Source organism: Cydia fagiglandana, chromosome 2 (assembly GCF_963556715.1).
Source record: "Cydia fagiglandana chromosome 2, ilCydFagi1.1, whole genome shotgun sequence".
Taxonomy (NCBI): Eukaryota; Metazoa; Arthropoda; class Insecta; order Lepidoptera; family Tortricidae; genus Cydia; species Cydia fagiglandana.
In genome coordinates this window covers 14,047,126-14,108,073 of record NC_085933.1, presented here as the reverse complement: position 1 = coordinate 14,108,073, position 60,948 = coordinate 14,047,126, and the positions used below count along the sequence as shown (strand labels likewise).

The window sequence follows — 60,948 nt, the reverse complement described above, 5'->3', positions numbered from 1 at the left end:
AAGTATTTTAAAACTTTATTGTATATATTGTTATAAAATAATAATGGTACCTATTTAATTGTTGTCTTGAATATAATAGTCTAAATTAGAATTAGCACCATAACAACCGTCAGCCATGCAGGCGTGAGTGTAATCTCAATGGAGCCCTCAAGTAAGCCGGCTACAGTTTGACAGTTGCGAGCGATAACGCCTGGCAGCGGCTTACGGCCGCATCGTGACTGAGTTGTCGGCTGATGGGCAAACGGTTTTTACTGGCATTTTACACTTTGCCTAAGTTTAATTCGTTTAAGGTTTAAGATAAATTTAACAATCAATAAAAACATTTATACGGTAGTATGTTTTTAATGACAATCTTTTAACGTTATGTAAGATCAACAAATAATTATATAAGGATTTCAAAATCTAAGTCACATAGTTCTTGTTGACTAGGAAACTTGATTTGACCTGGGGGGACATAGTTAGGGTCTATGGCGGGCATACCGCCTGCCTCACGCCGCCGAAGTTCTAGGAAAGCTTCTCTCTGCGCCCAGTCCCTCAGACACACGTCCGGAGCGTACACCCAAGCAAACCCTCCAAAGATTATACACAAGGTAATAGTAAAGAAGAAAGATGCGTTGTGATAATTGTAATCGTCGTGGCAGTTCTCGTAGTCAAAACCGTAGCTTACCCAGTTTTGACTGATTTGCTTCTTCTTTTCAGGAGGAGGCGGGCATGGAGGCTCGCGGTCTGGGCAAGCTGTTACTGAACGGTAGTTCGTACGATTCCAAAAACGATGCATCATTGAGTACCGTATTTTAGATAAAGTATACATATTAGGTGCTTTTGAATTCTAAAGGCAATCTGTTATTCTTTCCTTTAAATTAAGGAAAAATGAATTCTAGTTAAAATGACAACCAAATAGTATATAATCACTACGTTCTAATGACAACATACGTCTATTTTTTTACGTCAATCATGTGATTGAAAGAGTTTCATCGCAAATAGATCGGAAAAAAACATGGAAAAAATCAAAGAATAGTTTGTCAAAATACTGTCTCATTTCAATCATAGACAGAGAGAATTATGCTATCTTTGTCTTACACTAGTACTAGCACCCAAAAGAAATGGGTGAGTACTTAAAATTTTCCTGGTTCTTACTGACAAATTGGTTTGACCATGACCAACTATAGATTCGTGGAATGTATTGGGCCCCATACATTCCACGACTCTTCTCTTTCTGCACTGACTCTAGTAAGTATATTAGAGTGAAATTCGCGTAAAAATAGCCTTTTTACTCAGTTTAATTTAATTTATACTTGGTCAAGCAAATCTTGTCAGTAGAAAAAGGCGGCAAATTTAAAAAATGTAGGCGCGAGGGGTTATCGTCCCATAGAAAATTTGAATTTCGCTCCTTTTTCTACTGACAAGATTTGCTTGACCAACTATAGTTCACACTTGAAGCTTTTGCCTAAAATATTTAGGTACCTTCTTAATTTGTATTTTTTTTTTAGTTTCTTGGAATTGTTAGCATATTGCAGGTCACAAATCCATGCCAAATCTCAACAAATAACATACTGAAAAATTATACTTACCATCATAACACAACAAACATTCGTTATAAACAAACACTTCAAAACCATTTTCAAATGAAAAGAGAAATCACGCAACCCGCGCACTGTAATCGCGATGTTCTATCCAACTCAAAACGGTGTCGCACCCCAACTCGAGTTCTTTTCAACTACAAGAAAAATAAAAGGAAATGATCGTACCCATAATGCCTAAAGTTCCCTCACTTAGTGCAAAGTGGGACTCAATTTAGATAAAAGGTTTGCGACGTTTGTCTGAGCCCAGTTTTTAGCATTCAACCACTTGGGAGCGATATACAAAATTATCAAATGGTCGATGTGACCCCTAAGCGAAAGAGATAAGTCTCAATTTATAATAGACGAAGTATTTTCGAAATTTTGTGAGAATTCAACAAATTTATTTGCGATCGAGTGGAGCTTAGCACTAGTACAGTAAGAGTTACTTTAAAGTAGCAGATGCCTAGGTATCCTTTAGTCGGCGAGATCACCTCAGGGATATTGTTTCAATCGCTTGGCATATTTAAACGATGGAAGAATGAGATGCATTAAAAAAGTCCGTGGCGAATCTTACTGGCTTTATAGAAATTGTTTAAATTTCACTGCAGTTTTATTTTACGGGGCTATGAAAGTAAATATCCAAGCGAAAAAATATTACAACCACATCTAAAAACTACTAGAAGTCTGGCTAGCCAAATTTTGTTGACTGATATTTCCTTGTGGTATCACCAATTGTCTATGATTTTTAAAAAAGCTAAAAGTCTGTTGTCAATTTATGTCATCCATTCAAATTGTTCGCGGTATATAAGCGGTTTATTTGAAAGAATATTAATAATGACTATACCGAGTGAGGTCCGGAACCTATTATTTAAACTCGCAAACAATTACGGTAATGTACGCAGTCGCCAAGAAGCGTTATATAAAGAAAAACTGCAATGTTTACAAGTCGTAAGCAATTTAGTAGGTTGGTGCTCTAATATTTTGATACTTTAAGTAGGTACTAGTTCTAAAATTTGCCTATAAGTTTGATTAAGTACGTAAATTTATTAATGCCTGAATCTCATAAACAGGACAAGTGTGTAAAGAAACGGTTAAATTAGAAATTCTGGAAAATATCAACAAAATCAAAACATTGGAACGTAAGGAGTTATTTACTGAAAACCAATATTTAGAAGAAATCTGTGGAGTGACTGGTCAGTAGTTTAAGTTGATATAAAAATATAAAATAAACGTTAACGTTTCGAAACATGTCCAATGTCCATACAGTGTGGCTGTTAACGAGAATGCAGTTAGCATTCTCGTTGACAGGGAAGTTTTGGGGTTATACTGAGCATTTTTTACTATGGGACCAACCCAGGCATTGCGAAAAAAAATTTGGCTGTTTCATAATACTCGTATACATTTTGGCTGGTCCATTTTCTATGAGAGGGTAAGTTGCTCAGTATTAATCCTAAAACCTCCCTGGCACCGGGACTGCAGTTATTTTTTACCCACCGTGTACGTGTATATGAGCGGCCAACGTGTCGATGGAATCTTTAGGTATACCTACTTAACTTAACCATTGACCTAACCTAAAGTAACGTAACTTAATGGTCACATAGACAGACGTATGAAACTCGCAAAATGGAAATTACCACCATATTGATTGCAATTTTGCGAGTCTACCATTATTATTAAATTATATTATTGATTAAAGTTTTTTTCGTACAGGTTTTTGTGTTTCAACTTTGAAAAATATACTAAATGAAGGCAAACAAAACAATGGTGACTTTAGTACTCCGGGGCAAAAGCGGCCTCATCAAGCTACCAAATCAAACTTGGATAGCTTCGATGTTCAAGCCATCAAAAATAAAATTAATGAATATTATGTGGTCAGAAAACAAGTACCTACTCTCAGAACCCTTTTGGCTGATTTAAAAGAATCGATTAATTTTACTGGATGCAAAGAAACTTTACGTCAAATATTGTTGGCAAACGGTTTTGAATTTAAACAGAACAAGAATGAACGTTCAGAGCTAATTGAGCGGCACGATATTGCAGCTTGGCGGCATCATTTCTTGAGAACCATTGCTTTGAAACGTGCTGAAGGCAAACCGATTATATATCTGGAGGAAACTTATGTTCACCAACATTACAAACCAAAAAAGTCTTGGCAGGGCCCGTCCACAACAGGTTTGATTGAAAAAATTTCTCAAGGAAAAAGATATATCATTGTGCATGCTGGTTCTGAAAGTGGCTTTGTGCCCAATGCATTGCTAGTATTCAGCACTAAATCGATCGCAGCTGACTATCATCATGACATGAATGCGGCAAACTTCAACAAATGGTTACGGGAAAAATTGGTGCCGAATTTGCACGAACCGAGTGTAGTCGTTTTAGACAATGCAAGTTACCACACTGTGCAAATTAATAAGCTGCCAAATCGACAATCCCGAAAAGCAGATTTGCAAAACTGGCTTATAGAGAAATCGATACCGTTTGGTGAACGTTGTACCAAAGAACAACTCTTGTGTTTGATTGGACAGCATAAAGAAGAGCCTATCTACGAAGCAGATGAGATACTCAGGACTCATGGGCACGAGGTTCTAAGACTGCCACCATATCACTGTTTCTTGAACCCCATAGAGCTGATTTGGAGTATCGCTAAGCGAAAAGTGGCCAGCAAAAATGTAGCCCAATCTGCGCAAGAGTTTGAAAGAACTATTAGAGATTGCTTCGAAAGCGTGACCCCTAACGATTGGAAAAAAATGACTGATCATGTTGTCCACATAGAAAATCAGTACATGCAAAAGGATAACATAACTACTCACATGAAAAGATTTGTCATAAGCGTCGGTGATGACGAGTCTTCTAGCAGTTCTGATCAATATACAGGAGGGGACTCGGAGCCGGAGTATTTGCTGTCCGACTTTGATAACTACTTAGAAGCAGAATATTTAGAGTCCGATTTTAACTACAGCGAATAAGGCCCAATTGCACCAACCACATTTAACAGACTGATTAACGTCAAACAGCAGTGAAGTATGAAATTTCCCATACAAATACATTTAGTGAACGCTTTAACGGTGACAGACGGTTTGGTGCAACCGACCCTTAGTCATGGTTAGTTAAATGTGTAAATATTCATCTTAGTCAAAATTATTAATTGTAACTTAGACCCACTTGCACCATCCCACTAACTCGGAGTTAAGCGGTTAAACCGTTAACCTAGTGTCAAATTGTACTGAAAACCATGGCTCTCCAGGTTTAACCGGTTAATCCCGGGTTAGTGGAATGGTGCAAGTGGACCTTAGTAGTTTTAAATACCTATTCGCCGTCTGTCTTTTCTGTAAGCAAACCAAGCAAGCAAGAAAAATGCAAATGTAGTAAGACAAGTAAGTTGAACTTGACCTTGAGTTGAAATTTGGCATAGTATGTACTCGTACTTATTTAAATTTTTTGGTGATGGATTAATATTATGGTATTATCGAACTAGGTCTTATTTACACTACATTTCATTTTTCGCCTTGTGACAATGGTATATGGTGAGAAAGTGTAAGCATATGTGTTTATCGTTGACTGTACTTTACATAGTTGTAGAAATGATGTGAGCTGTCTTTGAGTGCACGTCTACGTATATTCAACTTACTTATATCCTTTAGGTACCTTACGTGTGCACAGAAAATCAAAAATATTTTCTAGTATCAAAACTATAATTCCTACTACACAAAGTGTGACCAGCCCAAGATTTTTTGAATTTCCCGCCAAACATTTGGGTAAAATTTCAGTAGCCAGACTCTACATATTACGTATTATTTTACACTGTTTATTGAACTAAATTACAACATATCGTTCACATTTCACAGGATGGCCGTGGTTGCAAAGTACGTGTCAGATACGTATAGGTACCTACCTAAGTATGTACTATAGAGGTAATTAATGCTGACATTGCTGACCCTCTACGATACCGATACTTCTCCGCTAGTTACGGCGACGTCATAAACAATAGGCTATGGGGTTTTATGTCGTAGCTTTTATAAAATCTGTCAAATGCGTAAGAGATCAACCACATTATAAAGTTGGCAGGAGTTCGAACCATAAAGGCTCCTCTTCACGTTGGGCCAACGCCAACAAGGGACGCAGCCATACGGTAGAATGAGATAGCAATATCACTTGCTCCCTCTAACGCATAAATGCGTCCCTCGTTGGCGTTGGCGTTGACCCAACGTGAAGAGGAGCCATTAGAAGAAGCAACTTAATTCAGGTTTGTCAGATTCTACTCGTACTCAGAATAATGGAAATTAAAACAACTCATACTTAATGTTAAGTAGGTTCTACCGTGTTTCTGTGGGTTGCGTCTGTAAGGTTATTTAAAAATATTTGCAAAGGTGTTCTGGGGAGGGGCGAGCTGATTAAAAATAATTTATCTCTACCTACTCCCTAAATCAGTATTACAACAAATAATTATATAATTATTACCTAATTGGAATACACAAATATCAACGCCTTTATTACCTTACGTACAAAGTAAAGTTTTGAGTAGCTCATCTTCAACATTTACAGTTCTAGGTCTTGAACAAACACTGAAGGATCCATTACAATAATATCTCAGGCGATAAACAATAAAATCCTCGTGTCGGACAAAGCTACGGGACCGCAGAGACAATGGAGGTTGCCCCAAGTTTCCCTTACACAATATAGCTCTTAGTAGTCGCTCATTCATTCAAACCCTTGCTCTGAACTGGTGCAGTACATTCACATCAATAGTGTGCGCCGGTTACAAAATATGTATTATATACAAAATATGCCGTGGAACGTCACATATCTTTACTATTTTATATCTAGTGAATCTCTAATTAATTTCCCGAATCGCGCCGATACACACCCACAAATGAATAAAGTATTAGCATAGGTAGTCAGTATAGTGTAAGTATCAAAGTAACCTATCTTTGGAGAGATCATTCGATGTTCTTCAACCTATCAGTAGCGAAATTTCCATAAAACTTGATTATCACATCACAGCATTTAACTAAATATCTAGTCCCATAAATCACTGCACCCTATAAAAAAGGTCCCGCGCCGCGTTTGTCTGTTTGCGTGTTAATAAACTCAAAAACGACTGAACGGATTTTAATCCGATTTTCATCTATCAATCGAATGATTTTTAAGGAAGGTATAGGTGTATAATTTGCTAACCCGTGCGAAGCCGGGGCGTGGCGCTAGTCATAAATAATAATAAACCGGCAAATTTAGAGGTCCGGGTTGTTTAACGGGTATTATTGACGCAGTTGCGCTCCACCACTGATACCATTATACTAAACTGTCATTCTATGGAACTTGCTAACTAAATATGTTTAAACAAACCGCCATATTGAAATTGTCAAAGAATGATGAATTTGTGTGACTTTTGTTTACATACTTAGCAAGTTCCATTAGAATGACACTTTACATGACTTTATCTATTTACATCGTTAGTCTTCTACGAGTACGGTTTTCAGGCGTGCACGCACCGTTACCTAGTGAACGATGTGTAGAGGCAGATGCATTAACTGATATCCTCGCGGTAGAGACAATGGCATTGTTCGCTATTATCGCATCACTCGAGTAATGATGGCTAATCGAATATTGCGGATTTAATCAAGGATATTTTATAAGAGTTACGGCCAACCAAAGGGAACTAACTCTAACCAAGGAAAATTCTATTTACAGTAAGATGTACATATGGTGCTACTTTACCGCACTAGTGCTATAATGAGGACATTATGTAACTATGTCGAAAATTTTAAGGGCCATACGTACTGTAAATTCGCAACTCGTATCAATTTAAAGCACTCCCTTCGGTCGTGTTTGATTTTATCGCCGCTTGTTGCGAATTTCCTACTTTTCGCACCTGTAACGTAATGTACCTACTATTCAATGTCGGGATGAATACATTAATTATACGCGATAATAAAAATCACGTCTCCGACTTATTCCATTTCTTACTTGGATTGAGTAAGTAAATATATATATATATCTATATACTTACTTATAAAAAGTAGCTAATACATACTTAGAAAATTCTTTCTTCTTTTCTATCAGATACCTTTATTGAAATTCGGGTATCATTGCCATCCCCGACATTTTGAAGACGGTTTTATTTAGTCTTGTATATTTTTATCCAGTTAGGGTGATCGCACACGACCAAGACACGATCTTCATTATCCAAAAAATTGAGGAAAAAATTCTAAAAAGTGCCACTGTAAAAACACCTTTTCATTCAGAGTTCAGTGTTTCGGATTTCCCTCAAATAAGCATTTGGCAAAAAAAATTATACAAGTTTTTATCATTGACTGTATATTTCTTTCCACAGGCAACAAATACTCATTGAGACAATTCTAATAACCCCAAACAAAATTAGGTTGCGTTGTTTTATCACTGAGTTCCTATGGCCACCTCCTGTCTCCATCATCAGTCTATGGTACCATAATATTACATTGTCACTCGACTTACATATTATGTATGCAAATTTTCAGCTTCAAGGAAACCGGGAAGGTGGTCAAATAACTTGCAAGATTTTATTACAGACGCACACACAGACAGACAACGGGACAGGTAAATAAAAGCTTATCAAAAAAAATCCATGACTGGCGTTTTGGAATACGTAAGTTATTTGAGATTTATACTATTATATTTATTCAGTGTTACTCTGAGAAAAAAAAGCGTCTTAAGTAGGACAGTGTTTATAAAGTTTAGAGATAGACCAAGAAAAGTCCGCAGCGATTTTGATAGCCCACGCAGTGCAAGTGTCATTTTAAACGTCAAACTTCTATGAAATTTTGACGTATAACACTTGCAATGTACGGGCTATCAAAATCACAGCATACTTTTCTTGGTCTAACTCTATAAGGTTATTTTCTTGTTCGAAAGCCCTTCCCGACGCTTGACAGTCACGTCTGTAGTCGCCCCGGTCGTGACTGCGCGCGTAAATGCCCTGATTGGCTGCGAGTTCGCACGGCAATCGGGTAACCTGCCAACCTGTACAATATTCCAGCTATTTTATGAAAGCCAAATAAACATCTTTGGCCAGAATTCGCCAAAGTAGCGGTATTGGTATTGTCTTGGAAATCTTGGAATTTGGATTTCGTAGTAATCCTTCATATTGAAGATCTACAATTTTAAAATGACGTTAAATGTTTTTAAGTAATAAACGCAATTCTGCATCATTCGTCCGATTCTTCGTTCGTCTTGTCGGTCTCCGTTCGTCCATTTCACAGTTCGTCAATATCATGGAACTATCAAACATATCTGAAAGAAAGTATTCTCATAAGAAACATCTTGCTCCGTGCGCTGAAATGAGATGTTTTTTTTTTAATATCTATCCAGCCTATTAACTAGCCTCCGCCCCCAACATCATCCGCTTTACAAGTCATAAAAAATGTTACCAATATTTTAGTTTAAGCCCCTTTAATTTCGTTAAATCATTTTTAATTTCATATAAAATTTTCAAATTCCAAGGTCGTATCGTCAAAGAATATCAGAATTTACTCGTACAGCACAGTAAGAAATCTATTTGGGTAGGTATATTCCTAAATCTTCAATAGGAATTTTGTTTAAACAAACCTATCACACCACTATGATGTCTATGATCTACGAGAATTAAAGTTTCAGTGTTCAGTGATTTATTTCGTTACGTATATATAGAACCCCATGTTTGAAATAGTAAACTGCATGTAGGTACTGCATCGTTTCGTTTCTATAAATTCACAGCAACGTTTTACCACTTTGAAATACCACTGAAAGTAGGTACCTAATTAAAGTTTTTTAAGAATTTATTTTTGCCGGTAAAATGATGCACACTAGAGGCAAGTGTAGCCGGTTTTAAAACTGGCAGGACTGGAACAAATTGCAACTTCCGTAATATAGAGAAAACTTAGGTTCAGAACTAGATTAAACTTTCCACATTTATTTTCAATTTTATTTACTTTGTGTTTACTGGTTAAGGGTACTTAAACGATTAACTAGTAAATATAATCAGATAACAAAAACACATTATTTTATATATTTTTTTATTATATTTTCAGTTTAAGGTTATTAAATAAATAGAAAATTTTGTACTAAAGACTATATAGTCTCTAATTTTAATCTGTAGCTTATTATTATTAACAACCTTAGAGGATATAACCAACGGAGACGCCATGTCTATAATTTTCGGTACAAAATAGTCTGCCGTTTTTTGCGGGGGAGGAGCACATCAAATGTATAGGTACGTCATGTCAGATAAACGTCGGTCCATACATGTGGTTGACATGTGGTTGACCATTGGCCGCCTATTTTCGACAGAGGGGAACGCCTGTTAATGACCACTCCGTTTGGTTATATTCTCTAAGTTAACAACATTTTATTGAAGTAGGTAAGCATCCTACATGCGCTTTTTTACTCTAACCCCCGGAAAAACCATTAAGTAACTATATGTATTTTAGTAAAATTACAAAGAAACCATCCATTTATGTGACGTGATAAAAGTTTATAAAACTTAGTGTACCTTTGGAAATTTCTTTGTTGATTTTATTTAAGGGTTAACAGTCCTATTTTCATCAGGTTAATGATAATGATGATGAGAGTACATATTTAGTGAAGCTGTTTTTGTTAAATATTATATTAATGAGTGTAGTGTTTAGAAGCAGAGTAATACTGTTATTATAATTATAAAGAATTAAGGTAAACGTACTAATGCTCAACATGCTAATGCCCAATAGATGACACCTTGTTGTCACCTCTATTGACAATGACTTAAGTTTCAAGATGACGTGTACTGGGATACGAGTACATAACGTAATAGCCAGATATTAACAGGTGTTCATCCAATTACGTGAAGTACCTACCTATTAAAGATAAATGAAATCGACAAAGCCCGGGTGGAGTGGCGAGACTCGAAAGCGGCTGCAGCTAATTCCCCAGTTCCATAACCTAGTTGCGGGAGTTGCGAGTTGTGCGACAGCGTCGGCCGCCTCTGGACGGCGCAAGTTTGCTACAGCTAAACTGCCGTATTCGATATTCAAGATATTCACAAGAGACGACACGTACTAGATACGTTATAGTTTAGATATCAACTAGTTCTCTTTTGCAGCGCAATTCGGAAAACCAATGTCACTTTTACGCCAGATAGAGTAAGATATCTATTAGATGTGAATTGGATCTCTAAGTCATATCCTGTGGAAATCATTCAAGAGTATCTACAGAATTTTTCAAATTTGACAGGTTAGATCTTAAACATATCGTTATCGTATCTTGGTGATGCCTAAAAGATATCTAATAGATGTCTATTTCAAAATCCGAATCGGGCCCAAAGGCCCAACGCTCCCGTTGCACTAAATTATTCAATTTAGATTCGTTTTTAAGCTGCAGCTGGACTTAAGTTGTCTATTTTTTAGTTATACTATAATTGCCTATAACAACCAATAGCGGAAAAGAGGGAGCATTTGTTCAGCGTTGAAACACGACAAAAATTTAATGTTTCCTATACTTTTTATCTCAGTTACCAAGATTTAAAATATTGCATATACTCGTATTAACATTATTTTATCTGATATACTCGTAAATTCAAATAAAAATCAATTTTATAAAATCATTAATGATTAATAGCAAGTCTTTGAACTAAGGAATAGATATTAAAGACATAAAGATAATAGGTACACTACTATCACTGTTGAGGGTAAAATTTATAATATTTATCTTACTAGACGTGGATTGTTTTTTATGTATGTGCAATAAGATTAGGTATAAGTTATACCGAATCTTATTGCACATATATAAATCGTTATACCGTATAACGATATATGTATTAGCAAAGGTATGAGTGATAATAATGTATTTTGGCATGGTATAATTTTTGTCGTTGTGTCATAAACGTAATTAAATATATCGTCGCCTTACTATTATATTTATTCGAACGGTGTGGGTAAAAATGTCATATATGTATATAACCTCGTGCCGCCCACCATACAAAATTATAGCCAAGGAAATTAGAATCTTGTTGTATTTTCAATTGGGTTCATTTTCATTTGTACGAAAATTTTACGAGACAAATGAAATGCTACCTACTTTCTTTTTAATTAAGGTTGAAATTCCATCGAAACTGAGTGTACATCCTAATGTATATTGGGCGGCACGAGGTTAAAAGCTATAAATTCAATAAATGTTATTATAGGTACTAGCCTAGTCAAGCGGCGTACATAACACTTCGTAATTAGGTATCTGAGAAGCAATCGAAACTTAGCAGCCTAGTTACAACTTGCTGATAGGTTTATTGGAACAGCACTGCAGATATCGAACATTCAACCTGTCAGAAAATTACTGCGGCAAACCAAACGTACTTCTCTTATAAATTGGTATAAAAAACAGGCCTAAGTGCTAAATATGTTGAGTTTTTACATGCTTTGGCGTATTTATTCTCTTTATTAAATTTTAGTTAGTAACTCATTAGTGCACAATAAACTTCAGAACATTTGTAATAAATACTTTAAGTTTCCTGTCTCGTCATCGTGTGCTTTCTACACGGTCGTCAAAGACACGTTGGACATAAACCGGTGGAGGCAGAACATGCATTCCAGATGCAACCCTGAGTGTAAGGCCTGAGTGGACGCTCGAAGTGGAGCGTTCGGCGGAGCGTGCAGCGTGGCGTCGGGCTCACAAGTGATTTGAGCAGCGTGCACTAAGGCCGCTCCTATACGTTTGCTTGCATTTGTTTAACATGCACGCCGCACGCCCCGCCCCGCTGCACGCTCAACTCGAGGCCACTCAGGCCTTACACTGATACTGACCACGATCCTCAGTTATTAGGGACCGTCCAGAGAGATTAATACTTTAAATAAAATTATAACTTGGCATAGGTACCGTGTGCTATGTTATAAACGAGTTTAATAACCACACAAATGTATGTATTTTTTAAACAAGTACTAATTCTAAACCAACCTAAATTTTGGAAACATATTTATAATTATACGTATCTATTCCAGTAATCTTTGTTTAACTTATTTCAGTACATATTTTTCTTTTAACTAAATAAATCATTTACCTACTTAAACAGAACCCCAGTTCATTGGGTCGCGGTGAAGTTTATTCATAACAGATTGCTAATTTATTCTTGAGTAGATTGCATTTCTCTTAAGAACTCGCCGGAGACGTAATCCTTGTTATAAGTTCACTCTTAGAATATCTAGTTACCAAGTTCCTGTTGAATAGAGCTTCTTTCGAGAGGTTCTCATAGATTCGACAGCGAGTATGAAAATAACTGAGCTCTAAAAAAATGCTTCCTTCTCACTGGCAAGCGATAATTCCCTCGACAGTTTTGCACACTTTGCGCAGTACCTAGGTAATTACCATAACCTTGAGTGGTATCAAACATCTGTGTTGTTTGTAAATAAATCAATTATTCATAATTTTCAAGATCTGTCTAAGTGGTAGGCAGTTTTAGGCAAGTCTATGATACAGTTATCATCAAAAGTAGGTAGCGGATCTAATTACGAGTCAAAAATACTTTCTATTCTGTAAAAGTGTAACAAAAAGAGACATGATTCTAAATGTAGGACAATTAAACTGTAACAAATACTTTTGAACGCAAACTCTAGAGATTTATCTTCATTTGGAAAAGTTACCCAGGGTGGCAGGTACTTTTGGTGTGTTTTATCCGCTACTATTGGTCCTGACTGTACCTCTGTTGATTATGTGATTGGTAGATAGCTTTTAGAAGTTAGATGGTCTAAAGTTTTGTCTAGGCATGTTTATTGACGTTTTCTAAATAGTTATTAAACAAATCTTAAATTTAATACACTAGAGTTGTTCTTACTGTCCACTTAAGGCAAAGATGGTCGGTTCTTTATCATTTGTCACCATGCCTGTCACGTTCTAACAAATATGTAAGTGAGAAAGTGACGTAAGAATGTCATGATAAAAATGCGACCTTGATACCGCTTCTGCTTTATGGTCGTTAAATCATACCTATAATATGGTAGTTGATAGTATAAAGTTATAAACCATTGTTACTTACCAACGTAAATATACAAGGAGTTATAAATCTTATGCCAAAGACTTGCTAAGACCAACCAACAAAAACATTTACAGTCACGAAGAGAGAGAGGGTTATATCAAGTGAATCTGCATAGATTTTTTTTTAAAGTTCTTTCCCAAGTTCATCGCCGTCGGTTTATTTTTTTTGGACTAAAGGGCCGCCCGCTGCAAAGCCATCTCTCACTACCGAGTTACAATTAAAAACGAGCAAACTGCCTCCTCCAGTGACTACCAGATCCGCCGACTTTACAAACTCAAACCCCGTACTGGCAACAAATCGAATAAGCGCGCGCTTGCCGAATACTGAGCGGGATTCAATACGAATTCAATTCAGATTTAAAAGCGGGTTGTCTACAGCCGCTAAGAAATGACTAAAGGATAAATTCGGTCTGTGTGGAGCTTGCAAGTAGTTTGAACATGGCAAGTTTTGCAAGAAATGTGCAGTTTTGTTACATTAGCGGTAATACTTAGCCAAAATAGTCACCATTGTTTTTTTTTAAGTTTAATTATAAGTAATTAAGATTGTTCGTAAATTTTGGTGCAAAACGTCAACGCTCTCACTCTCGGTCCCCTCGGTCCACTATATAGGTACAATGCAATTTACGTATTAAATATTAATTCAAATTTTAATTTACCTAAATTGAGTAATTAGTTACTTAATAATACAAAAGATTAGGTAAAATACAACAAATATAATTGATATAATTATTTATCGGAACAGAATGGAATCAATGGAACCAACTGGCCGGTCTAAGTATTTTACAAATGGCGCCAGCATATAGCCTGCCCTGTCAATCCCTTGAATTGTGTCAAATTCTTTTTTTTATGTTTTTAATTTTATGGCCTTAGTGCCAGCTTTTTAAGCCAAATCTCATAGAACAAAACTAGAGAAAGGTAAGCTAAGATGGCGCCATCTATGAAAACCGTTGCCAATTGCCAACCCTTTTAACTAAAGACTAATTAAATCTCATTGATGAAAAAATGTGTTTACAAATACTTAATTCATTTGTTTTATTTGCAGCAATAGCGAGCCTATTTTAAAGCAGTTGCTTTTTGTACAATGATTACAATAGAAAGCTTAATTAACTGCTTGCCGCTACTCTACTGATGTGTAGCAAAATGTTTTTAAACGGTATAAAAACTGCGTATTTACTAGGTACTTAGAAGTAGCAGTGGCAGACCGCGTACACTACTTGAACATCTAATATTCCGACTAATTAACGCAGAGCGTTCGTGGAGCGGTGGCCATAGATTAAATAATAAAACAGATATTCCCAAAATATATCTATTATAAGGTAAGGTAAAGGTGGTTATATTGCAATTTCCAAGGTAGAGCTAAAATATTGAAAAGAAAGAACGATCGCAATAACTTCGAACTGATGATTTTAAAAACATAGGTAGTCGTGTTCTTCACCAAATGAAAAGCAATGATAGAAAATCTAAAGGAGTTCCTGATTTTACTCGAAAATTAAATGTTTTCGGAATATCTCCTAAAATTTGGCTCCTTACATTCATACATACTGTTAGAATACGTCATACAACGACTACATGCACTTAGATTACTGGTTAAGGTTAGTGGTTTTATTAACACTCCAAGAATGGCAAATCGAACTTCCTTTTTTCTCGTTACAAACGTTATTTATTGTATATTATAGTGTTTATGAATTTATGATTCACGTAGGTGTTTGGAAATAAAGAGATGTTATCTGTTCGAGTATAGTACCTATAGTTTAATCTGTGGCACAGCATTCGCAAAGCCCGCGACGGCTGCGAGTGCAATTAGGGCGCCTTGTTAACAGATTATGCCTCCCGTCCTGTTTTCCCTTATACAACTTCTGTAGGGAAAAGTGAGATGGTGGAATAAATAGTGTTTCTTTTTCATATGAATAGGACTGGAAGCAGAGGAACCGGATTAAGTGATTTATTTTTTCATGTAGAATTGTAAAGAAATTAGTAAAAGGTCGCCGCTTTTTAACTACCTATGTCTATTAGGTATCTACAATTATTGTAGTACCTAAGTAGTGGCTATAATAAGAGATATTTTTTTTAATTGCTAAATATTATCCGTGATATTATCATATATAACAGTGAGACTAACATGAAATAGAAAATCAGTAAGTTAGACAAAATTGAGAGTGAAGCGTATAATATACTCGGCTTTCATTTCTCCCTACTTCCGAATCGAACCAGTTCGCTGAAATTCAAAGGGAAGAGAAATAAACAGCTTCGCCGAGTATAAAGTGCTGTCAACATTAATAGAGAAGTCTGAATATTGCCGATATCGGAATAAGATGTCAGAATTCATCGTATTGACACAACGACGTGGAAAAGCTTATAAATGTCGGTTCACTCTGAGAGCTACATTTTATTTATGATTGGCAGTAAAGGTTAAATCGAACAGTTAAAAATGATATGGCATTTATTGATGCATTTCATGCAAACATTTGCATAGATAGCTCATCATAGCTTGCCCCCTTTTTCTAGTTTTGTTTAATGAGATTAGACTTATAGGGCATCGAGGAAAAAAACAAAAATTTGGAATTTATTAGGGATTGACAGGACAAGCTATGCTGGCGCCATCTGTTAAATACATCGACCGACCAACCTTATTGAAATTTGAACCAATTCCAAACGCCCTCTATAGTGAGCTAATGACAGCTTTTATCACCATTAGTTTTGTAACCATTTACTAAACCTTTATATAGTCTTATTTTGTTTCTGATAAATGTTTGTGGCGTCCTTACTGGGATGATTTCAAGGTACGCAAGCGCTAAAAGGCGAATAATATTAAAGTAAAATATTACAGAATACGTAATTGAGCTAACAACAAATTATGTCTTGGAAACTGATGCTACATTTGAATCTACTGACTTAAAAATAGGCTGTGTCCAGCAAGAAAACTGAATCAAATGTTTACCGAGGAATTTCCTAACAATTTTCTCTGTAAATAAAAACTTTATATTGCTTCCAAACTCAAACAAAAAGTTTACAGCGTAGTTTCAGGTTTTGCAAGCTTCTGTATATGGAAAATTATGTTCATGGAAATAGGTTGAGTTGTATTAAAATTAGTAGTGCTGGTAAATTAAATAAAGTTTTTGCTAGGGAAACACTAGTAATGAATATTAACAAACCTGTGCTAACTCGGGGCACATCCTAAAGATTTTATGTCGATAAATTTCACATTTGCATGTTCACACTGAAAATCCTCGATTATTATAAATAAATGATGACAAACATTCCCAAATCAAGTTAATAAAAACCGGGCAAGTGCGAGTCGGACTCGCGCACGAAGGGTTCCGTACCATAATGCAAAAAAAGAAACAAAAAAAAGCAAAAAAAAAAAACGGTCACCCATCCAAGTACTGACCACTCCCGACGTTGCTTAACTTTGGTCAAAAATCATGTTTGTTGTATGGGAGCCCCATTTAAATCTTTATTTTATTCTGTTTTTAGTATTTGTTGTTATAGCGGCAACAGAAATACATCATCTGTGAAAATTTCAACTGTCTAGCTATCACGGTTCGTGAGATACAGCCTGGTGACAGACAGACGGACGGACGGACAGCGAAGTCTTAGTACATAATAGGGTCCCGTTTTACCCTTTGGGTACGGAACCCTAAAAACAAGCGCAAATAAACCATACAATATTGGACCCACTGATAATATTCTCATGAAAATCAAACGCTTTCCTCACACCTATTTTCTTTTAAAGTTTTGTTCTTAAAATTTGTCTAGTATATAGTTACTATTAAATAGTGCCTAGAGGGTAGTGCCTCATTTATGGCATTATTGTCAAAAAATAAATACGTGAGTGACCCGTTTTTAATATATTTAATATGTCTGTGTCTCACGGAAGTTTATATAGTTACTGTTATCATAATCAGCTAAAAATATTTACGCCCAAACTTCTTCTTTTTCGTCACACTCTTGTCAGAGTGGTCGTAATCGTCATATCCACTCCTCCTTCTAAGACCAGCATTTGTTTTTGTTACCTACGTACCTACTTACCTAATAAAAGCGAGTTCTATGTATATTCATTTTGGAATATGTGCATATATTTCAACGCCCTTTCACAAGGCTACTTATGTGCATATAAGCACACACGTATATTACGTATTAAGCAACACCACGCATCATCTTGTTTTTTTTACGTACCTAAGCTCATACAGGCCTCTACGTCTTTTGCTAAAATGTACTTAGTTAATTTCCTTTTGATTAGCCGTTATTGTCATTAAATTCTCGACATTTGACCTCGAATCGTACCCACCCTCGGTGATTGTCATTGGTATTGAGTCGGCCCCCGAGGTATCAGATGTAATAAATTTAATGTCAACGAAATTCATCTAGGTAGCATAATTCCCGGCGGAATATAAATTTCTGAGACTGGCATGTTTTACCACAGACATTTTGTAGGTTTATTATTACGATTTTAATATTCTGACTTCACAACGGTAATAGTTAAGGCGTCTGCCTCAGTAGTAATTAAGGTAACGGCGGCTATTAACGCGGGTATCAAAATCGACGTCTAACACCGCGGTGTTTACAAATACGCATTTTGCAAGCAAACAGATTTATTCCCTAAGAAATAAAGCATACACAAAACAAGCTCATTCATTGGTCTATCGTGTCCATTAGTGTGCATTTGTGTGAGGGTAACAAAAAACTCGCGATTCGTCAGTTTGTGCGACGGCGGCGCAAGAGCCGGTTATTCCATACAGACGCGTGACACCACAGTTAAGTGCACTCCAATCTTACTTCGTGTTTTACGTAATAGCTATGGCAAATAAACTAGTGCAATGCCTTTTAAGAGGTTGTGTATTGTTTTCTACACGATTTTGAATTACTTTTAACTTAGTTTTTGACCGGGAAATACGTTTAAAATGGAAAATAAAATACAGCGGTGATAGGCGCCAATTACTTCTGTGGTAAGTAATTCCGTGGTATGCCACGGTAATAGAAAAAGTGGTAGTTTTGTTATTTACTCTTTAGTTTTGGTACAAATTATCAGTTTTATAATTTCTTTTGTTTATTCCAATCTTGATCTATTCACGCTATTAAAGAGCTATTTCCGTGGTATGGAAAGTATTCAACTAACCCTTAATTTTTAACAAAAACTTCAGCACCGATTTCCTTGTTTCTATGGGAACCCTTAATCTGTCAACTTTTTTTTATTATGAGATAAAACCTAAAATTTACTTGCCGGTGATGTCATTTTCTCTTTACAAGAAGCTTGTAATATACGTGTTTGATTTTATTTGAAGAACCATCTGTGTTTTATTTTTTTTATGGGTCGGAATTAGGTTTAATCAAACTCCAAATTAAGCCTATTACCGATGGTATGATCAGATTACCCTCGGTGATAGAATGTATAGAAATCTATTACCGACCCAGACAAATATCGAATGGGTCGGTAATAGGCTCTTAAAGAGTTATCTATTACCGAGTGACTATTTGGTATTGTATTTTTGGTATTTTTAAACATACTCCAATAGTTTTATTTTTTATTTTTGTGTCATTATTAAACTTAATGGCACAAACATAATATATAGAACCCACGTCATTATTATTGTTTTAACCCTCGGTATTAGGTTTCGAATTTTGAGTTTGGTTTCTATTAACGAGTGCAGAAAAATCATGCCAATTGTACCCTCGGTAATGAAAGCTCAATTCGCGGTAATAGAATCACTGCCTGTCCCTTGCCACGGTAATAGAAGATTGGGTCATTTTGGCTTCAAAAAATATTTTAATACATATAATAAGCCAAAATGAATCCAAAAACGTGTGAAACGGAAAGTTCATTAAATGCTCTGATGTAAAAAAAATATTCCTGGCTGTTAGACAGCATTGATACCCTTAATTTTTGGATCTCTTTTGAAAAGTTCCTTAACTACCACGGTAATAGGTGCCTTTACCTTAACATAACATAAAAAGTCAGAATATTGTGGGAACACACTCGACACAGTGTATGAAAACTACAGGTACCTAATAATATTATATTGTTACTCATACATAGTAAAGCTGTACAGAATAAATTGCTTTATTGCGATAAGATCGCCTTTGGCAGCCTCGTTTTGATTCTTTTTTTCTTTGTGGTGGTCAATGATTTTTGCTTTTCATTGGAACTCTATTTTAAATACATTTATGATAATTTACAAAGCTTAGGTACTACTACTATATCTCGAAGCTCTTTAAAAAGCTCAATAATTCATTCAAAGCGTGCTTTCACAAAATCGTTCTGGTATCTATATTCTTTCCGCTCATTTGCCATTTAAATTTGTCTTGCGATAATCCTGGACATCTGTCGGGCGGATATTGCCAAGGAATATGGAACCTTACCAGTGTAACTCGAACGAGACCGTTAGGTAAATCAATTATTTTTAACTGACTTCAATTTTATAGGAAGTTTTGTATCGGTTGTGGCTATTTTTTTTCTTACTTTAATCTTACCATTCATGATAATAAAATTTTTCTACTTTGCCTCGCTTCTTAAAGGATGATTCACGTTAGACCGGGCCGTGTCCGGGCCGGAGCTACCGGAGCATCGTTTTCTATGGAAAACATCACGTGATCGCCAGTCATGTCATAGAAAAGTAAGCGCCGGAAGCTCCGGCCCGGACACGGCCCGGTCTAACGTGAGTCATCCTTAAGTTCGGAATTTGCACGAAACAACAGCTCTAACCTTTCATATCAAATATTTCTTACGGTGCTGCTTGATAGACTGATAGTAGAAAAACGTGAATACATCTAATGGTCAGTTGATAACTGTGACTGAAAAATAACCTGATTTGCGGTCGTGTAGATTTAGGTTTATAAAATAAAATTTATAGTTTCGATTAGAAATGTCCTTTATCAAAAACCGACAATGCAGTGTCTGCCTTCATATTACTTAAAAGAATCACAAATACGTAGGTAACGTACGTAGATAAGGTCAGTAGGTAGTCATTTCAAAAACTGTCATAAACTGAGTCACTATTGCTATCGAGAACATGTGTTTGGAACCACGAGAATGAGAAATGGAAGGAGCGCGGCAGTTACAATCCCATTATCTCCGGTTGGAATGCATTCGGGAGACCTCGATGCTCTCTCTCGTGTGAGTGATGTTAGCTGAGATAAGCTGGCTCTTTACAAAGACACTTGTTTATAAACATACTATCCATCTTTTGTATTTGTAAAAGGTACAGTAGTTTTAAGTTCTTGAAAACTTTGTGTTGTCCATGTAAAAAATCCTGTTTATTAACTCGTAGTGCTACTAGTATTTATTGCTAGCAAAATAGTACTGTACCGCTATTATTTTATCAATCAACAACTAGTATCTTAAAACATACGTACAAATATAGTTCCCGTTTAAAACATTGTTAATAACTTTATTTTCAAATATAGGTACTTTTATTCATAGAAAATACCCTAATTTAAATATATTATTCCACGTAATGGACGACCTAAACAAATTCTGTCACGGTTTGAAATAAATATCCAAGATGTCTGGCGAAAATTTTGAAAGAATAAGCGGTTAAGGAATTTTAATTTTCCCGAATTAATTTCTGTTCATTTTTCATAGGCTTTAATGCTAGGGTTGCCAAGGAATTGAGTCAGATTGCCAGCATTAATTTTAATGAGCTAATTATTTTTAGAGATGGCCTAACGTTATTTTGGAGCCGTACAATTCAACTGTAGAATGTAATTATTGGGAATATATACATAAAATATACTTATTAATAATGGGAGTGGGAATTGTAATTTTAATGTTCTTCATTATACAGGCTGATTGAAGAGACATGAGCTGGACTCTACACACTCACGCCCTTATTTTTATACTTTTACAAGTCTCAATTAGTTAAGTACTTTATGTTTTATAAAAAAAGGGGTGAGAGAGCACACACACACACACAATGCTCATGTTTTCTGAATCAACCTGTACCTTCACAGTAAGCTCAAGAAGGTTTATGTTGTGGGTACTAGACAACGATATTATATATGTATACAGGGTGGAAAGATAAGTCGGGCCCTGGAGGGAAACTACCTTAAATCCTTAAGCTGGCTCATTTTACTTAAAGGAGACATTCCTTTATTTTTAAAAATAAACAAAACTGCATTCAAAGTATTTTTCTTTTTTTCTTCAATTTGGCTTGTCTAAAAAAATCTTGAGTACTAAATATTAGATTGTATAGATATTTTGTACGACAGACGAGTGTAAGACCTAATGTTTCTTGGAGAAATGTTATCATTAACATTAACTGTATCGACTAGTAGAATAAAATTGAGAGTTTTTATTTTTTGGAATTTTTAATCGGTTCGAGTCCCAGGCGAGGCAAGCGAGTTTTAGAAAATCTTTGAATGCAGTTTTGTTTCTTTTTAAAAATAAAGGAATGTCTCCTTTAAGTAAAATGAGCCAGCTTAAGGATTTAAGGTAGTTTCCCTCCAGGGCCCGACTTATCTTTCCACCCTGATATCGATAGTTATATCTATCTAGATAAAATAATGTATCTAAATAAAGACAAAGTATGTAAGTACTTTTATACACAGAAAACATTCATAACTCGTATTTGTGATACCTATGAATCAATGCCGTTACCAGGATTTGAACCCGGAACCTCCTGCTTCGTAGGCAGGATCAGGATCACTATCGACTAGGCTAGGAGGCAGTTAAGGCCGTCGAATTAATGTTTGTTAAATCTTGACAATAGTAGATTGTTGACCAAGGGTGGAAAGGCACCCATTTCTGTCGAGGTAGTTTGGCGCTCGAACGCAGTGAGAGCGCCAATAGTCCGAGACAGAAATGGTGCCTTTCACCCGAGTTAAACACTCTACTTTTCATATCGAATGCGAGGAAACCAAACAAGACAAGGCAATTTCGCAAAATCAGTAATGGAAGTACCTAATAGATCTACGGCCATGATTTATTTTCCTTAGGACTTACTTGCAATCGGAGACTTTACAGGTGTGATTAATAACCCCTAGCGAAAATCATTTAGATTGCAATATTTACGAAAACACACATTTTTTAACAAACTGCAGTAATTTTTAAATTATTTGTTCATTATAAGTATGAAAATCAGAGGGATTGCCTCTTACTTTTTAATTTTATCCTTTTTGTTCTAAAAGCCGCAACAGACTACCGGACCGCACCGCGACCTTGGTGCGCCGCACCACGTAATAACATAATATTAAATAACAATTTAATTAATAATATAAGTAATTTTTTTATTGTATTTTATTTTATTTTCATGAATATAGTGCTAAATATCTTTAAAAATCAATTTAATATCGTACAAACGTTTAACTGTGGCTGTATAAGATTCCGCCTTTGCCCATTTACGCAAGTGTAAGGTTTAAAAAAATATTTTTGGTGTATTCCTTTTGGTTCCCGCCTTATGAAATCGAGTAAATAGAATTCAACGATATAAATCAAGAATAATTTGTTTTTAACAATTCGCTTATATTCTTTATAAAAAAAGGATCAACGTGGGATTAATAAAATTAAACAATTACCAATTGTTCCAGGCGAGGAAATAAAGACACTATTTTTCCATTTTGTTTCCACCCAGTTGTTCGTGGGACGGGGACGCAGAGGAGTACACCACTTTTCTGCACTAGAGCATAAACGTATCACTTTCTGCGCACCTTTTAGAACAACAACGACCCACTTTCAGAGCATGAGATATGAAAATAAATATTGTCAGTTGAACAACAGCCAACCCTAGCCGTTGGCAAGGAATTATGAAGGAGGAATCCCAGAGATGGATTACGGCATTATTTTTGGACCGAGTTTATTTAAATTACAACCTTCGTTCATCTTCTTTGATGTACTGACTTAGAATTTCGTGGCCACATTCAGTTCAAATCTTGACAGAGTTTTAAATGAAACCAGAAACTTTTGACAAAACGTTGTGCGGGATTTCTGTAAGAGAGTTTTATTATTTGTCCAAAAGAAAGAATTCGACTTAAAAACAACGCTACGAGTCGTAAAACATCAAACTTAGAAGCATTTTAAAACTGTGAATCTGAAATACCCATGTACCGACAAGTGGTAGCCAGAATAAAAAAATCGAAATATCTTCACTACTACGGGGCAGGACAGTTCGAAACATTCCTCAATGTTTTGCTGTAGGTATAATAAATATACCGATAACTAGGGAGTTCACACTGGTACTAATTACACGGAAAAAAATTATGGTAATCAAAATTGTATGTTTGTGCGTTTATGGTACCTACTAATTACAACAAAATTTAGGCTGTTTTAAAACGATTAGGCAACTGAAAATAATTGTTTATTAATTTTTATTTAAAAAAAAAGAAGTTTGTAATCATTATGTTATGTACCTAAATAGATAAAACAAAATTATGTACAAAGGGACACCTGTATATAGCCACATCTACTTATCGAAGCTGCAGATTCGAGGCCGAAGCAACTCTCAACGCCGCGGGTAACTCGATTGCCCGGACTCGATTCGCGTCTGCTACCAGTTTGTTTATTTTTAATTCGCCAAACTGAGTTTTCCTAGTTTAGAAGGAAGATATTTTTTAGATTTTGATTTAACCAGGACGACAGCTAAATAAAGATTACTGCGACGAGATTTTGAGTAGGTTAGGTAGAGGAAAAATGTTTTCGTGACAAACAAATATCATTTTCAGCCTCATTGGCAATCGAGATTTTGATATCAAAAAAGGTCTACCTTTGTTAATTTTAGTAGTCGTTAAGACACTTTAAATAATCTCTACCTATTTACTTATTATTATTGAGTGTGTACGGTACGGTAAAGAAGCTACATTTGACTTACAAATTACAATTAGCATGAGATAGTTCTGTTATTGTTATCTAAATACCTATATCGCTACACATACGTAGGTAATCCTACGGTAACAAAGGTAACCAGACCAAATAAAGCTCTAACATGCTCGTTATGAGCAAATCTAAATACATATGTAACTAATCTAACGTGACTAACTTTATAATATGTAGAACAAGAAGCATTGTAAATTTATGTACAATGCTTCTTGTACAATGAACAAGTTCGGTGCGCCTGCCGACGACACTAACTCCGCAACTGCGGCGGTGGTGGTAAATAAGATTATGCACCTGAAAACTTTACAACTGCAGAAAATCAGTTTTAAACTTTATAATAAGTGGTTCACTACTTGCGCCGATGTTCTACTGATTTGAAATTTATAGTATAATTATTTATAATGATACTTGACGAAAGCGCATTGAACAGTTTACTAACACACTTTGTTATATTATATTTAAGTACGAGTATATATTGCATTAATTATATGCAATTAAATACTTTTTGCACTTCAAATAATTATTAGAGCTAGAATATAGAATACAGAGTTTTTTATAGCACAATTGTAAGCCCTAAGTAGATAAAACTCGTTTTATATAATTACACTGAAAAAAAATAGCTTTAGGTAGGTAGGTACTGTTATGTACACATTTCTTTCAGTGTAATAACTTTTTGTTTACAAGCATAAATATTGAAAATCCTTTATTTCATTATATTATACTATCCATAAACATGGATCATAACGATCATAAACAATTTATGATAATGCTTCATTACTAGGACAATTTCGGGACAGAGGAGATTCGTTAAGAATGTAATATCAGAATCCGGGATAGGTATAAATCCCGACTCATTACCGGCGACATTACAACGAGGCTTATGCATGCATCCCAAAATACTTAAACAAAAGAACAGTTACAAAATACTTAGTAACAGGTATTTTAGATACCTGAAAATAAAATACCTTCTAGTATTCATGTTGAGCATTTCTGTAGATGGACAGCTGTTTTGTTGAAAATGTAAATTTTCTAGGTATAAAAAATCACGAAGATTCTTAGTGATCGACTTGAAAATATGATAGTAAAATATTATTATCAATAAAATAATAGATCGCGATTTTTTTCTGGCACTTTTTGTTCTTGGTCCATAATGTCCACAAATATACCTGCGCTGAATGTGATTTTGTAAATATCACCTGTATCTGGCACCAATTAACATTCTTCTTCTTCTTTCCCCATTCACCCAAACATTTCACAATGGACCTAGTGTTTCACCAAAACTAGTGTTGTCAGAATACTCGTGTTCATCACTAACGCCCTGCTGAAGCTCGGCAAAAACATCTGCTTTGCAATTCAAAGCAGCTGAATCCGAAGCTGTACACCTCATTTGACTCGCAAATACTTGTCAAGTCAAACTTTGATACCAGTTCTTTTGTGATGAGTATTTTGGAGAATATTAGTGACTTACTTTGTTTATCAATCAATGATTTGAACATTGTTATTTTTTTTTATCTGTCTATTCGTTAAATAAATAACGACGCTAACGATAACGAGCGCTGCTCTCATTATAATGTAAGGTTTTGAATAACGGTACAGGATTTAATGTTATATTTTTTCATTTCCCTTTCATTAAACTATTTTCTTATTTTTTATCGAAACTGATAACACAATATATAACACAATATAACAGTTAATACTTAAGCACTGTGAAACTACAGATATAGTCTAACACTCAAAACTTAAATACATATTTCATATTTCGAAGAAAAAAAAACTAAAAAAAACGATATAAATTAAATTAAAAATCGAATCAGATCGCCTGATTTACCAAGCTTAGTTATACAACATTGTAGTGTAGATACGCTCAAAAGATAAAGCTAGCTGTATAAAATACAGATACTAACTTTAATTCCTAGCTTAATGACAAGGAGTAAACAAGGCGAGCGCTGCAGTAATCGCCCACGATCATCGACTCAGCAGCGATCGAGTTAGCGGGACGCGGGACGCCGACACTTTTATTCCTCGACTTTATTAGGAGACAAACTGATTACGTCAGGCAGCGCTGAGCAATCGGATTGTGTAACTTTATTATGTTGTTATTTGGACTTTATAATGTACTTTAATGCATTTTTGTTATTCTTAAGCGACGAATGCTCGGACCTTAAAACGTATCGAACTTAGCTATCTGAGTTAATGAATTCTTTATAATCACATCGCATGCCTTTGTGTCAAGCAATACAAATCTTACACACATCGAGCTATCCCGAAACTAAGTAAGGCTTGTACTATTTTAATCGCAATTCTAAGGTTTGCAAAGTATGCTCAAGGAATATAAGTAGGTATTGTCTATTAGATGCCTGCAATTATGGATTCCTTTTTTATCACCAGGTGTGGTATATGAAACATTAAGGTATAGAAGATTAAATCACATATAATATAGTCTTGAAATATCTTGTTATAATTATAAACCTAATTTTTTAAATAAATTTACAGCGTAGAAAATATCTTCAGCTAATTCTTGAGGTCTTTCTAATGCAGCAAAATGTCCTCCGAAGTCGTCGTAAGTGGTAATGTTTATGAGGTTTGGATACTTCCATCGCAGTAACATTTCAGGGGTGTAAAAGGGTTGGTACTTTAAACATAAGAACCATGTTGGCACTGATGTGGGGATCCTAAAAAAATAATTGTTGAGCCGGGCTAAATTGAAATAGAAATCTGTCTGATGTATTTAAATTTACTATTTTTTGAAATTTAAAAGGGGAAATTTTAGAATTTCAAGACTTTCCATAATAACTATCTTCAATGTTTCGAGTAATTGAAATTTTATAATTATTTTCATCACACTTGCTCGGAAAAGATGTATTTACACGTAGGGCTCGCGGGCGGGAAATTGAAATTTTCGCCCTAGGGCGGAAAAAATCTTTTCCGAGCAAGTGTGATGAAAAACACTTATTTACACGTAGGGCTTGCGGGCGGGAAATTGAAATTTTCGCCCTAGGGCGGAAAAGTGTTTTATACAGAAGTTTGTTTTTATTAATTCTCCTTTTTCCTTACAAGTGTGATGAAAAACATTGTGTGTGCCACGGGCGGTAAAGAAATTCCGAACTCGTGAACATTTTAAGCCCTCGCTTCGCGTCGGGCTTAAAATTGACACTCGTTCGTAATTTCTTATTTCCCGCCCTTAATACACAATGTACTATTAAATACATATTTAAGTAATTTTACTACTAAATATAACTTATTCTTAATATTTATTGTAATACTTACTGCTCTAACGTTAATTCTACACTAGACACCTCCTTGTAGATTCTCATTGAAGTTGTTATACTTTCGCTGACCCAGTACACCATCACATTATCGATCAAATCCGTCATACTGCCGTTGTAATACTTGGCCAGACCTCCGTCTTCAAGATACTTGTTGTTAGCGTCAGTGTATATCATTATTTTATCAAATATGTAAGCTGCCAATCCAACCGGAGACTCGTTTAATGCGATACCTTAAAGAAAAATAAATCGTACACTATGTAGCTTCTACCCATAACATACCTACAAGTTTACATACAACACTTAGTTTGTGTACAATATTTGTCTAGTAATAAAATACCCTACAATCTTTCTCGGAGCTCCAACTAGCTTCATACTAAATTTCACAAGCCAGACGGAAAGACAAACAGAAACTTTTGCATTTATATTATAGTAGGGATACGTGCATTATTATAAAGGTTAAAAAGTTCATATTTCCCAACAAGGATATATAGGTATATTACATATTATGTTCCAACGGCTTGGAGAAAACTATAATGCTGAGCAAAGTTAGAGGTCTGAGGTCTCGAAATAAACCCCTTGCTGGGTGGAGCGCCCAAATTACTGCACTAATGCAATTACAACTGCACGAGGGACAGACAGAAGCCTAAGTACAAGACAATTGCATTCTTACTAAGCTTTATATTTAGGTAGCCAAAGGTACGGTGCCAACTCGATCGTAAATGTAGAATAATAAAAATATAGAAATCAATTCACTACTTATCACAAGTCTTACCAATTGTATCAGGTTTTGTAGCCTGTAAATGACTGTACCCCGTCTCATCAATCAAAAACTCTAGTTTTTCTTTTAACGGGTACATCTTCCGCCAGTGGTGGGCATCGATAAACGTTGGCCAAACAGCTCCTAGCACCCGTGCCAATACTGAAGGCTTGGCCAATGTTAGCGGCATAGAGGAATGGAAGCCTAAGACCTCATTAGGGAAGAGAGTAGCCATTATTGAGCCAATCACGTGACCGAAGTCCCCACCGTGAACGTAGTATTTGTTAAAACCAAGGCGATTCATTAGATTTCGCATTACTATAGCGACTTGAAAAGGACCTAAACCAGGTCTGACAGCACTCTGCAATGGAAAAAACATCATTCATACAAAAAGTCCGTAGACTAGGTATATATAACTTACTTTATTAAATTGTTATGCATAATTATTGAATTCAATAAAAAAAATCGTGCTCACACATTTCATCTACCCGTATGTAGCTTATCCATTAATAAAATCCAAAATATGTACCTAGTTGATTATAAAGCATTCAAAAATGGTTTTTATTACTACTTTCTGCTAGCAAAATCGGAAATACGAAGCTAAAATTTGCGAAATATAAGCTAGATAAGAAAAAAGGGTATTCACTTGTGAAAAACCGAAACCCGGCAAACTGGGCACGATAACTTCGAACACGAAGTCGTAGTCGGATCGTCGAGTTGTTAACAACGGCGCGACGTCGTAGAACTCGCGGAACGAGCTCGGCCAGCCGTGCAGCAAGATTATAGGGAGGACCTGAAACACAGACTTCCCGTCAACCCATACAGTATGTATCAGAACTAAAGGCAAAGAAAGAGACCCATTAATGTTTAGGTCATACTGAGAAACTTTTACTATTGGGGCCAACCCCGAAAATGCGGAAAAAAATTGACTCTCCCATAGGAAATTTGAACATCAGACCAGAACAATGTATGAAACATCCACGTTATCAGGGTTGGTTCCACAGTAAAAGTTGCTCAGTATGATTTAAACATTAATAGGTCTCTTTCTTTGCCTTTCGATCTGATATATACTGTACCTATATACGGGCTACAAGTTACTCATGAACTATTTTCTGCCAGTAACAAAGTTCTTGAAGCATGTTTTGTTTCCAACCGTACTTTTCCTCGCACAAATATCAGCAATGCAGTCGATATCGATACAGTAACGATCATCGATATATATACCAATATAATTATGTTATGAATACCGTCCTTTAAATAGGTATATCTAAAATTAAACAAGGAATATAAAAACTACTTTGTCAGGCCTCCCCGCGTTACCCCCGGCGTAAAGGTGCCCATCACACTCGCTGCGTTATCGCGTTGAATTGCGATGGACAGCCTAATAGTACCGTCCGTCCTCTAGTACTTGAAACACAAGCCTGAGCTTACTGTGGGAGTAGGTCGATTTGTGTGTCCTATATATTTATAGCTTGGGGTGTTGTTGACGGGAATTCGTTCGTGCATTTATAACTATATTTATTATTAGATAATGTAAGACATTCCCCGCCCAAGCCCCCGGAGCATGGACATATATATATAATTGTATTTCTTGGTACCTTCACATTTTCAACCTCAGATCTAACGCGCATGAAATGCAAATCCAAACCCTGCACGTTAGTTTTAAAGTGTTGAAACTGGTTAAAAAAACGCTCTCGCTCTTTTATCTTGTACTTGTACTGCCAAAAGGAGAAAATTTGTTCCCGCGCTGAGGAATGCACCCCGTATGTCCACGCGGTGTCGTCAAAAGATTTCTGTTTCTCTGAGCGTCGGTGATGATCAAATTTCTTCACAAGCTGTTCTTGCATCTGTTGATAGAAATTTTACTTAACGTAATATGTATGTATAAGTATAGGTAGGTACAGACATGAACCCTTTGCAATCCGCGAGTACAAAATATACATATTACACACTTATTTTTACATTTATGAGTTACATAGGACATAGTATGTGCAAAATGTATTTCAATATATCTTAAAATTGAATTATTAAACAAAGCTATTGTCAGACTAAAGTAAAATAGGCATTTAGTTACCTCGACGAACATTGCACCTACTACACCTGTCCTTAAGCTCCGTGTAATCAAATTGAACGTAATATTCAACTTACAGCATCACTAAACACAATCCTGAATGGTCTAATCGTTGTATCTTGGCTGAGTTTCGTGTGGTTCGGGCCCCACCACACGTCCAGATCAACTGGGGGCAGCTCGGGAATATGAAACACGTCTGTGTATACATGACATGCCGCTGCTACTACGATGATGGAGCTAACCGTTAGAGTAACCTGAAAATACACGTTTACATATTTATAGCAACAGGAAAACTAATAAAAATATAGATCAGTTACACATTTTCTGATAGGCTAAAAATCATGGCAACAATAGGTACTGGTACCAAAGAGAATAGAGAGGTGGATAGTCAAAGTAAATTATGTTGCTACTGTAAATTTACTGCCACTTTACAACAGAAAAAAGACGAAAAAGGAGATATTTAACATGATTTTTGAAGAGTTGATGAAAAAAAGGCTATCAGATATTCGGACCTTGCTTTATATTTTATTTCATTAAAAATAAATCTAATAAATAAATAATATGTACATTTATAACACAATGCATACCGTCCCACGGTTTACTGTGAACGAATACTAGAGAATTCTTTAGTGTATTATTTAAAAAGAATACTCACAGCACAACTACTAAAACTCTTTGGCGTTTTAATATCTTTATAAATTTTTTTAATGGAATTTGCAACTTTTTCGTCTTTTGTCTTCGGTTTTTTTCGTTTGCTGACTTCCATTGTGCACGTCTTTCGAACCTAATTAATAAATTTTAACTACAATATTATCTATTTGTTATCATTTTGTACCTACAAATAATTATGAAAGAAGTGCTATATTAACTTATCTAATCCTTATCATATTTGTTTGGATCCGTAATCAGAGACCTAGGAGTTAATTTTTGACCACTTTGATAAGAGTGCATTGCCGCGATAATTAAACTCTGATTTTATTATAGCAGGAATCAAACTTGCTGTAATTGGGCATTCCTAATTTCAGAGAAGAAACAACTCGGAAGAAGTTCTTAATTCTAAATAATACAAAAGTTGGAGGTACCTACAGGTACAACTTTAAACAGTAATAACTACCCTAAGTAATACGTACTTTTAATAGTTTCGTGTAAGTTATAGAAACGAATTACCCTTTCATTGTTTATTTAGTCCGATGCGAATCACTATATTTTATGACGCCGCGTCGCCGACATTGTTAACAGAAAAAGAAACATATTCTAATCGACGTAATATATACATAAGTAGGTATTACGACATTAAACTCGATAAAATATTCGAAGAATCTTTCTTAAAAACTTAAAAAATCTTTCCGCGATCATTACTTTCGCGTCATCTGCTTGCATTCATGCATGTCTTTACACCGCACTTCACTTTCTAAATGCTCGTCTTGCTTACAACACTTTAATCCCGTCAGTGCCACCGACGCCCTAAGGAGAGCAACACCTCACTCTGTGGAGCCCTCGGGCGCTCCACTGGTTAATGCAGGCTTCATCAAGGAGAAACGCTGTTTCTAGATCATCTGCGCTCAAAAGAAGCGCCTAGCTTGGCTTTGCCTACGAAATTTGAAATTGTGGTTATGATATATGCTTTGTATTTCGGATGGAATATTCGTAGGCCAGAATATGAAGGCTCAAAATGAGACACCGCCTTGTTCGAGTAAAGATTAATAACGGAATCGTATAGATCTTAGAGTTTTAAGCATGGTATAATAATATACTCCGCCTGGTACTCTCTTCCCGTCTTTTCTAGGTCACCTGACTGACACAAGCCTACGTCATCATGCGACAGCGCTATATGATAATATACGATAGCGCTATATATAGCGGCCATGTTATTGTGACGTAGGCTTGTGCCACTCTGGGAAGAGAAGACCATGTTTTATTAGACTATGAGTTTTAAGCTAAGTCCCCACCGACTTTGACAAAATAAAGTGTGTAGGTGCTATTATAAATGTCAATTTATATACAAAAAAACTCTGCCACACTTTGTCATTGTAAAGGCAGTGCAGAGTTGGATTTGTCTGACTCTAAACCTGGCGGCATAGTTTACCCGCACCCGCAATTCATAAGAATAAGATGGTACTTACCTACATCTTTCAAGATTTCAGGGATATCTAACTCACAATAAAAAAAAACGTAAAACAAAAGAAATGAAGATCTCTAAGGGGCTCACTGATTAACAGTCCGCCGGACGCAGTGAACGCATATATTTAGTATGGAAACCGCCTTTAGGAACATTACCGTTCAAATTCTCGGGCCAAATTAGCACACATACAAAATTACGCCTACATTTAAATAAGACGACGCGTTTACAGAGCCTGTAATCAAAGCTGGTAAACAAAATAATAGTCATCTTTATTACACTAATCGTACATAGCTAAGTGTAGATGAAATGCATATAATGTCAATAACTACCAATCAGCGACATTAATCCGCTAATAACCTTCTTGCTGTACGTACTGGCCGCTGAGAATTTGCGGTTCATATTTGATTAGAATATGACTTGGACAGGGATAGGTTTATGCCATACATTAAAAAACCAGTCAAAAAATTCACGTATAATAATTTAATGCAGGTTAAAAGATAACTAGTTAAAATGTTGTTATTAAATGACAGACTAACTCAACATAAGTAAATATATCATTGTTGTATAAATGTATTCCGCTATAATAAGTATTTTGTATATTTTATTATAAATTTGTATGGCAGTGCGAACTCACGTTCAGGTATAGTCTGTCCGTTTTTCTAAGATCAAGTACGCCATTGTAAATGTATGGTAAACTTGATCTTAGAATTCGGACTGGCTATACAGCCTGCAAAATTCACATGGGTACACGAATCGGGTCAAAAATATTTGAATAGGCGGAGTCACAATAAATCCCCACTTTCAGTTCCAATGGAAATATTTTATATGTATATAGCCGGTCAAGCAAGTTTGTCAGTAGAAAAAGGTGCAAAATTAAAATTTTGTATGGGACCACACCCGTTCGCGCGCTTACATTTTCTAAATTTACCGCTCTTTTATACTGACGGAAATGGCTTGAGAGAGAACCTACATATATGTGACGGTAGAGGGTGGATTCGAATGAACAACATTTTCAGATAATGTGTGTATTTGTTAAATTAATTCAGTAGAAGTGTATCTACATATAGGAGACCGGGTATGATTATCTCACGAGTTATATCTCATGAATAGAACATATTCTAGATATATTTCCAGGCATCCACTTAATTTCATGTCTCTCTAATTGGACAGCTTTTTTCCATAGTTCTCTGCGAATAGCATCTTGTGGGAATCAGAATGGAAAGTAATGTGAAATGATAATATCAAATTTAATTATTAATTTGAAAGAATGAGGTAGTTTTTTTACAGCTCCATCTCATGAAATAAAAAAGGAAAATACAAATCTGTAAGAAAGAATTCATTACCTACTACATTTATAATTATATAGAAAATACCTAAACCAAGCACAAGTTAATAAAATAGTCTACTTCATTTGGCATAACACCATCCCTATTATCCTCGCAATTTAAAAAGTCGTATGTTGTTATGAAAGTCGTATGCAGTTGTTACGTTTTAGCTTAGCACGGTAGTATTGAAAACAAATCGTCATGTTTATTCCAAATTTTACGGAAGTTATCTATTTACTACAAGTGAAAAGTGATTCCACTATCCTTGGTATGAACTAAAATAACTTCTGCACCACTTCACGACACATGAAAACATTTTTAATTACAAAAAAACGCTGTTTTTATAAATCAATTTAGCCACCCGTAACTGACTGTCATCTCGGACGAACTGAAGTTGCGAATCGAATAGTTTGTAAGCACCGCCTACAATCGAATAGTTTACGTTGGGTCATAACTAAGCGGACAGAATACTTCCATGTATATCAGTTCGCTGGCCGGACGGTATCGGCATGTCAGAACAAAATTTTGACAGTTCCGATCAACTAATATAGGGCGATACAGTCCGGCGGGCTGTTAATAGCCGAATCGTCATGTCGCCGAAATAATTTTTAACTTGTAAGATTTTACTATTGTATGTATGTTCGTTTGTAACGTACCTGTATGTATCTATGGGCCTTGTTTGCCTGATAATAAATGATATCTGATTTGATTTTAATCGGTGGGCCCCTAGACAGTTTCCTTGAACGTATACAGGTTGATTCATGAGACGTGAGCAGGACTAATCCTGCACACTCAGTAACTGATAATTGATCGACCACCGTCGTATTAAAATGAAACAAGCACACTTTTTCCTATTTTTTAAATTTTTGGCGAGGGCAAATTTAATTCTCTGCAATCATGGTCACCCTACAAGATCTAATTAATAAACATAAAACCTCTTTAACCGCAATGACAGCATATTGATTCCGAAGAAAATAAAATGTCAAACTTGAATGACATACGAGTTTTCAAAAGTAATCAGACCGTGATGACATTCAATTTAACACAGAATACCTGTAGTTTAGTATTCTAACTGTAGGTTGACCATGCATGTCGTAAATAAATTAATAACTTTTTTTTTCAACACGACTAGAAAATTAACGTTAACCGCACTAATACTGATACGAAACAGTTGCTTATAATTTACGAAATGCGCAGTGTTAGTCCTGCTCACGTCTCCTGAATCACCCTGTATGTATTTTATACGATCTCCCTTCAGTGCCGCACTTTAAAAAACTATAAGGTGTTATTATTCCTTATTAAATGATAATAAAGTACCTACTTCCAGAGTGGAACATAATGCGTGCTCCAAAATGGTAATGGGCACTCAACAACACCTTTGTCTTGACCTGGGAAAGCATCGCTGTGAGAATCACTCAAGTTTTGCATTATAGGCGTAAACCATTAAGACAATGGGTAGCATTATTATATATGTATGTATATCTCATTATACAATGTTACTCAAACATTAATTCACAGATACCATACTTAATAATAACATTATATTTCGTAATTCTGTAATTTCTAGATAGTGTATTAGGGATTAATTTCCGCCAAATCACACACCGTAGCTGATGCCGTGTGAAAGCAAAATATAATCATTTTCATTGTATAATACGATTCACTGTTTATTGTGGTCTTTGTAAGATTTAAATATGTATTTGTAAGTTTTTTTATTTGTTTCAATTCTAATTAAACAAAATTGTAAACTACATATTAGGGTACAGTATATATATACCTATACTATCTAAAATAAAAACTAATATTAAAACTATGTAAATTAAAAACTAAAATTAAAAACTAATCTAAAATAAAAGAGAGAAAACTGCTTGAGAAAAGCATCAATCAAAAATCCCTACCCTCAGCCGTCAATACTTAATTGGAATAATGTGCTATTTTTGCCTTGTTTACTAACAAGTAAACAAGGCAAATAGGCAAGGCAATAAACATATTGGGGGACATAAAAATAATAGAATTTTCCACATATTCGTTATATAAATAAGAATTAGGGGCCTAAACCGCTTTCGCAAAATACAAAGAATAATAACGTGTATTCACAACAACGAATAATATGCTCATAATTTGACACTTAATCATTATATTAAAGAATAAAGCTGAATTATACCAATGACTTCAAAACTTGAATAGGCATTATAATATTTCCCAACCCTATAAATTTATACGGCTTAAGAGTAAAAATTGTATATTTTGTAACATAAAAAAAGAAACAAAACAATTGTAATACCTATTTAATCTTTGAAACTAATTTTTTTCTGTAAATTTCTCTTTTTAAACTAGTCACTTGATCGCTTATTAGATAACGCAGTCCAATTAAGCCAAGCTACCCTATACATATGTACACTCACGAATCCATTTCCAGGATAAAGACACAGACTAATAAATGTAGGAAAAGTAAATTTAGCAATGCGAATAACTCGAACTGTTCATTAGATGCCGTGATAGCAAGCGGGCTTTATGTTAATTAATTAGGGATGTAACGATACCGATACCGATACGATATATCGGCCGATATAATCGGTAGACCGATATATCGGCATCGCCGATTTAAATTCAGCCGATATTACAGTTTGAAAAGCGCGCGAAACGAATGACGCTGCTACTAATTTGAATACACTTTGTTTCCATAACAAATAACCCTCCTTTTGCGTTGCCGTAGTCGGGTAAAAACTACCTAAAGTGAACTATAATTACTGATTTGGATTTACTTTTTCATTGATTGCTTGGTGATTACCTAAATAAATGTTTTCTTTGATTTTGATTTGGCATTTTTCTTTGTTAGTTTTACAGTTTTTCACACTTCACAACATCGAGTGTATTAATATTATTGTATTAATACATATGTATGATTTATGTATAATAAGTATATAATTCCTTATTTTTTATATCTATTAGCTAACTACTGTGCCATAGATATCGGTATATGTATCGGTATCGCCGATTATTTACTTCAAAAATCGGTATCGGTATCGTATCGGCAAAATCATGTATCGTTACATCCCTATTAATTATTGTCCTGTAACTGTTCAGACAGAGCTTTCTGAGTTAAATTTTAAAATCGATAATGGAATCAAACTAAATATCTTTGTATAGGTTTTGTGAAGATGTATTGTATTTTCCTGCAACTTGCAATCCGGAGGTCGCGGGTTCAAACCCCGGGTCGTATCAATGAGTTTTTCGGAACTTATGTACGAAATATCATTTGATATTTACCAGTCGCATTTCGGTGAAGGAAAACATCGCGCTCGAGAGGAGGCCTGTGCCCAGCAGTGGGACGTATATAGGCTGAGATGATGATGATGATGAGACCCCAGGCTCCCATGAGCCGTGGCAGAATGCCGGGATAACGCGAGGAAGAAGGAGTATTGTATTTTCCTGGACATCTTCAGGTATCCCATAATATAGGTTTCTATCTCCGTATTTTTACGGAAAACCTAATAAGTAATCATCACAATGCAACTATTGTACTTAGTACTTCATTTGCATAAGTTTATAAACAACAGCTTGACAAAGTTTCAACGGTTTGCCTAGTTGCTTAGTTTATTATGGTTCAGACTGCTTAACAGAAAGTTAGTTAACGTCTTATTTATAAATACATAGTAGGCATACAGTACAGGCATCAAAGGACGCTCGTCTAATATTCGCAACGGGATAATACATTATCAGTATATACATAATAATATGTTCAATGTAATAATTGTTTTTTTTTAGGACATCCTAAATGTGTTATTATTTTTTAATGGATACTAAATTAAACTAAAAGTATTTTTTCTACACAACAATGGTCACCATATCCAGGTAATCGAGTTAAATAGATTTAATCAGCATTTGTACTAAGTTAAAATTGATTTAATACAGAATTCTGATTGATGATTGATTGACTAATTACTGATTAATCCATCATCGGACCCTAGTATAACAATAGTAACAATAACTATTGGACTTTCAATTGGTATATACTTAGGGCATACTGATAATTCCTAGACTGGCCACTTAGAAAAAATAAGTCTTCTCATATATTAGAATTTCTTATGATAAATAACAGAAAGTATATAAGATCTATTATAGTTAGGAGAACTTATAAAACCTACATCAAAACCATCAAACCTAAAGGGTAGGGTTATCCTGTGATACGAAGCACACAGATTGAATGTGAGTTTGTAAAATGGACATCGATATTCCATGCAATATAGAATATTATTATATACCAATTTCAACGCAGCCGGGAAGTAGGTCACAGTTAGGGATGTATCCTTAACATATTTACTTACTCCTAGCGGCGTGAATGCATAACTATTTTAAGAGATCAAACTAGTCCCAAACTATCCTGGCACTTAGTACGTATACGAGTACGTAACAAAGGTTGCTACTGAGGTATGTACCTACCTATCCAAAAAAAAACATTAAAATTATCTATTTACATATCTTAGTTTCCACTAACTAAAGGATAAACAAGCTCATAACCGGGCGTTTTCAGAAATAAATATCGAAAACCCGATTCTCACAGATCCCGGTATTTTTGGGTTCTTACAACTCAGAATCACTAGCATATTCAATTCTGATGATAAAATAACATGTCCCAAAATTTTTTATGAAAATTGTACATTTCACTACGTCACGCACATACAAGTGAAAAAATGTTTCATACTAAAACGTGACGTAATGGAATGGACATTTTGGGACATCTTTTTTTAATGGTGGGATGGAGAATGCTGTCGATTCTGAGTAGAATGAGCCCAAGAACGTCCAGATGTGAAAGAATCAGGTTTCCAATATTTATTTCACAAAACGCCCAACCGACATTTGAAACCATTTACGTTCAGGTCCAAAAATATAAATAACCTTAATATAATGTCGTGTATACATATTTTTTGGACTTTGTCTGTATCGATATTTTCAGACGTGACTGTAGTATAACACTTTAAACTCTCGCGTTTTGTACACACAATTAATACCTATCACTGATAGTTAGGGAGGCGAGGTAGCTAAATGGCGTAATTCAACGGCGCCGTCGAGACCTATCAAAATCGAAAGATAAAATCATTTCGAAAAGAAAAGCTCGTATGGCAAAAACCATTTTAGCGGTGGGTTTGGCGTGTACGGTTTTTCAAAAATGTTAAAAAAAACAGTTACTTGGGCATTCTCGAGCGCGTCAGATATTCATACTACGTATGCCCCGAGTGCCTCTGATAACAACGGTATACTAATCTGCCGGTTTGCGTGGTGGGGGTAGGCATATAAAGTAGTCAAAAATGCAAAAAAAATAAATTTACTCGAGCGCGTCAGATTTTCGGAAGGGGTGTTAAGTAGGCCCCAAGGAAGCTTCCTTTAAAAAAACTGACGATTTCGGCGTGACGATAAGTTACGATGAATTTTTGAAAATGCAAAAAAATAAAGTTTTTTTGAAATACTCGAGCGCGTCAGATTTTCATAGGGGAGGTTTATCTCGGTATCCTGAAAGCATATTTTTTTAATCTGACAAAAATGTTGGTGGGTTCTCTTAATCTGACCGAAAAAGGTTTTTTGGTTTCTTTTTTTCCTTTCTTTCTCCTTGATAAAATGGGGAATTTAAGAATGACAATAAAGCGATAGATACAACCAACGTAAATGTAGATGAAATGTAGTACACACATTCAGCACATTCGAGAAATATACCGTCGGGTCTTTTCTCTCTCTTCAATCGGCGTCATACTGAGGGCACATAGGTCTACGTTAGGGGACCATAAACATATATATATATATATATATATATATATATATATATATATATATATATATATATATATATATATTAGGGTGTACCGAAAATTAATTCCCTTCTACCGCTTCTTTCCCCACCATCAATGTTGCGAAATAAAGGAAAAATACTGGTAGGACGGCATATTTCCGCGAAGCGCTCAGTCTGTATTACATGGTTATGGCAAATTCCTCTTTTTTGCTTCAATTCTTCACTTCGTTTTGCTTACGGTACGTCCAAAAAACAATTTGAGGATCAACAGGCTATTGAATAATATACATACATGAAACTGTACATGTTAATAATACTTTTGTATACAGATACGCGTAACTTTTTCCAAGTCCACGAAAATTGTCGAGAAGCTTTAGAAAAAAAAATTTTTTTGAGATATAATAAAAGTCACATAGTTTAATCATCGTTATTTCATATCAATTTTTTTAACACCCTCAGTTTTCGAGATATACTCAAAAAACCGGGAGTTTGAGTTTTTATGATGCTTCAAGTCAAAAAGTTTTAACTTTGGACAAAAATGTAAAGAGACCTTTTTTGTGTAAAATAAAATTACCTTTTTTGTTTATTTAAACTTTTTTTTTGTAAAATGTATCGTTCGCGACTTATATGCCGCAACGCGTTCTTAGGAAGACGAAATGGCTCCTCCACACTTCCGGTCATGCGGAAACCGGCAGATTTTGTATTTTTAGTAAGTTTTAGATTATATTCTTCAAAATAAAAAAAATAAAAATCGCGCTCGAGAATGCCGGATTAACGTTTTTTTTTTACAAGTTCGCGACCCTATAACTCGGCGGCGTCAAGGACTTATCGTCAGATTAGTTAAATTTAGTCTTTAAACACTAAAATCAACCCCCAATATCTTAATCTGACGCGCTCGAGTATTTCAGACTATCCATTTTTTTTTACTAATCTGATTTTCTATCCTAGGCGCGCGTCACTACATATAGAGCTAAATACTTTACAAGGTTGTTCTATTAGGTCTAAGGTCTCTCTCATATCTTAAACTGCCACGCTCGAGTATTGCAGAAAATTCCCCTATTCGCCTCCCTAACTATGACGGGTCTAACGCGATTGAACCCGCTACCTACCACTGGATTGAAATCGCACGCTCTTACCGCTAGTCTACCAACGCTTACAAATGAAAAATGAAAGCAAAAAAACCCGGGATAGCTAATCCACGGTAGGTACAGTCATCAGCAATAGTATCTTACACAACTAGGGCCGCAAAAATATGTGACACGTTCTTATTTGGAGCGCAATAAGAGCGCGTCATATATTTTTGCGGCCCTAGTTGTGTAAGATACTATTATTGCTGATGAATGTACTTACATGCATATCATATCCTAGCAGAGCATTATTTTGTTTTGTCTTGCTGTTAAACAGTGTGAAGCAAAAACGCGCGGCGTTATCAGGCGTATCGCGCATGACACATGGCACAGAGCTCACCTCGAAACGCCAGAAAAATGCACCACGGTTTTACACATTTCATAAACCGTATTCGCTTTGCTATTTTTGGATTTTGCAGGACAGCTCACAGTTGTAGATTACCTATGCTACACATAGATTATAACAAATCGAATGACTTATCAAAATAGCTATTAATATATATTTGTATTAGTGGATGAATGAATACCTATAGTACATTGTAGGAGAGGACGGAAAACCGCTAAAAGATGGACGAGTGAGTTCGAGGGCCGACACGTTAGTGGAGGCCCTCGAATAATACGAGTCCATCTTTAGCGTTTCCGGCCGAGGCATTACATAGTGCTTTTCACGACTACTGCGAGGAAATAAGAAAACATTTACATAACTATAAGTACTAGCCCGCGATTTCTCTGGTAGCAAATTACTAGCCACTGCCTGTACTGTCTCTTGAATTTCGGTAGGCGTCAGCTTAAGAATATCATTTTCTTCACTAGAAGAACTCATTTTTATAGCCAGCGTAGATACGCGTTTCTTATATTTTTTAGTCAAACACAATATACACTATCCAATTCAGTAAGTATTTTCAGATCCCGCCTTTTTTACTTTTTTTACCACTTTTAAGAGGCGTTTTTCTGTTATTTGCTTCAAACCGACTCTAAAATTAGAAGCGTTTTTGCTAAAAAAACCACAAACAGCTACAAAAGTCAAAAACGCCTTAAGCGTGAACTGAATGGATAATTGTTAAAAAAAATGAAGTGAATGGTTTTGTCATTTCTTTTTTTTTAAACAAGAAATTGGTTCTATAAAGAACCTAATTTTATTTTTGAAGGAAAAAGTTGCGCAAAAAAAGACCTTTTATTGTTTTTTTATGTTTTAAATGATACTCATTGCTGTAGCGAACTGTCACCAATGACAGATGATGATAACAATGAAACATTGTAGTAGTGGTGGTTCAGGTGCTACAGCTATTGCCTACTTTCCAGCTTGGTTTTAGACCATCTATTGCTACATTTCCGAACAGTGGCGTGAAAAATATATACTTAATGGGTATATCAAAATCAAATGAAATATAATTTATTTATTACTAGCTGTGCCCGCGGCTCCGCCCGCGTGGAATTCGGTTTGTGTCAGTAAGCTGCTAAATATATAAAAAATAGTAAATTACATTACGCTGTATTTTTTTATTCAAAAAATTATAACATTTATAATTTCCTGCATGATAATTTCTTAAAATAATTCTATCTTATTGTTTCATACTTTTTAGAGCGCGATTTGTAGTAGTCCGACTACGCCCGACTCTTTTAGTATGAGAAAGTAGAAGTCGCCTAGCTTTGGACCGCGTGCAGTGCGCCACATCTTTTAGTATGAGGGCGCCGAAGGAGCCCGGCTTTGGAACGCATTCAGCGCGCCACGTGCGTCGGTCTTAGCCCGACATTTTTGAGTATGAGGGTGCCTTCGGCGCCCAACTTTGGCAAGCGTACAGCGTCTCACGTACTTCGGGTTACGCCCGACGCTTTGAGTATGAGGGCGGCGCCCGGCTTTGGAACGCGTACTGCGTATCACGTACGTCGGTCTACGCCCGACATTTTTAGTATGAGGGTGCCGTAGGCGCTCGGCTTTGGAACGCGTACAGCGCGCCACGTATAGTTCGTAGGTTTCAAACAGAGCCCGACGGCTAATCCTATTGTCTATTGTTAAGTAAAACCGCACGTGCTACTTACCTGGAAAAAAGGGTCTTACTCATTCTATCTGGCACCTGAGCGCGGGCTAGTCCAACGCTCAAAAAACCAGTGTAGGTGCGCTCTCCGATAACGCGCCTTTGTTACGCATCTCGATGACACATTTTAGACTGGTTCTGTAGTGTTCGACTCGCCGGTACTCAGTAACCGAAGTATTTTATTTTTTATGCAGGTAGTTGTGGCACGTGGCACGGCGGTTTTACTTAACAATAGACAATAGGATTAGCCGTCGGGCTCTGTTTGAAACCTACGGACTATACGTCGGGTTAAATCCGAAGCAGTGCCGGATTAAGATATTTTGGTGCCCTAAGCATTTCTAGACCATGGTGCCTCCTCTCCCTAGGGTCATTAAGATTTTTTTTTTTGGTAAATTGAGTGAAGTTCATTGCAACATTACAGCTGAGAGTGGTAATCAGTCACATCATTTTATCACGAAAATTTACAGTGCCGCAGCAGTAATGTTGCAACAGAGTACCTAATGCTGCTGCATTCGCCACCCGAATGTCACCTTTATCATATCTCAGGTGAGAATGTAATTGAAAACGCGAGCGAAGCGAGCGGGAATTTTTTTCGATATAAAAACGCAATTTGATAGACAGTTGTACATTTTTACTTTTAGTACGAAAATCAGTCACATCATTTTATCACGAAAATTGACATTGTTGCAGCAGTAACGTTGTAACAGAGTAATGCTGCTGCAGTCGCCACCCAAATGTCACGTTTATCGTATCTTAGAAAGTGATTGAAAACGCGAGCGAAGCGAGCGCGAAAATTTTTCGATATAAAAACGCAATATGATAGACAGTTGTACATTTTTACTTTTAGTATGGAAATAAGTCAGATCATTTTATGACGAAAATTGACAGTACTGCAGCAGTAACGTTGCAACAAAGTAATGCTGCTGCAGTCGCCACCCAAATGTCACCTTTAACATATCTTAGAAAGTTATTATAAACGCGAGCGAAGCGAGCGCGAAAATGTTTCGATATAAAAAACGCAATTTTACTTTTAGTCCCAAACAGGCGCGAATCCAGGATTTCATACAAAATTGACAGTACTGCAGCAGTAACGTTGCAACAGAGTAATGCTGCTGCAGTCGCCACCCAAATGTCACCTGTATCATATCTTAGAAAGTTATAAACGCGAGCGAAGCGAGCGCGAAAATTTTTCGATATAAAAAACGCGATTTTACTTTTAGTCCCAAACAGGCGCGAATCCAGGATTTCATACAAAGAATGGATGGGACAGTTTTCTATTCGCATAGGGCTCGATATTTAAGGGTCTCAGCGAGGTTGTTTTCATGCATAAAAGATGCAATGCTTTGCCGTAAGGCAGAAGGCCTCGCATAAGACCTAACGCCGAACCGCAAAAGAGTGGGTTGAAATCGAATCTATGCATGTAATCACGACTCTTCTGCTACCGATTGTTTCCCAAAGAATTACGCGCCATTATTTTAGCAAATTAGCTTTTGGACAGCTAAAAAAAATCGTGTGGTAAAAACGATGTGTCTGTCCGGATTTTAAAATTTGTTCTACTTTTTCAACCTGGCATTTTGGTGCCCCCCCTCAACGTGGAGCCCAAGCACGTGCTTGTTTTGATTATTGGTTAATCCGGCACTGGTCCGAAGGTTTGACTATGGCTACGGCTTTGGTAAGCGTACAGCGTGTCACGTACGTCGGGCTAAGGTTAAGGCATTCAGAAGTTAAGGTGTAATAAAGAAACTCAGATAAATAAATATATACCTACGTACAAACACGAACGCTGAAAACACAATACACTCTCTCTCTCTTTTTTTCGGGTAGTCGTAAAAAAGATGGCACTGTGCAATGAGGGGAAATTAATTTACTGTCGTTTAATTTTGTTGTATATTATTAAATCGACATAATTATTCACTTAAATTTGTTGATGTCCGTACCCCCTCATCTAAACTTAGAGTTAATTTGGCAAAAACCTTCCTCGGTGGCTATTCATGTCACTACCGTATCAAATTCAGCGCCATCTGTTAGTTTACCAGGGTACTCAATAGTGGTAGCACATATTTGAAAAAAGTTTGCCCCTCCTTCCTAAGTAGCGCCATAAGATTCAGGGGCAAACTTAAATCAAGCGAGTGTTGTGGCTACCCCCCCTTTTAAGGGTTGAATTTTTATAGCCTATAACCGGGCCGGAGATTTTCTCGACAGATTAGTAAAGTTTGCATCAAAATCCATTCAGCCGTTTTCACGTGATGCGCGTTCAAATAAACAGACAAACAGATAAACAGATAAACAGACAAACAGACAAAAATTCTAAAAACTGTTGGAACGTGTTCTGTTATCAATTCTAAGTGCCCCCAGCCAACTTTTTTCCAAATATCTTCCATGTACAGACTTTTGACCCTCTACAGCTTTATTATATGTATAGATAGATCAGGCAACTAAGAATCATAGATCCCCTACAAACTCTTTCCAATCTCAATTAAAACCAATACTTACTTACTAACCTTTGTATTTCTGAAGAGATATACGACTAGTAAGTATTTAGATAATAGTAGAGCCCAATCAAGTAGTAACGGATAGTCGGCAATTGCGAATCTCTTTTTTTCTATTTCAATTTTCATTATTTGACAGTGATCCTCAGAGAGAGATCGTGAACTAATTAATGTAGGTACCAATCTATATTACCTATCAATATCTAAGTGTTGGTAGTGTATGCAAATTGGAGAATGATTCTACAAAGTGTAGCAACAATTACATTTTTATATATTTTAACGAAGTAGGTATAAAAACACTTTCTTGAATAAATAAGTAGGTAGGTAATGCTTTGTTCATTGTTCGTCACGTTAACACATATAAACAGTATCAACCCAATCAATACAAAGTGGCACGCAATTTACATTACATTATTATTTTATTTAATGTACAAAATTCTGTACAGAATCTGCATCCAATTTATAATTCACAAGCAATATTTCCGAACATACTCTTTCGTTGCTTCAATAATATTTTTTTAATTTAATAATGGAACTTGCAGGCTTTAACTTATGGCCCATTTTGGCGTGCGTTAATTTTCGCGCACGTTCGGAACACATCGCTCTGCGGGCAGAAATAATTATGTGTGGAATTCAACCTGACACAATAAGAGCACTGTGAGGTATGAAACATGTGAAAGGGTAACGCAAAATGGAAAAAAAAACTATTGACGCGAAACTTGCTGCACCCAATTTCGCTGCCATACCTACTGGGAGACGAGTTTTGTCAATTATTACAAAGTACGGGACAATTTAGGTAAATATGCCCCACACCCAGACCCAGTTTCTATTTGAACCGTAGCTTGCTACTGGTACAGGCAGTTATCACTCGCACTAAATCAATCAATAACTATATACTAAAACAAGAACACAAAATGCAATCAACAAATAAATATTACAGCACATTTTACACAAATTGACTAAGCCCACGGTAAGCTCAAGAAGGCTTGTGTTGTGGGTACTCAGACAACGATATATATAAATATAATACATATATAAATACTTAAATACATAGAAAACAACCATGACTCAGGAACAAATATCTGTATCATCATACAAATAAATGCCCTTACCAGGATTCGAACCCGGGACCATCGGCTTCATAGGCAGGGTCACTACCCACTAGGCCAGACCGGTCGTCACAAAATTTCATAACAGTGTGTTACAATAAAATATACATACAAATTAGCAAAACTATCTACGGAAAATCACTTCAAAGAGTGAGACATTATGATTGTGACTACGATATACTGATAGAGATTTGAATTATATTTTTGCCATTATATTAAGTGAATACAGTTATTATCATTATCCTTTTTAAAACGTGTTACATGTATTAATTTTGACCGAGAGTGGCGAGAGTGTCTGAATGTTTTATAAACATTTTTAACTTTGTCAGCAAAGGGAATGCGTGTTTCGTGTTAAATTATTATTAAAATATTTTAAATTAATTTACTTAAAAACCCAAAGGTTGTCTGAAAAAGATCGCTCTTTAATAACTGAGACAACCTAATGTCTACCACAGTTTAATTTATATACTGTTTCTTTTGTTATTGTACCTATTGTAATAAGAAAAGTATGTTTGTATAATCAATTATATAAATGCCATATCAACAAATTACCGCTCCTTGCACATGCCTGCATGTGACGTCACAAATTGTCCTCTATTCAGTTGCGAAATTACAGGCGCCGTGTCGAACTAATTTCACACTGATTCACAAAATCCACGAAAATTTTGAAAATGATTTATTTGGGATTCATAATGCTTATCCTCGTGCCGCCCAATGTGCAATACATTGTACAAAGTGACACTCAGCATAACTGCCCAGACTTTAGAAATTAAATTCAGAGCTAAACGCCCAGTGTACAATACGCAGTACATAAAAGTTTATCAGATGTAAGTTTTAAATTTTCGCGCATAATTCGAATTTACCTAGAGGTCGTGAATGGTCGGTTCAGTGGCGACCATTTTGATAGCTGACGTTTGACAGATATTCATAGACAAGTGTTGTACTTCCGCAATTATTCAAACACGCGCGACACATGGGTATATAATCTTAATTTATTAAATGAATCATGGCTTTTATCGTTTAGAGAGTGACATAAAAATTATCCTAAATGTTTGTTTTATTATATATACTGTTATTTTTTTACAAAGGCAGAAATAAACATTTTTTTTTCTTAATCGTAAGATTATGTTCATCATATTGCACATTGGGCACTACTGTTATAAAAATACATAATTTAACCTACAACTGAAGGTTCTTTTTTGATAGTTTATTTTAGTTCTGCATGATGATTTACTTGTTGAATACGAGCTGGAAGACTTTTTGCAATCACACAATAAAATTTGTGATCCTGGATACTAACCTTCTGGTGATGAACCAGATATTTACAGTCTTAGTGAAAAATAAAGTTTCGAAGGCAGTGATACTGAAACACAGCAAACATACAATAACTTATATATAATTAAGAAGGATATTAAGTTGTATGTTAAGGAAGTTTATTAACTAGTTTTCAGACCTTGTTATAAAGAATTTCGATGTCAAATATGAATGTTAACATACATAAAAAAGTAGCCCAATACTAAAAAAAAAATTTTTTCTAATTATTTTTGACTTACGTCGCTTATTATGTAACTATTTAAGCAGAATAATAATAGTCAGAGGCTACGTTATCGCAATTACGTGCCTTAAAGTTGATTTAAAAAAATATATTTTATTACTTTATAACATCAATCAAAAACCCAATGTGCATTTAAATGAACAAAAGATACGAAGGTGGAATTCAGTTTACTGTATTCATTTTTATTCACTTATACCCAGAAAAAAATAAAAAAAATCCTGCTCGAGTTTTGTGTAAAAAAAAATGTTTTAAGTGCGTGGGCAGTTACGACTTCAAAATATTATGGCTCATATATTGCACACTGGGCGTTTAGCTGATCTTGCGTTTTTTTTCTTGGGCGGCACGAGGTTATAGTACGAATATACTTAATACCACAACTAACTTACAAAAGGAGTAGGTTCCCATTCGGTTTGTATTATGATCAACAACAACAACAATCAAGCTTTTACATTCAGAAAGTGACATTTGAAGAAATGGAACTCCTGATGAAGACCAGAATGGAACATCTCAAAGATACAAATGTCACTTTTGGCTATATGTCAAATATACAAATACAAATACAAATATTTTATTAATAACAAAAAGTTACAGGTCGTGTTGGGATAGTGGGTACATTCTGTACATTAAATATGTCTTCTAAATTACGATTTTAAAATCACAAATAGGTACTTAATTATTCATTATAAAAAAAATCACTGTAAAAAATTAAACTAAAAAACTGTCTTCTTCGTTTAGTTTTTTCATCAAGTTATATTTTCAAGCAACATTTTTATTAAACTCAAATTCTGAGGATCCGGGATTCCATGAGCACTTGAGGGAAAGAAATAAAAGATTTCATCATTTTAGAAAATTCATTCCCCGAGAGACTTAAAAACAAACCTTTTTGAGTGTATGTATTTCATTGCGTCAATAAATTCCAAAATTAAGCTAAAACCAAACAATAGTTATTTGTTTTACAAGGGGGCAAAGTTGTTGTTTAACCGCTCGTGCTAATATTGATACCCGAGCAAGCGAAAGATTCCAAAATTGAACCACGAGCGTAGCGAGTGGTTCGAAAAATGGAATCTTGAGCGTTGCGAGGGTTTCAAAGCACGAGGGTTAAACAAAATTTGCCCCCGAGTGAAACACAAAATTTTTTCACCACACCAATCCGAAGCTAATATTAAATGTAAAATGTCAAACAAAATCAAATCCAAATGAATGTTATTAAATATTTATCATCCAAAATCATCATTTAAAAGTCAATTCTACCAGCAAACATAAGAAAACAACTCAAAATTTGCATTTGATTACTTTGCCTCACATGTGAATAAAATGCAACTTTGCTATCCGTTTTTGAAGTGCAAAGTAAGCCTTTCCGAGCTGGTGTGGTGAAAAACATTCATTTACTGGGGGTAAGGGACGCCGGATAGCTGGTTAACTTATGTACCCTCTTTTCAGTTTCTGGTTTTCATATTTATTTCCAAATGGAAAGGAAATTAACAACGAGATATGATAGTTTTACTTAGTTCCAAATTACACTTACCATTGTTTAGATAAACGGCAATGTCGACGTGCTTTATGAATTTATGATCCCACCAAAAACATAAATGTAAAAAAGGAGAGCCAAGTTCAATACAAAAATTATGCTTGGCTGTGGGGCTCGCCGCAAAAAGAATGGAGATCTAAATGAGTGCCACTGCCAAGTTCTATGCAAAATCCAAATATGTATTTATAGGAACAAAATAACATTATAAACAAGTATTAAACTCTATTTCTTTGCTTTATTGGATACCTATAACAATTGCTGTTATTTAAAAAAATGTGAGATCTTAAAGTAGGTTAGATTTGACTTGGCCAGTTTTCATGATATCAATCATTTTATATATATTGTAATTCTGATAAAACCTGGCCAAGCCAAATCTAACCTACTTTAAGATCTCACATTTTTTTAAATAACAGCAATTGTTATAGGTATCCAATAAAGCAAAGAAATAGAGTTTAATACTTGTTTATAATGTTATTTTGTTCCTATAAATACATATTTGGATTTTGCATAGAACTTGGCAGTGGCACTCATTTAGATCTCCATTCTTTTTGCGGCGAGCCCCACAGCCAAGCATAATTTTTGTATTGAACTTGGCTCTCCTTTTTTACATTTATGTTTTTGGTGGGATATCAATACTTTTTGTAAAGAAAACTAGGCAGGTATTGAGATTTAATGTTTTTTCTTGTGTTTCCGCTGTATGGTTTTTACTTCTGTTCTTTGTATAATTATGTGATGCCGCGCGCCGCCGACGACACACCGTTGGCCGGTTGTTTAGAGCGTATTACAAGTTTTTTTGTATGGGGACACCACTTATTTTTTGACTAAACTTTATTTTAATATAGCAAATATAATAATACATATATTGGGGTAGTTTCAAATATCTGCTTGTAACGGTTCCAACGCTACAATAAAAAAATATTTTTTTGTATGGGGACCCCCCCTATTTTTTAACTTTATTTTATTTTTAGATTTTTTCCTACGCTTACACACAATAACCGAGCTGGATTCCAAATTTCATCCTTCTAGGTCATCTGGAAGTAGGTTAGGTTTAGGTACTTATATGTCAGTCCCAATAAAAAATGTTTTTTTTGTATGGGGACCCCCCCTATTTTTAAACTTTATTTTATTTTTAGATTTTTTCCTACGGTTACACACAATAACCGAGCTGGATTCCAAATTTCATCCTTCTAGGTCATCTGGAAGTAGGTTAGGTTTAGGTACTTATATGTCAGTCCCAATAAAAAGTGTTTTTTTTGTATGGGGACCCCCCCTATTTTTTAACTTTATTTTATTTTTAGATTTTTTCCTACGGTTACACACAATAACCAAGCTGGATTCCAAATTTCATCCTTCTAGGTCATCTGGAAGCAGAGATGTGACTTATTTGAAATACTTGTATTTAATATGCAAATACAAAATGCAAAATACCTATTTTGTATTTTGTATTTAAATACCTTTTGAAGAAAACTATTTTGTATTTTATTTGAAATAGTTTTTGGGACCTATTTTCTATTTTCAAAATACAAAATACTTTATAGTAGGTAGGTAATGTAGGTAGGAGTTACAATCTCTTCTGATGTTACAATCCTGGCAACTCTCTCATTTTTTTAACATGGAACTGTTGAATCTGCTGTTTAGTAACGTCGCACATGACCACAAGCGTAGCAAGTGGTTAAAAAAGTGGAATCTTGAGTGTTGCGAGGGTTTCAAGGCACGAGAGGAGAACAAACTTTTTGCACTGGTGAAACACAAACGAGAAGTTTTCATCACACTAACGAGAGGCATTATAATAGATGTAAAACATTACAAATAATACTTTAAAAGTTGGCCGTTAAAAACCATCATCCATACTATTCCATACCTACATCCTACCTTTTAATTAATGGTTAATATGAGCTAGAAATTTGCACTTTAGATAGATTAGATAGATTGATTTCAAAGAATAAAGAGAGTCATTTCAACTCGGAAATTCCGAGTAATACTTTTTAATTCAGACTAGGTATTCACTACTAAGAGTACCTTTTATCGCAAAGTATTTGTATTTTAAAAAAGTATTTTGAAAATACCTATTTCGTATTTTGTATTTAAATACAAATTCAAAAACTATTTTGTATTTTACATTTGAAATAGTATTATCGAGGAAGTATTTGTATTTTGTATTTAAATTGTTTTTATATAGTATTTTTCACATCACTGTCTGGAAGTAGGTTAGGTTTAGGTACTATAAGTCATAAGTCAGTCTTAAAATTTACGACTTTTTGACCTTCATACCTTTATAACCGTTTGAGCTAGCTTCATGAAATTTGGGCTTCTAGATATCCTTATGGATATAATTAAACACACGTAGTTTTATGTGTTTATGTCAAAGATGTTTTGAGTTATAGAAGGGTCAAAAGTGGCACCAAGTGGTTCGTGTAATATTACACTCGGCGCTGGCTAGCCAGTTCCTTTGCTTGAACTTGGCTTGACACGCTCCCGCGTGTCTAGATTATATGTTACTTTGCATCAATAGGAAATTATACTTTATTATGTGCATGCTACAAATCCTTTTTGACTGTCACAATTAATAGATACGAGGGTGTAACAGTATACAATTCATGTTCCATGCTAGTAAATAGGCAAACTTGTCTGAATTATGGGCTTTGTTATAGTAATATCTACCGTCTATTCCCATGCCAAATTGAACTTTACTGTTATCGTAACAACGTTCAGTTTCAATAGGTTCTAAATAATAGCATGTTTGAATAATGTTCGTTAACTGACCAATAATAATGAACATTATAATTAATGGAGTTAACATTAAATTTATTACAGAGTTTACTGTCTAAATATCAATTTTGATTAAGTACCTACATAATTTAAACGGTATAAAGTATTTTTAGACTAGAAATGATAACTTTTTTGTTTTAGACAAATTTTTAAACGCGAATTGAATACAAAATATTTAGTGTGCTAAACATGAGATTAATCTGACTAGTAAATAAAAATTTCAACAAAGAGAACTTCCGCCAAGGGTTACCAAACAAGTTGATGGACCCTTCCAATACGATACTAATTAATAAAGCTCAGTATTCGAGCAAGTACCTCCATAATTATCAACCAAAACAAGTGTAACAACACACAAACCATAAAGGAAACTACTCGACTCACTCAATAGTCAATACCCGTCTCTATTAATTGGAGAGGTTATTTCGATCAAATCCCAAAGATAGGAAACACTATTGAATCTGTATATACTTACTGCTTTTCAGATCCAACTGTATTGGAATCCACTAATGACGTCACAGCGATCCTTTGAAAGCTGTTTTTCCCTTATGCAGTACATTAGGGTTGGTACGTGACGAGAAAACTGAGCGAGAATAGGCCTGGAAAAAAGCGTTTGGAAACTGATTCAATAGAATGCGATTTCTTTATTCTCAATAATGTGTAAAAGACGTGGAATGGCGGAGACATCTCTATCGATTGTGGTAGAGCTTCACGGAGATGTTAAAATATATATATAACGAGGAGCAGATAAATTAATGTTAATCCATGAACGGCACAGCTAAACGATAGAATTCATAAAATATTAATTATAGGAATGTAGCGAGGTTGACTGCGACACTTTTCCAATTCAAATCTGACTGACGGTTCCACTCAGGATGTCATCTCATTTCGGGCTGTCCTCAGAATCAGCCAGGAACCAATCCATTAAAGAAGCTGTTCGGGTCATTCAAATAAAACTCACTGTATCGAAGTCAAACACACTCAAGCATAGACTATTTCAATACTTGACATTCCATCAAACGCAGCCGTCATACATTCATTATGACGGTCTGCGACATATATATATATTTAAATTCTATTTCGACTTCATTCCAATAAGGTGACAGTGATTCAGTCTAGTTACAGGCGGTTTAATGCGTGATGTTCAGAGGCGGCTTACTTTCCATACATGGAACGGCAATCTCATTTTAATTTGCCATGTATCGATTCCCCAATAGTCAGGATCAGGTATGAAAATCTAAAATGTGGAGGAAGAATAACATTGTTATACCTACCTATGTATATTCTCTTCCGACTATAATAGCAAGACAATAAATGATGGTTATAATTCGTTTAAAAAAAGGAGTGTAAACTATTATTAGCCCTTTATCCAATCCGATGTAGGGTTCTAGCTAGATCCCAATACGTAATGCTTTACATATAGACGCAGGTTGTTACTATGTATGCGGTGGCACTAACATTCCTTGTTAGGTAAAATGACAGAGGTACTAAAATATAAAAAAGTTAGCCGATAAAGAATCTATATTGAGAACAGGAATCCAGATCATTTTATTTACAGAGGAAACGGTGACTTCCATTCAACCTGCAAGTTCTGAATGCTAAATAGAAACGTAAAAATGTAAATTGAGTCGGTGCAACCCTAGAAATGACTGGGCTGTATTTGTGTTACATTTTTTTGGCTTCAGTGCTGCTCCTGTACGTAAGTACTATACTGATATCCAAAACTAAAGTTTTTATCGTTGTTTGTTTCGTCGTACTTATTTTTAATTGATAATCTATGGCAAAAGTTATCAAAAACATAAAATATTAAATTACCTTTACTTAGATCCGCTCAGGGGGCCTAGCCTAGGTGACATCGTTTGCGCCGTAGCAAACGAAACGCTACCAAATATCTGTTAATTCAACATTCTTAGTGAAATAAAAAAAAATGACCCTTTAAAACCACAATGTAGTCCATAGTTAAGTCTACTTAAGTTAATAATACCTAAGTATATTATTAAAAGTGCTACTGTACGTTTCAGCGACTAAGAATGACTTAGACTGCAAAATTAGGGCAATAGTAAAGTAAGATATCCATGATACCTAGTTATCATCTACCATTAAAGGTTCTTTATCTAGATAATATCATAAGATCATAATCAAAATAAACGTACGAAAAGTAGAAGACCAATTATGAAATATTAACAGAATCAAACAAGAAGAGCCAAAGTTGTCAAACGGACTTTTTTTTTATACATATAAATGGCAATATTGCGTGAGCTGTGCAACGTCAACTTCCGCTTGAATTATGTTCGTTTTTAGTGTTCCGTGCAAATCTTTGTTCACGGAACACTTATGGGATCACTTCGGTCTTGCAAATCAGTTATTTTTATGCGGAAAATTAAGTACGTATAGTATTTTCGTTTTAACTATAGGTATGCACTTTTCTAGAAATGGTTTTCTATTTTAAGACAAATGAAAAATTAGAAATATTGTCCATTGGTGCTTGTCAATAAGATACGCCAGCATATTTTAAAAACTTTGGGACCACCTTAGAGTTATACCTTATCTAACAAAGAAATAATTTTCAAACAAAGTTTTGTAATTTATGATTGAATAATTGACCGATGTTAATAAATAATCTATTAAAAATTACACCAACCAAGTGAGTTTCGCCCGAAAAGAACCTCTTCCATTTTTGATGTCGGATCAAACATAACGAAGCTCGTAATTAACAAGGTAGAGTTATACAATATCAAGTAGGACTGATAATGCTTTAGAAACTACCTCTATATTTTATGTATGTAATGTATATGTACACTGTGAGTACTCTTTTTGCGAAATTGTCAGCACGTTTCAAACCAGACCCGAGTCGTACCCAATAGCTGTAAATCAATGTTTGTCACATTACTGCGACACGTTTGAAAGAATAAAAGTAACGTTAGATGATCAGAAGCGACCCTTAAGGATGACTCACGCTAGACCGGGCCAGCCGGCCTAGCCAAGGTTACAATCGCTATCGCTTCTACAACGAAAAGCATGATGTCTCTCTATCACTCTTCCATATTAGTGTGACAGTGACAGTCGCGTTTCGATCGCTACGGAGCGTAAGCGATTGGCGTCTTGGCTAAGCGGCCAGGGCCGGGCCGGAGCTTCCGCCGCTTTGTTTTCTATGAAAAGCACCACGTGATCACCGATCAGCTAACATAGAAAAAGACATGTCGGACCCCTCGGCCCGGGCACGGCCGATCTAGCGTGAGCCAACCTTTTACAGTAAATAAGATTTCTGAAAAGAAATTTCGCTCTCATTCCTTGCTGACTTTAAGGGGCTACCCGAGGTTTTCATCGATTTTTGACAAGTTTTGAGTCGTATCTTCTTTTTTTGCACTACAGATAGAATTATAAGACAAACGGTTATCGGTTCTTCAATCTTTTATCTCCGGTTTTGTCCACCGGATTTTGAAAAAAATTAATACTTATTTTTTTATGATTTTTTTAAACATTGTCTAAAAAAACACTTTTTTCGTACCTATCTAGTTTGCAGTGAAGGATCTTACATGTATGAAATCTACATATTTGGGTTCGTCTTTGAAGTCTCGAAAATCGTGTCCAAGGTTTTAATTTTAAACTAATTAACACAAAAGTTATGGCCAGAAAAGCAGCAGCCAATGCAAACGTTTGCACAATAAGTATTGTAGGTAGGTTACGTGAAAATGACGTGAGATGCATGCCTGCCACACGGTTCCCAAATAAGTTGCAGCTGAAATACATTCGATCTGTTTTGTGATGTTAGAAATTTTTATAATTCCGTCTGGAATAACTGTCGTAACTATTAAAAAGAGTAAAGAAAGAAAATATAATTATTCAAAGTCACAAACTGGATAGGATTGCCAACAATTATTAAGAATTCCCGGGTCAATTTTCGCATGAATAAATTATTCGTTAAGATATTAATGAGAGAGAAATAAATTTCAATGTAGCTTGAAATTATAAAAAATATTAGCTTAATTAAAAAAATATGATAATGATAATTTTATTTTACTTTCACCTATTGAAAATGAAATGGAGACTGTTTAACTCGGGTAAAACGCACCCAATCAAACTCGATCTTGTCAGAAATAGGTGCATGTCATCCTTTGGATAACAATCTACTATTCTTAAGATCCTGGTGCTCTCGCTTCTACACGTTTTTATTCTTCGTGGGCGTCCGTGTCACGCGCGGGAATCGAATCAGCGAACCGCTCTGTGATAAATCTAATTTGCCAGGAATCTGGAACTTCGCTAGTTTCAAGTGGGGCTGGGTTTTATTTGTATTTAAGTGAGTTAGGGTGGATCGCATTTTTGTGAAGGTCGGGGCACAAAATATTGTCACACGTGTTCGAATATAAGTACATGCCGGCAGGAAAGTTGAGGTAGTTTAGATAACACACATCTACGAATGTACGAATCACAATGTACGAATTTCCGAAATGGAAGTGGATTAACATTAACAATTACAAAGTAGTTAACGTGACTTAAGTGCACGATATTTAAGCTGAAGGAACTTTTTTGGTCAATTTTGGTGTTGTTTGTACAACGTGCTATCGATAGAAATAAATAAATTCAATATATAGGCATTGAAACTTGACCATAAATTCTAGGTAAATGGTACTAAAAAGCCATATTACTTAAAATAATCCAAATATGCGGTAAATGAGCAGGAAATGTGGTACTGAAGCCGTTGTTATAATGCTATGAATTGTTTAATATTTACGTTTCGTCTGTCCAAACGATGGCGTAATAATAATTAATAAAGGGCAGCTTTTGGCGAGCTGTTGGGGAGTAGCGACCCCACGAATGCTCGTGGGGAGTTCTGACACCCGAAGGTGATGTGATAGGAAAGACATACAAATAAATAAAGACGAAGACCTTCAATTATTCAAAATAAATGATCTACCATTATAATATATATTCCTATATTAAGAATTGCAGCTACTTATTTACTATAATTCTGATACATATCGAGGCCGAATGAAAGGTCAAGTTATATTACAATATTGGCGCAATGCACGCCAGTGTATCCGTCAGTCGCCCGCAGTGTAATTTCTCCAGGGAGAACGCGGCTGCACAGCACGAAGCTGACTACTTTTGATATTTACTTGTTAAGGTACTTGATTATTTCAGTAACCAAGTTTCGGGTACAAAATAGTTTCAGGAAACAAGATGATTGGCGTAAATTACTTAACATATTTTTGTGAAAAGTGTTCCTCTTTGCTTAGGTTTAGTAGACTAAGTATATTTTTTTACAAAAATTTAACTGTATTTATGTATTTGTATTCTTCTTTGGAAAAATAAAAGAAAATTGAATGGTCTCGCAATGATTTAAGGTAGTTCCCCTGGACGGCCCAACACATTCTTCCACACTGTATATTGCTCTAACCAAAGCAATTATCGGCTGAAAACGTCATCATCAAACCATTAAAACTGCCGCACGCATAAATTATTGACACTAACCGAACACTGTCCAATATTTAATGAGGAAATTCGGTACGCGAAGCACACATTAAATATGAGAGCTATTATTCGTACACTGACAAAAATGTGGAGCCTGTTTCGTGTTTGGTCGCCAGCTCGCCACTTACTTATTTAATATAATTAACTTTTTCAGAATAACGTTTTATTCTGCATTTGGGTATCCCAAGAGCAAATTTATTTATTTGTTATGATATATGACGATGAATAGAAATGTTAGTACTTAAAATAGGTAAATTTTAAGCGATGAGTTCCCATCTTAGTTTACTAACTAGGTACTTAATTTACCTATATATAATAGGTAACATGTAAAAAATTTAAAAATACGACCTTGAATTGGTTACTTGACTAAATGCATTTCCAAATGATAATCACGTTTTATGTCAAAATTAAGTCCTAACCACTCAAATTTTGTAAATTGTGGTATTATCTAGCTATCACTATCATCACCATCATCAGGCTATAGTAGTCCAAATATGCTATACACCGTGTTTTTATTGAATTCCGTTAACTTCGGGGTATGATTAAGAACGTTTAAGAGAACTAAATGGCATAGTTAATTTTCAAAAAAATATTTTTTTTTTCTTTTTTTAAAACAAAAAAATAATTTTAAAAAGTAATTAAATGTAGCATATAGCGTTGTTATAACACGGGCATTACATTTAACTCAACCAAACAATTGAAATATGTGACATATCAATGTCATTTCGAACATAGATCGACCGAGATTGTACTTAAGTTTAGTAGCAAATGTATGAACTCATTCTAAACACTAATCAATATGTAAACCGGTCCTAAGGCAAGTGTACACGCTTGTAGAGGCCTTATAGGAAAAAAATAAATTATTGATTATCTCCGAAATGGAGTTAATTAGAATGTCGGTGTCTTTGAGAAAGTTACTTGATTTAAGCTCAGGAATCCACCCTTGAAATTAACGGAAAACAAAAAAAAACACGGTGTATATATTATACAATAGCACTATCACGTTGCATACATTTACCTACTCTCGTCCAAATGTCTACTTCCCCGCCTGACTTCATTGAAACTATGCTATTCCGATCGGTTCGATCCTGAAAGGCAATATAGCGTGGCAAATATGAGCGTGTCACGCTTGAGAAAATGTAGTTTGTGTGCGTTTGACATGCCGCGCGGAGTGTGACGTTGATTCAAATTGCCGGGTGACCTACATAGCCAAGTTTGCAGCGCGAAAATTTGACGTAACACGGATACCTTGCCGCTCTTTTTTGTTAGTATACTATTCATTAAATACTAGTATTATTATTCGCTTTAAGCTTTAAGGATGACTCACGGTCGACCGGGCCGGAGCGTCCGGCGCATCGTTTTCTGGAAAGCGTCACGTGATCGCCTGTCATGTCATAGAAACGTAAGCGCCGGAAGCTCCGGCCCGGGCACGGCCCGGTCTAACATGAGTCATCCTTTATTCGGAGCCGAGATTGCTAATCGCCACACAAAGGAGTATTCAAAATGCAATGATTTCAAAAAGAATGATTTATGCAGCCCGTGTGTTTCGTTCGCACTAATACATATAGGTACGGACAAGTACAACCGAAATGCAGGCGCGATTGTCATCATTTAGAAATTTTGATGTTTGAATTTACCGCCAACTGGCATAATTTATGACGAAAATGAGAAGTGGGTTAATATGGCAATAAGGTATCGTAAATATAACCTACGTACGATAAAATTGCAACTCACAACCCGCAGTGTGATTCGAACACCATTATATACTACGAGTACTTACGGCTCGATTCGGAAAATGAATTAGATCTCTACTAGACCTCAACAAGTTACGATATGGATAATTTAAAGATATTTGTAAGATAGATATGTCAAATTTGACGTTACCGCGATTCTGGAGGTCCTCTTGAACGATTTCGACAAGTTATGACTTAGATATCCAAGTCACATCTAGTCGATATCTAATGTAAATCTAGTTGATCTCTATATCGTTTCTAGATCTTGTGATTATCTCGTTTCCCGAATACGCGTGTTAGACGAGTATTCACTTTAAATCTGTCTGATTACCCCTCCTGATTTTAAAACTGAAATATAGCAAACTAGAAATCAAAATGCCATAAGTATTTAGGTACAGATTCGCCGTAGATGTGGAAAAGAAAAGAAAATAACAAAATAGAAAAAGTTTAGGTAACGTTTGTTGAACTAATTTCAATTGCAATGTCGTCTATTCATTTAGTTACACAGATATCTCAAATTAATGTTTCAATAGCAAACATTTTTTTAAAAAAATGGTATACTCGCGCTAAATTCTTTGTTATAGGTAAAAATGCTCAAGTTTCATGGCATATGTAGTAGTGGGCACTGCTGCATTTAATAATGCACTTTAAAAAAATAAAAATAGGTACGTCACGTAGGACAGGTTTTTATAAGTAGGTATGTACTCGTATTCTCTGCTGGCTGAATTTACCATACCTACTCTTAGATACATTTGTAAATTATTCTATATTTTAGAAATAACAAGAATAGAAGTACCTAAACAAAATAATCAAATAGAAGACAGTGATTAAATTTAGTTACACATTCCCATCGGATTATTTATTTAGGTCGGCGTTAGTATTGTTATTGTTTATTTAGGTAAAATATCTCGGTTTCCGAATTGTTTCACAAACCGCTTTGCGCCAGTCCAAATTCAATACGAATGTAATTTGTTCTGTAAACAGAGAGGTTTTCTAGTGGCGGACTTTGGCTTCAGGAAATTGGACTGTCGTTTAGAGAGTACACAAGTGCTGTGTGATTTGTAATCGATATAATTCGAATTAAATTACGCTTTGAGAGCTAGGTAGCCTTAATTCACATTAAACGCAACATAATTGAAGTACTGTAGAAAACTGATTGTAAGAGTTTCTAGACATGTTTTATTGCTTCGTGGCCCTGCCAAGCCAAGGCCAAGGCAAAGCCAGGCCTGCCAAGTATCTGTGTGTTGTGCTGAGCACTTATTCTGTTTTGAGCCAATGACATTTTCTATGTAGCTATTTATAACCTTAATTACCCATTAAGCTTACGTGTGACATGTATTTAAGTATTTATGAACTATTAAGTTAAGTTTTGAAAGTAAAACCTAATAGGTGCTTATATTACCTATCGAACAGCTACGCTATACGACAGGAA

At 35.4% G+C, this 60,948-nt stretch overlaps 1 protein-coding gene across 1 annotated transcript; it reads right to left on the bottom strand.

The window, feature by feature from the left end:
* Nucleotides 1–24,895: 24,895 nt before the first annotated feature.
* LOC134672777 (juvenile hormone epoxide hydrolase-like) lies at nucleotides 24,896–31,269 on the bottom strand. The gene is made up of 8 exons (XM_063530722.1): nucleotides 31,125–31,269; nucleotides 30,547–30,723; nucleotides 29,997–30,245; nucleotides 29,045–29,191; nucleotides 28,414–28,759; nucleotides 27,640–27,871; nucleotides 26,864–27,044; nucleotides 24,896–24,901 (listed from the first exon to the last, which is right to left on the bottom strand). The coding sequence occupies exons 1-8, from the start codon at nucleotides 31,233–31,235 to the stop codon at nucleotides 24,896–24,898; spliced, it is 1,449 nt and encodes a 482-aa protein (XP_063386792.1). The 5' UTR covers nucleotides 31,236–31,269.
* Between the last annotated feature and the right edge of the window lie 29,679 nt (nucleotides 31,270–60,948).

Excerpts from the sequence above, each read along its gene's own strand:
- LOC134672777 (XM_063530722.1), bottom strand. The coding sequence starts at position 31,235 with ATGGAAGTCAGCAAACGAAAAAAACCGAAGACAAAAGACGAAAAAGTT. Across the intron at positions 30,724-31,124 it reads AGAGTTTTAGTAGTTGTGCT|GTTACTCTAACGGTTAGCTC; the intron begins GTGAGTATTCTT and ends GTGTATTTTCAG. Across the intron at positions 27,045-27,639 it reads GTAGAATTAACGTTAGAGCA|GATCCCCACATCAGTGCCAA; the intron begins GTAAGTATTACA and ends TTATTTTTTTAG.